General features: G+C 39.5%; 1 protein-coding gene across 1 annotated transcript; it reads left to right on the forward strand.

Annotated features, from left to right (window-relative positions):
• Positions 1 to 2,554: 2,554 nt before the first annotated feature.
• On the forward strand, positions 2,555 to 48,234 carry LOC149255773 (uncharacterized). The gene is made up of 2 exons (XM_089457305.1): positions 2,555 to 2,899; positions 47,941 to 48,234. The coding sequence occupies exons 1-2, from the start codon at positions 2,820 to 2,822 to the stop codon at positions 48,212 to 48,214; spliced, it is 354 nt and encodes a 117-aa protein (XP_089313431.1). The 5' UTR covers positions 2,555 to 2,819; the 3' UTR covers positions 48,215 to 48,234.
• Positions 48,235 to 72,089: the final 23,855 nt, after the last annotated feature.

The raw sequence follows: 72,089 nt of genomic DNA on the forward strand, positions 1-72,089 counted from the left end.
ATATTCTTTGAGGATTGGGAATCCAAGATAAGAATAGTCCTAAAAGGACATACCTAGTGAACATCTAGATGGGGTATGTGCCTTTAGAGGTAGTGTGGTATCTCATGTAAAGCCTCCTAGCATGATGCTCTCATAAAAGATGAGCTTGTCAAGTTAAGGCCTTGTTGACAATGTTGGTTGTAATATAGATGCTTAAAAGATGGCTTATCAATCTGACTCTTCTTATGAGAATACTTCAATTTGAGATTCCTTGTACCATATGATGGGATTATGAATACCTCCCTAGTTAAGAGGGAGTGTTGGAGAATGTAACTAGATTCAGTCTTCATAATGACCTTTGTAAACATGACACTGTATATTTTATATATATAAAAAGGGAGAAATAATTTTTATTTACCAAAGCATGGGTTTCATGCTATAATCTAGGTCAAAGCATGTTATTCATCCTTTTAGGAATTTCTAAGTCAATAAGGTTTTTTTGTCATGTATTATATTCCTATTTGGATTCATTGTAACAAAAGAAAATAATTGTTTTTGAGTCAAAAAAGTCAATTTCTCCTCCAAGACCAAGTCGACCTAGCTATGATGAAGTTGACATAAGAGGGCTATTCGACCCCTCAAGAAGGCTATAAATAAGAGAGACTTCAACTCACTTGAAGCACTCACTCACTCAATTTCTATCTACAATAGCGAAGAAGAGCAAGGAAGACAAGAAGAAGAGGAAGAAGTCGAAGGAAGGAAGATCTCTTGGTGAAACACTTATTTCTGTCCACACATGCAAAGTTGTCTAGGGTTTTTGTGTGAATTGCAGGGGCTGAAATTGTAGGCCAAAATTGCAGAATCAAGTTATAGGGTCGAGATTCTAAGTTGAAGTTGCTTGGACCAAGTTTGACTTTCACTGACCTTGGAAGAATTTGGATCGTTTGGAAGAGATCTTGCTGGTGGGATGACTTGGTGCTTGGAAGGAATTTTCGCTTTGGTCTTTGGGTCTTGGAAGTCTCATTTTGAACTGATTCTATAAGAAGATAAGTATTCTTTTTGGGTTTTTCCCCTTGGAGGGGTTTTTCCTTGGCTTGGAGCCTATATCTTGTGTACTTTGTCTCTTTGTGATCTTCATTGTTTTGGTAATTGCTTGATGAACAAGAAATAGTAAAAGGATAAAAAGGCCAACTAACATCACACATAACTATCAAGTAAGGAAAGTCAACTATAATCTACAAGAACCTTAATTTTCCAACAAGTTCTAGAGTTGGTGCTCAACTTTAAATCACCATCAGTAGAGGTCTTCGACTTCTGCTACCCATTTAGTTTGTGGTCTTCCTTAAACCATCAAATTCAAAGAGCACATCGAGTCATTGGCTACTATCCACTTTTGTGTTTCATCTCTCTTCTTTGACTCACATACAACCTTCAAATTAAGGGGGGAATGCTGGAAACATAATCCTCAGGGGATTATGTAAATTGTATCATTCACTTTAGAGGAAGGCATAAATTCTCAAGTAAACTTGAACAACCATCGAGAGTCTAAGAGACATGTTGGAATATGAAACCAAGGGTCATTAAAATTGTATTTGTATGTGTATCATTTAATAATATGAATTTCATGCCTTATCAAATATTGTTTTTCAATTTCATGAGTATAACATCTACCATTACATAAAATATAAAAAATTGAAGGTTTTTAGTTATAACAAACCCATAGGGCAATTAATCTAGTTGAATGTAGAGGAAATGTAGATCTAGTGCCAAAGCAAAGACACAGAAGTAGGACAATTGAAAATTGCTAGTGCATGGACCAAATGAGTTGCAAAGCATGTTTAAGTTGATATTGCAAAGCGATATACAATTTTGAAATGCTTCTCATGATGTTGAATGCATTGCAAAGTACATAAAGCTTGAAATCACAGAGCAAGCATTGATAAAGTTTACAAAACAGGAGGTTGATGGGACACTTGAGTAAAGGGGCAAGCTCAATGGATCACCAACTAGGGAGGATGCTTTGTGTTGGCATATGAGGAGGAGATATGTAATTTTGAACTACTGATTTTGAGATTGAATGAGTTACATATCACATTCAACTTGAAATATCATAATAGGCACTAAACAGGAGGGGCAGATGGAGCACTAAAACAAGAGGTCAAATACAATGAAATGTTATATAGAAAAAAAAGAGTTTCAAAATATTGCACAAATTGCATGTTACCATAATCAAACATCTACTATGATCATCACTAAAATTACAAATGTCCTCTCAAATAAGATATCATAACCTTGCTCCCTAACCACATACCATTACATCTATAACTTACACTTTGCAATGGTAACCATATAAAGTAGCAACACAATATTCAACACATGTACCTGTATATTACACTACCAACTATACAAATGAAAGTAGTACTCACACAAATGGCAACCATTAGGTACATTTATCTTCCCTAAGCTACGGCTTCCTGCATGATACCCACCTCATCATCGGACGCTACGAGCGTTTTGTTTTCAATTTCCTCGAGCGCTTCTTGAGGTAAAAAACACATTATACCTGTCAAAAGTTGATTGGCGGTGCCATCCGCCATGGGAAAATTAAGTTATAAACGAATGCAGACATTCGCTATTTTAAATGTAACAGACTTGGACTATTTAAACTGAGGAATATGGAGTGATGATCAACACAGGGCCAACAGCAGAAAAGGCAGCACGAATAAACAAAACCAGCTTGCCTTCCCACCTGTAAAATCTGAAGATTGAACTGGGACAGGATCGTAACATATAACTCTTGGGAATTCGGAGGGCAAGTATCAAAAATTGCAGCGGCAGAGATGACAGAAGACGCGGAGAAGCGCTTCGAGAAGGCCATGGGCAAACTCTTCCACTCTAAATTGCCCTCAACTCCCACCAGGTTCTCCATTCATTTGGTTAAATTAAACTGTAGTCTTGTCACATTTAAATTTAACTGTCTGTACAGATCTGCTTTAAGTTTGTTTCGTCGTCCTCTTTGCAAGACCCTGTAAACCAGGGTAGCTGTATGGACGGGAACGTGGATATTATTTCGACTATGAATCAATTTGTCAGGGTTTTTGGATTATCTGATCAATACCTCTTTTTATTTTTGTGGGTTTTTAAAAAGTGGGTTTCAATCAAAGTTCATTTGCTCACGATCGCTTTTGGAATTTAGTTCGGTGTGATTTATTTGATTGAGTGGATGATATGGTAGATTGTTTATGATTAAATGGCTTCGATCTATATTGGCTTTGAATTGTGCTGTAGGGTAAATTTTCATCCCGTTGTCACCGTTGCTGCTTGGTTCAACCATTGGCCTATTGCTTATGAAAATTAAAGACAGTTTAGGTTATTATCGGTGTGCTTCACTAATTGAATTGTGATACAATTCTCAAGAAGATGCACCAGTTTATGGATCCAGGAGCAAATTACTCATTTTGTGCCTTGTGCATATCGGAACTGTGGGTGTTTTCGTCTCACTCCGGTACTAACATCGCATCGCTTAGAGGTGCTTGCGTGGTCCTTATGTGATTCTTGGCTTTGTGATGCCTTCTTAATTGTAAGCTTACTAGAAATCAATGTTGTATATCCTTCGTTGAGGATTTCATTTCATGTTAACATGTCTGTCTCTAGCAAGCCGGGTATATTGCTCACCGTTTGATTATAAGCTGAACGCATTGTCATATTTTCTCAATGACAGTTCATCTGGGGCCTTGGTATTTCTTTTCAACTGCTAGCGCCATGTATGGAATTTGACAGTCATCTTTGCCTGCGGACATAAAATTTGGCTTAGTCTGAGTCTAACTGTCGCCTTTCAATTGTGATTTGAAGGACTGACGTTGCAGTGTACTTGATCACCCATATGTTAAATATGTGCAATTTATTATATAAAAAATATGGACCATTAAAACTACGGATTAAAAATGAAGTTCTTCATATTTCAACCTGTTACAAAGTAATTTATAAGTTTTTCTTAGAGTTAAACTTGTGCAATGGGTTGAATTTATCCGGCAAATTCCAGATCTGATGGACACTACTGTTTGGGCCGTTAATTTTTCTTAGGGATGTATTGTTCTTTGCAAGTGCGAGTGATTAGTCATAAGAACGAGAGAAAGATACACCTGATGCGAGAGACCTGTAGCTAATTGAGAGAAGTTTTGTAGCCAAAAGCGAGTAGTATATCTAGAACAGAGTGGCCAATGTGAAGTTACGGAGAGAGATCCAAGTCGTTGTGCCAAAGAGTTAGATCATATCCTATAGCCAATTGCAAGAGAGATCCTCATGCGATTGAAGCCCTCCGAGAGAGTAGACCAAAGAACCTCAGACCGAAATCTCAGAGCCATCGATTTTCCCCATTGGAGATCACTCCAATGGTTTTTTATACTTAATTGCCTACGCGAAAAGGTGCCCCTAGGAGGCAAGCCGACTTGTGCCACATTCAAATTTGAATTGTAGGCAACCCATAGAATTGGAGGGAAATTTGAAATTTTAAACTCAGATACTTGTTTGCCTTCATAATTATTTTTGCAAATAAACATTTGTGTCAAATAATAATAATTATTTTATCAGGTTTGACCCTTAGAGTTTAATGAATTTCTCAAGGGAAATTCTTCTTGACGCTGCCCCATATTTAACACTCCCTCTTAGCTAGGGAGGAATTTCCATCAACATCATAAGCCTCATTTAGAATATCTCGATATAGCTGCATCATGATGTATCTTGAGTGAACATATCTCAGTCATAAAGAAGGATAGACAACTGCATCATACATAAGACCTATCTCATATTGTCTCATGAAGGAAACACAATCCATAACCAATGGTAGGAGAGATCAATCCTCAAACCCTATCCCATAGCTATAACAATAATACATTCATCGCATCTCGTCCTTTGATCATCAACTGAACAATCTTGATCTAATAAAAGAAGAAGAAGAATCATCATAGGGGAGTCTATCTCAACGCACATCATCATCATATTGAAGCATCCAACTTTCATCCTACATCCAATAATCAGTATGGTCATCTGGGATAGAATCATCATCATCATCAAGTCAAATCTCATCTCGATCATCTCTGTCCGCCTTCATCTAATAAATAATCTTGAACCTGAAGAGCCCAACTCAACTTGGAACCACATTGGGGAGCCCAGCTCAACTTGAAATATCTGCCAATAGGGAGCCAATGCTACAACCTGGGAAACTCGTCATCGGGGAGCCAATGCTACCACCCGGAATCCAATGGAAATGAGGAAGGTCCTATGGGATACTCTCACCTCATGTCTGCGATAATGGGGAAGGTCCTATGGGACACTCTCACCCCAAGTCATCTCACATAGGGGAGCATCTAGCTACCACCCTATATCGAGCAATAGGCGAGATACCACTTACCAAGCAAGGATCACAACCATCCCATTGTGCAATCAATGGGCGAGATACCACTTGCTATATGAGGTAAGGATCACAACCATCCTATTTCCTGCTGATATTCCCAGCAATGACCCTTAAGAGTCATGTGGTAGAACACTTGCATCATAATCTGAGCTTGGGTGAGATACCCGACTTACTAAAGGTAAGGATCACACACCCCCAAGCCTCCTCAACCCGTTGGCCAGATAGGGAGGGACAATCCCAACAAGCCTGACTTGTGGGTATGATGGCAACTGGGGTATACTCTGCTAGATGAAGATGGGGGGGGTACCTGACTTGTCAAAACGGATAAGGATCACGCACACCTTATGGGTGACAATAGGGGAGATACCCGACCTACTGCATGAGTAGGGATCATGCACACCTATGGTCCAGAGTTCCCTCAACCCTAGGAGCTCTTCGGCTCAATTCCTCACCCTGGGAGCTCAAACATTTGGGAATAGCTAGGTCAATGACCTCGATCAGCCCGGACCCTTGCCGAGGAGGGTCACATGTTGATTTTTAATGTACCTTGGACAAGTGGTTTCCCATGGGTTAGTCTTTACCTAGGGAAAAATGTCCAAAATAATTCTTTTCCTAAGTGTGACTTTATAAGTGGTAAAGTCAATGTTAAATTATAAAGTGAAAAGTGACTTTAGACATAAAGTACAATGTGGGTATTTTATTTAATGGGTGAGTTAAAAAATAGAAAGTGAGAATTAAATGCACATTTATTCTCATCCCTTGATCTAAATGAATCTGAGCCATTAGATCTTAGGGTTGCCCAAAAGTCATTTAGGGAAACAAAAGGGGGAAAGAAAAGAGAGACTGCATTCATTCTTCATGAGCAGATTGGAGAAAGGAGACTGAGAGTTGGAGAAAAGTTCTGAAGGAGAAATTTGTTGCAGCAAGCTGAAGGAGTGATTTCTGGGCAAAGCTGGGCATGGAAATCAAGGCATAGAAGATAATAGAAGATACAATACAAATATCATTGAATGTTGTGAGATGCACGTCGTTTGAGAGAAGTTTTTGAATTTTTTTTTGAAAAAAATCCGTACAACGGTACGGAAATATGCACAGTCCGTACAATACATATTTTCAACTTCAAGTGGGCACGAAAATTGAGGCAAAGTGGGCATGGTTTTCAAGGAGTTTTGGGATAAAGAGATAAGTTGTATTTTGCTGTTTTGTTTTGTCTGCAACTGTATTTTTCTTGAACTTGAAAGATAAATAAATTTGAAGAGCTCTCTAATAGGTTTTCCCCGGAGAAGATTGAAGGGGTTTTGCTTGGGTCTAAGTTGACCAAAAATCTGTGTGTATTTTTATGTGTGTTGTTGGTTTGGTTATGTCCGTATTTATTTTCAGCATGTGTTGACAGTACCATGTGTTTTAATCTAAAAATTTCGTTTCCAAAATTCTATATGTTGAATGTATGTTTATGGGAAAGGGCATTTAACTAAATGGGAGTGATAAGGTGAAATTAAAACTGGGTTGGGATTGCAGGAATTTTTTTTTAGTCATCAAATTTCAACATGGTATCAGAGTTACAGGTTGAAAATTGTAATTTGAACAACAGACAGTAGTTTGGGACAACAAATAGTGGTTTGGACAACAAACTGAATTTTTGGACAACAAACTGATATTTTGGGACAACAAGGTGAAATTTCACACAGACTGAACTTTTGGGACAACAAGGTGTGCTGGAAAGTTCATTTCTCCATTTTCTTGGTTTTGTAAATTTTGGACAACAGTCATGGCCATGTTCTTAAGGATAGAGGACAAACTAGATGGGATATCCAACTATGCCGTTTGGAAGGACAAAATTCAGACAGTGTTTGAGGAGGCAACAGTTTGGGACATAGTGCAGCAAGTGGTTGTACCTCCTACTGTGTTGGGTCCCTATAATACTAGTGATTACCCCATTACTATTGTAGTTGTACCCCTTATTAATATTGTTGTGCCCCTATTATCCCCATATTGTTATTACTGTGCCCCATAGAATCCCTCTATTGTTATTTTTGTGGCTTTATATTATTATTGTTAGGTCGGCTGGGTTATATTGTGACTCCTTAGACTCCTATATATAGAAAGGAGGTTTTGTCATTTGAATCATCCAAGATTTGTTCATTTATGTAATGTAAAGGTGGTTGCCCCCTCGAAGAGGTTGAATTCTAAGGCGTTGATCTATCTTTTCTATCTTTTTCTTGAGCTGGTTTCATAACATTTGGTATCAGAACTTTGGATTCTAGGGTTTCGTTGCTCCAAACAGGTCATCGTGGCATTTTCGCTATAACTTTTTTTTTGCGACATTTCAGAAGTTGCAAAAAAACCCATTTGAGAAGAAATCGCGCTAAACCTCGGGTTCGAATTTCAGAGCTGTTCGCGCTATATTTGCGGAGATATGATCTGAGGAAGTTGGTCTTTTTGCAGACTCCTGAATTACATTCCAAACAGGTGACTTGGGGAAAAGCGTCATAACTTTCTCTCTGGGGATCGGATTGAAATTTCATAAGAAGGTACATAAAGAGGACGGACTGTAGTTTCTTGTATGCATTTTTCAGATCCAAAGGTCGAAACAGTGACTCGTGGCACGTCGTACAAGTTCGCTCTACTGAACTAGTCTATAATCAGGTCACTGTGGGAGATTTCGCATAACCCTTCCTTGGAGAATCCAATTTGGGTCAGACTTGTGGCATCAGAAAGAGGACACAGAGGGCTACTGCAGGTCACAAATTTAGATCTAGATGATTGAAAAGTACAGAGATACATCAGAGGCAATATCGAGCTCCTACAAAGAAAAAAAGGTGTGTAGATTTTCTTAAATTTTTGCTTAAGCTTGGTTTGAAAATTTATTTTGAAAGAATTCAAAGGGCATAGTAGAGCATTATTATCGGTAACTGATGCCCCGAGGAAAGAAAATGCAAACACCTAGTAAGGAACCAGAAAGCTCTAGCATGACTCATGAAGAAGAGGAAGAAATGCAACATGATATATACAAATTACAAGACCAAGTGCAACAACTGTCCCTTGCACAAAAAGGAACAGAATCTAAGATGGATGGTTTAAAGAAAGGCATAGAAGCTAAGATGGATTGTTTAAAGAAATGTGTAGAAGCTAAGATGAATGACGTGGAAGCTAAAATGGATGATTTGAAGATAGATTTGAAGATAGACATGGAAGAATTGAAGATAAATATGAATAAGTTGCTACAAGAAAGGGTCACTAATGGTGAAAGGGTAGTAAAGGAAACTCATGATGAGAACAAAAGAAATGTTAATCATGATTCCATAGACTCTAATGTTGGATCAAAGACCCACCATATTCCAAAAATCGATATGAGGAAGTTTGAGGCCAAGGATCCCGCAACATGGATATTACAGATGGAGCAATTTTTCGATCTCAATAATGTGCAAAACACACAAAAGGTACGTATTGCAACTTTATATTTGGAACCAAATCAGTTTATATGGTATCAATGGCTTTGCTCTCGTAAACAATTTATCACTTGGGCAATTTTTACGGAAGAATTGATAACACATTATGAGGATACAAAAAACAACACTTTTTTTAGCCAATTGATAAGTTTCAAACAAAAGGGTTCAATAATGGAGCACATTGAGGAGTTCCAAAAATCGAACATAAGGGTAAAAGATATTCTAGAGGAACATAGGATTGATGTGTTCATAGGGTCTTTAAAGGATAATATCCAACATGATGTTCGCCTTTGGGAACCTAATTCATTAGAAAAGACATTCAGGTTAGCAAGAAAAATGGAAAGCAAAATTATGGCAACCAGGAAGCATACCACTCACAACTATAAAGACGGAAGTGTTGTTGCCGCTAGTCTTCCACAACCTATAAGGTTGACACCACAACGATTGGAAAAAAAAAGAGCAAAAGGGCTTTGTTACAGTTGTGATAGCAAATACACTAAAGGTCATAAGTGTGCTGAGAAGAAATTATTCTACATAGATTGTGAAGAGGAAGAAGAAAAGGAGCAAGAAAGGTCAAAAGAAGAGGATATACTCCAGGAACAAAGCCTAGATAAAGAAGAAATGAATCCAACCATATCTTGTCATGCATTGGCGGGAATTACCACTCCTCAAACCATCAAGATAGAAGGACAAATCAAGAAGAAAAAGGTAATAGTGTTGATTGATTCAGGAAGTACCCACAATTTTATTCATTGTAAGGTAGCAAGAGAATTGAATTGCTTCTTATATCCAACACCAGAGTGTCAAGTGATGGTTGCAAATGGAGGAACAATAAATTGCTCGGGAAAGTGCCATAATATCAAGCTATCCATGGGAGAATATGTATTGACTAGCCCAATGCTTTCCATTCCAATGGGAGGTGCTGATGTTGTACTAGGAGTCCAATGGCTACAATCCTTGGGTACAATAGCTTTTAATTTTCAAGAACTTTTCATGAAATTTTCTGTGGAAGGAAAGAAAGTTGAATTAAGGGGTATTGCAGGGAAACCGGAAAGATAATCAGCTCTAATGGTATGACAAAGCTTCTAAAAAAGGAACAAAGAGGTGTAATTGCACAATTATGTTCGCTAGATGTGTCCACAGTGGAATCATCTATTTCTCCAGATCTCCAAAAAGTCTTGGACAATCATTCCAAGGTATTTGAGACTCCCAAAGGTCTCCCACCTATTCGTGATCATGATCATGCTATTCATCTGATTCCAGGAAGTGTTCCTCCAAACATCAGGCCGTATAGATATCCCTATGCCCAAAAGAGTGAAATTGAACGTATGGTTGCAGAAATGCTAGAGGCTGGTATAATTCAACCAAGTCAAAGTTATTTCTTTGCTCCAGTCGTATTGGTGCACAAGAAGGATGGATCATGGCACATGTGTCCGGATTATAGGGAGCTCAACAAGCTCATTATTAAAGATAAGTTTCCCATTCCTGTCATTGATGAATTACTGGATGAATTGCATGGATCAATTTACTTCACCAAGTTGGATCTTCGTTCAGGATATCATCAATTGAAGACATTCCGAAAACAACATTTAGAACTCATGAGGGTCATTATGAATTTTTGGTCATGCCTTTTGGCCTTACCAATGCACCTTCAACATTTCAAGGTTTGATGAATTCAATTTTCAAACCATTCCTTAGAAAATTTGTGTTAGTTTTTTGATGATATACTAATCTACAACAAGTCTTGGAAGGATCATGTTGAACATGTTGACAGGGTGCTACAACTATTGGAGGAGAAACAATTATATGCAAAAAGATCCAAATGTTTCTTTGGAGTACAAGAGGTGGAATATCTGGGTCATATTGTATCTCATGAAGGAGTTAAGGTAGACCCTAGCAAAATTAAAGCCATTAAGGAATGGAAAATTCTCACATCCATAAAGCATCTGCGAGGATTTCTTGGGTTGACAGGGTATTATCGCAAGTTTGTTAAGAATTATGGGAGAATAGCAGCACCTCTAACAACATTATTGAAGAAAGATGCATTTTCATGGCAACAAGCTCCCAGTTCAAACAATATTGCCAGAACTTGACGAGGAAGGAAAAATTATATTGGAACCGGAAGTAGTCATAGAAACAAGAACTCGACGAAATCGATCAATTTCGGAGTATCTTATCAAGTGGAAGAACTTATCCGCTGAAGATTCCACATGGGAGGATGAGAATTTTATACAAAAGCATCGAGAACTTCTCAAGCGTTGAGGATCAATTTCGGAGTATCTTATCAAGTGGAAGAACTTATCCGCTGAAGTTTCCACATGGGAGGATGAGAATTTTATACAAAAGCATCCAGAACTTCTCAAGCGTTGAGGACAACACTTTTTTGAAGGAGAGGGGTATGTTGGGTCCCTATAATACTAGTGATTACCCCATTACTATTGTAGTTGTACCCCTTATTAATATTGTTGTGCCCCTATTATCCCCATATTGTTATTACTGTGCCCCATAGAATCCCTCTATTGTTATTTTTGTGGCTTTATATTATTATTGTTAGGTCGGCTGGGTTATATTGTGACTCCTTAGACTCCTATATATAGAAATGAGGTTTTGTCATTTGAATCATCCAAGATTTGTTCATTTATGTAATGTAAAGGAGGTTGCCCCCTCGAAGAGGCTGAATTCTAAGGCGTTGATCTATCTTTTCTATCTTTTTTTTGAGCTGGTTTCATAACATACTGCTGCAGATGAACTTGTTGAATTCACAAAAAATAATGCAAAGGCAAAAATGATTTTGATGGACAGTCTGAAGGATCATGTGGTTCCTCAGGTGAGAGGAAACACATATGCATATCAGATGTGGACAACTCTAACCACTCTCTATTAGAGTACCAATGAGCAGGAAGATGTGTTGAAGAAAGTGTAACTAGGTTCAGTATTTATAATGACACATGATGTAAATTTGTATCTACCAAATTATTTTGTAAATTTGAGTCATGGGTTTCATGCTCAAAATTGTGTAGTAGCTCCCATTATGAGCTCTAGGCTAGATAATAGGTTTGTGTCATTGATCTAATATTACACTTGTAAAAGGTATGTCAAGTTATGAATGTGTGTCTCCAAGATCAAGTGCAAAGGACTAGTAGAAGTCTCCTCCAAGCAAAGACAAGAAGGCATTATGTTTTCGGCATAAAGGAAGACTAGAAGCATGTTATTCATGTCGGCTAAATCAAATGTATAGGTCGGCCTAAAGACAACTCATGTCGGCCTAATGGGCAACCTTGAGAAGACTATAAATAAGGCCACTCCTCCCTCATTCGACTACACAACACACTCTCGGATTGGGTCTAAAAGGGAGTGCGAAAAAATCAGAAGGAAGTTTGCCTACTAGCGAAGAGAAGGAGGTCGAGAAGAAGGAGAGTCTTGGGTCTGTTCTAAGAAGCTGCCTGCCACACGTGCGAAGGAGAAATAGGTCACCATTAGGGCTGCACTACAGTCCTATGTTCTCATCTTGAAAAGGTTTGATTTAAGGCCTAAAGGGTTTGGTTATTCACCTAGAAGAAAGCTCCAAGTACAACGAGGAAAGGAGGAGGCTAAAAGAACCTCTAGCTTACTCTCACGTGTGAGAACAATGACTTCTACAGGTCTGCAACTAGGGTAGAAATTACAGTCCTACACAAGTGGTTGTTTCACCTTCGTTTGGGCCAAGATTTGCAGTATAAACATCCTACACTTACCCTCAAGTGAAGTGAGGTTCTAAGGAAAGCTAGAAGGGACATTATCTTGTCCACACGTGCACAAGGAGATCTAATTACAGGTCTGCAATTAGGGTTGTTGGACAGTCCTATTCAAGGAAGCAGATCATCTTGTCTAAGGGCAAGTTTTGAGGTCAAAACTTGACAAGTGACCTATCTTGGATAAGTGAAGCTTGGAGGAAGGAAGAAGGAAGAGAGAAGCTGATCCTAGCACCTACAGTGACAGATCTGATCTATGGTACAACAAGTTAGAGGACAACAATAGCAAAAGGTACTTGCCTTGATCTTGGAGAGACAACAGTCAAAGGGTCTTTGTCTAGGTCTTGGAAATTTTGTCAAGAGAAGATTCTATAAGAAGAATTACCGTGGGTTTTTGTCTCAAGGTTGGAGAGGTTTTTCCCTGGCATGCTGCCTATATCTTGTGTTATTGTTCTCTTGTCAATTTTGTATGGTAGCTGGTTGATGAAGTAAATAAACACACACATAAGGAAGAATTTGTTTAAGTAATAAAAGTAAAAATCCTTCACAAGAAGTTACTTAGATCGAGAAATCATTAACATATCAAAGCCCTAGATTTCTCAACATGGTATCAGAGCGATGGTAGCACATCAAGGAAGGGCTGACAAAGAACATTGAAGAAGAAGCAGGGCAGTTGAAGTCAAAGGCAAAGCAAGATCTAGATCTACACTTCATAACCCTAGATCTATCAAGGAAAGGCAAGATCTACAACTCTTAAAGGCAGCACTACAAGAAGGAGACATCAAGGATTCTCATATTCAAATTGAAGGACAAATCTACAGGAGGAAGGCAACAAGCATCCTCACATTCTAGTTGAAGGGCAGATCTCTAAGTACAAGACATCAAGGCATCAAAAGTGCAAGCTTCAAGATCTTCATATCAAGTAAGTATCTTATTCATGAGCAAATCTAATTCTGAAAAGATGTCATCTTGCAAGGAATGTAATAAGTTAGTTGGAGTTGCCAACTTTCTTGCATGGAAGAAGAGAACAGTCATCAACCTAAGAGAACAAGAAGTTATGGAACATGTGCAAAAGAAAATTTTTGTTCCTACTGATAGTCAAGAATTGGCCAAGTACAACAAGAATGAAATAAGAGCTCAAAAGATTCTCATAGAATCTATCAAAGACTCTTTGATTACTTATGTGGCCAAACTTGAAACAACCAAGGAAATATATGACAAATTGATATAACTATTCTCTGTCAACACTGCAGGAGAAGGGATCTCTTTAAGAAATGAGTTGTACAAGATGAAAATCAATAAAGAAGAAGGTACAACTCCGTACTTTATTAGGGTTTCTAAAATCAGAGATCAGTTACAGGATCGTGGAGAAATCATGTCTGATCAAGAAATGACTACTATAGTGTTGAATGCATTGCCTGAGGATTGGGGAAACTCTACAGCCAACATATGGGCTAAAAAAAGGAGGCATCCTCATGCAATGATCTGTGGTCAATATGCAAAGTGGAAGAAGCTAAATTGAAGGCCAAGGAAGGCATTGCAGTGGGACCCAAGAAGCAAGCATTTGCTGCGAGGTTCAAGAGAAAAGGGAAGTTCGGAAAATTTGAAAGGTCTGGTCACCAGCAACATCCCAAGAAGGACATGTCAAAGATTCAATGCTTTGAATGTCATGAATATGGACACTACCAAAGAGACTGTCCCAAGCGAAAGAAGAATGGAAAGAGGAAGCATGAAGAAGCTCATGTCACTCAGGAAGTTCAAGACAATTAAAGGAAGCCGAAGAAGGAGGAGCCTCAAGATCTTTACTATGATTAAAAGATCACCTCCTATTTTCTTTCATAAGTCTTGGTTGCATGATAGGTAGCATAGCATCTTGTGATATGTTGTAATTCATGGACAATCTTATGTAGTATCAGATAGAAGTTTTTGAAGGATGTATTGTTTGACTTTGTACATTGTATTCTGTACCATCCATAGAAAAACACTTGATGTATGAGGATATGTTGAATCCTCTAAAAGAACTGTTAAAGTTATGATACAAGTGTGTTGTATAGGAATTTCTCTATGAAAGGATTCTAGAAGAGAATGAAGTGCAAGTTGTAGAGAACCTTAAGATGAGAACACTTTGGTTCTCCGAATCTTTGAAGGGTTTTACAGGCAAATATTCTCTGTAAAGAATCCAGGTTCATGAAATTCAGAATGATGGTACTAAGAGAAGCTGCAAGAGTCAAGTCAACTTTGTTGCAGGTCAAAGATGCTTCAAGAAGTCCGCTGCAAGAATCATGGTATGATTCACAATTGATGAGGTATGTATGTTATTATATTTTAAGATATCATGTCATTTGTTTTTGGTATAGAAGATCTCTTTCTCTAGTTTGTGTAGGTGAACATATGACCTCATTTGATACATGAGGCGAAGCTCTGCAGTAAAGAGGAAGAAAGAGATCCAAGAAGATACAACAATCTTAAGAATTCAATATCTAAGAAATATGACATCTCCCGATAGAAGGCATGAAGCACTGTAAAAGAAGAAGAAGACCCTTTGACACTTGAACAACCTTGGAGATAGGAGCATGTAGGATATTGGTACAAGATGTCTCTAGAAAAGGCTATCACCAAAAGGTAATATGTGATTTGTTTTGGTTTCTGACTTCTTGGAGAAGGTTTGGACATGTGTGCAGGGCCATGGCAAAAAGAGTTGTGAAGGATGTGATCTAAAGCAATCATCGTTGAAGGAAAAGTGAAGATAGTTGGTCCTATGAAGAAAGCTCCAGATATAAAGCCAAGAAGGATACTTTCTGGGAAAGAAGGAATGACATGATGAAGGAAAGTGATGGATGGCTGGACCCTACATATGAAGAAAGTGATGACATCAAGGTTATGGATCATCAAGCAACTAGAAGACCCTATAAAGTGCTGATGAAATTTGAGAGGGAGCTCTGGAAAGTTTCTATGAGGAAAGGAACTTGAAAAAGTTTCTGAGTAAGGTGAAACTTGGAACTTATCCCTGGTTAAGAGGGAGAGTTAGACACAACATTCTTGTCTTCAGTTTGGAAGAAAACATGCATATTTTTACATAAATCAAGATAGATATGGCATCAATTGTACATCAATGATTAAATATTCTAGCATCAACCATCTGCAATCTAGATTCCTCTTCTCTTCTCTAGCCTTTGCCTCTACTTCAATTCTATAGGGATTTTAGTCAACATTGCCCAATTTTGATCAAACAGCTTAATCGAAGCCTTATAATATGGTAGAGAAAGCTTAACATGCTTGATCAATGATTTTGACTTGAGTGAAGGGTACATAATTGCGAAGGCTATGACAAAGGAGTTCAACAATCAATAACACCAACACTGGGGTACATATAGGGCTTGGTGCTCTTGATTAAATGCCAATCACATGCCCTCATACATGATATAATCCAATGAAATGCCACAATCCCATTGATTCTGAAAACTATTAACATTTCCATCCTTTTACTTAAATTTTTAACATTACCATTAGGGAGCATCTAGGAAGCGTTTAGGGAGCATCAAGGGTCACCTTGGGAGTATTTAGAAAGTGTAGTTCCTCATATAACAGTTTGAAATTTCCAAAAAAAAAAGCCTTGTGGAACCGTCCACCTTCCCTAAGATTTGCTCGCGATCCGCGGTGGATACACTCCCAAACCTCCACAGATCCGCACCCTATCCTTTCCGGATCCGCAGATCGGGCAGTAGGAATCGCGGATCAGGCAGTAAGAACTGCGAATTGGGCCACCATGGATCCAATTTTCCAGGAATCGCCAAAAACAGGCGGAACCACGGATCTGATTTTCCGATCTGCAGTTCCACTGAAGGATTGGTGGTGGATCCGTACGGGATGCGGATCTGCCTCCGGATCCTTTGGGGGGGGGTTCTTGCAACACTGACACACATCTCCTTCCTAAACCACGAGCTGAAACACACTGAGAAATTGGCTTGAGAAACTTGCTTAAATACGCTCAAAACTAGCTCAAGAAACTTGCTGAACATGCTCAAGAAACTTGGAATTCGTGTGACTGTCTGAAAGAGAATTCTTAGCTACCTGAACTCTGGTTCTGACTCATTCTGACCTGGAGAACGTCGACCTATGTGTAGATGTTTACAATGATTGCTACCTTGAGATTTGAGCCCTCCTAATGACTTCAACTCGACCTCCAAGAAAGCTTGAACTGTTGGTGGTATTAGTTCTTCTTCTTTGTGGTAGAATGGTTTCACAAAGCTCTCTTCCTCCTTGCTCACCCTTGCTCTCTTGTCAATGCTCTCATGAGAATGAAAATGGGCCTCTTCTCTTCCTTTTTCCTCTCTTGTCTTCTTAAAGTGAGGAGAACCCTAACCCTTAGATCTAATGGTTGAGATTAAATCTCAACTCATTAGATCAAGGGTAGAGATCATTCCCTCTCTTGACCCTCTCCCTCATTTGGTCCCCCTCAATTAATGAGCGTCCTTGTACTTTTTAATGTTTTGTACCATGGTCACTTTTTCTCTCATAAAATCACCTTTAAGATACAAGTCACTTTAATAATATAAAGTGTACTTAGTACTTTTCTCATAAAGTGACTTTTAAAACCAATGTTGATAATATTGGTGATATTTTGCACGTGATATTCGTGATTTTTTAATTGAAACGAAATATCGCCGAGAAAATATCGTGACATTTTCAAAATATCGGCGAAATATCGCCTGACGCGCGGGGTCCGGCTACAAAAGTGATTTTGGTGGTTTTATTTGGTCATTTTGCTTTGTTGGTCTTGGAGAAGGAAGGGGAAGAGCTTTGTGGTGGTTTTCAAGGAGGGATTGAGGATCAAACAATCATTATCATCACCAACCAAAATGTTTTTGTGGATCAAAGATTCAAGAGTAGTGAGACAAACTTCATTTTCTCCATTAACATGTATGTTCCTAAAAACCCTTATATTAATGATCTTTTTCATAGATTTAGGCTTATGCTTGCTTGCCTCTTTGCCTACCAACATTTTTTTGTTTTTTGTTTTTTTGTCATTTGCTATTATTTTCATGCCCATGAACCAATGCAAGGGTTTTCTCCATGTTTGGACAACAAGCTTCATTTTTTTAAAACTTTCTTATGCACCCTCTTATTTCCATTTTTCATTGCAAATTATGTAGTAAAAATTCGATTTTTCAAAATGAGGTGGCAATTATTTTTTGTGTAGCGAGGGTTTAATGCCATTTTTTTGCTCTTTTTGGTGCCATAGGTTTGAATCGAGTCTTTATGCTTTCCTTTAATCCACTTGGATCCATTTTGGCAGTATGGGGAACCTGATGGTGGGACAAATCAAGCATATCTCAAACAAATTGTGTGGGGGCACAATGACAGGAGGGGTTACGCGATTGAAATACTATTTGGTTAGACTCCCTGGACATGATGTTGGTCTTTGTCAGGAGTCTAGTGTGGACCTTATAAGAGCTGCACTTGAAGCAATTGAGAAAAAAGACAGAAAGAAAGAAGGGGCAACTATGAACAAGGCTGAACGTGCAGAGAAATCTTTAGGGATCTGGATATCTACTTCCGATATTGAGCCTGAGGCTAGTGGGAGGGGCTCCACAATGTCACCTGCTGATGTCGCTGGGAGTGGGAGATCATCATTTTTTGTTCCACGAACTAGACGTGGAGCACAACCTTCCATAAAGTCAGTTGTTAAAAAGGAGAAGCAAGGAGCAGACAGAGTTATGGGGAGGTGTCTTTTCTGGAGTGGCTTACCTCTCAGCATCACTAAAAGAATCCATTTTGGCAGACAATGTGTGATGCTATTGTTATTGTGGGCCCAGGGTACAAAAGGGCTACATATGAGGAGTTGCTGGGGCCAATCCTTCTTGCAGAAAAGCAAGACATCAACTCTAGATTGGTGGAGTTGAAGCAGACATGGGAGGTGTCTGGATGCACTATGTTTGATGGCTGGACAGATAGGAGGGGCAGGACCCTTCTAAAGTTCTTGGTACATAGTCCTAAAGGTACCATGTTTATTAAATCAGCGGATGCATCAACACATAAAAGATGTAGCATTGATATGTGAGTTGTTAGATGGGTTCGTTCGAGAGATTGGTGTGCAAAATGTGGTGCAAGTCATAACATATAATGCAACTAATTATGTGGTTGTTGGCAAGATGCTTATGGAAAGGCACCACACATTGTTCTGGACTCCATGTGCAACACTTTTATCGATTTGTTGCTTGAGGATATGGGGAACTCTCCTTCATCAAGGAGGTGATTGATATGGCTAGGAGCACCCCCAAGTTTATATATAACCATGCTTTTGTTCTTAGCCTCATGAGCAGACACACTAGAAACAGGGAGTTGTGACGCCTTGCAATCACACGTTTTGCCACCAACTTTATTTCTATTCAGTGTTTGCTTTGATGTCAGTTTGAGTTGAAGCAAATGTTTGTTTTCGATGAGTGGCATGATTGTAGATACAATAGGAGATAGGATGCGAGAGCCATTGCAAAAATGGTGTACACTGACACTTTCTGGAAAGTAGTAGAAGAAGTGTACTCAGTTAGTGAACCTATAGTAAAGGTTATGAGATTAGTAGATGGGGATAAGCCAACAATGGCTTATTTGGATGAGGCCATGGATAGGGTCAAGGAGACCATTCATGCTTATTATGCAGACAAGGGTTCCGCTGGGTTTAATAGACAGATGATGTTATGGGATGCGATTGATAGTCGGTGGACAAGGATGCTTCACGAACCTATTCATGCAACAACACTTTTCCTTAACCTCACATGTTCATACAAATGCGGCTTTGATTTCGATGGCGAGGTGATGGAAGGGCTCCATACCTATATTCATAGGATGGTACCTGATCCCAAGCTTCACAACAAAATCAATCGCGAGATACAAATGTATCAGGATGGTGTTGGCCTATTTGGCTTTGATGATGCTATTCGTGAAAGGACCCTCTTCATGCCACGTAAGTGACAAGTCATGACTCATTAGAATTTTCAATTTACTAATTTATAATTCTAGATTTTTTAAATTCAATTATGTTTTATTTGAAAGTTTAATTATGTTTTAAATTTTTAACTCTTAAGTTTTCTTTATTTTGTTGTAGATGTTTGGTGGCAAAGCTATGGTGCAAGGGCACTAGCTTTGTTACCAAATTTGTAGAAATTGGCCATTAGAATCTTGAGTCAGACCTGTAGCTCTTTAGGGTGTGAGCGCAATTGGAGTGTATTTGAAAAAACACACTCGAAGAAGCACAATAGGTGATAACTTGGAGATTCAACTGAGTAATTACATTCATTGTAATTTATGACCCTCAAGTGTCAAGACTCATTAATTTTTATGACACTCTTACAGGTTGGAGTTCTCATGTTTCAATGACTTGGTGTATGTGGATTATAGTCTTCGACTATGAGTGAAGCAAATAGAGAAACCATTGGATGTGGATGCCATTTCCTTGGACAATATTGATATATTGTCTAAGTGGAGGGTGGAGTCTGAGGTTCCCATCACGGAGGAGTCACCTACATGGTTAGAGGAGGAACCATTAGTACAGGGGCAACAAGAGGAGGACTCGGGGAGGAGCAGGAGGAGGAGACTGTGGGAACATTAGTGACAAAATCATCTGCTACAGATATAGGAGAGGCTGAGAGTACAACTCCACACCCAACAATCATCATTTGCCATTAGGGGCAGGGCTAGGGCCTTCCATTGCTAGGGGTAGGCCAAGCAAACAACCCATCATCTTTTCTCTTAAAATGGGGAGACGGTACTGATCTTAGATAGCTAGTTGCAAGTTTTGTTTGTTTTGCTACATATAACTCATTATGATGAGATGCTTTTATATATATGATGTTATTTTGTATTGTTTCTCCACATTTGAGTCCTTGACTGGACAATTATTAGGGATCGACAGGATTTGGTATCGCCTTTGATGTATCATTTTTATTTGAAAACCACTACATCTTATATAAAAGTGCTTTCTACATATTTATGTGCCAATGTGTTTATTTCATGTTGTTGTTTTATATGTTTAAAAATCTGAAAAAATGAATATATTATGCATTTTTTAATGTTTGTTGATATTTTCGCCGATTTTGCCGAAAACATGTTTCATGACCCTCGTTGATATTTTGCCAATGCCGTTATTATCAACACTATTTAAAACACACGTGACTTTACTAATTTAAAGTACATAGTACAAGTCTCATAAAAAGTATTTTAGCTCCTTGACATTAATTAAACTCATAATGTTTCTAGACAAAATGGTCCTTAATGTGTCTCCCTAGGCCAAAAGGATAAATACCTAGGAAACACCTACTTGGTACCCTTATTTTCAACAGGAGATGCTTGGATACTTTCTTGTAATCAAAAGCCTAGATGCATTTGCAATGAAGTCAAGCTTGATAAAGGTTTCCATGCATAAAATACTATAATGGGAGAACTAAGTTTAAAGATCGATGACTTCTTGAATCGTTGGAATGAGTGTTATGCATCATCACTGCAATATTGTTTGAAGTATACTTAGATGATCTCTTATCATCATAAGAGAAGCTCAGTCAAAAGTCTGAAGACTTGCATCATAATATTTTGATATACCAAAGCTCTGTGTCAAAGACTTGTGTCTCAAGCCATCATTGCAATCTCGTTTGAAGTATACTTAGATGATCTCTTATCATCATAAGAGAAGCTCAGTCAAAAGTCTGAAGACTTGGATCATAATATTTTGATATACCAAAGCTCTGTGTCGAAGACTTGTGTCTCAAGCCATCACTGCAATCTTGTTTGAAGTATACTTAGATGATCTCTTATCATCATAAGTGAAGCTCAGTCAAAAGTCTGAAGACTTGCATCATAATATTTTGATATACCAAAGCTCTGTGTCAAAGACTTGTGTCTCAAATTTCCTAGGAGTTGACATTCTCCTCAAAAGATAATGAGGATTGTAGGTACATGGCTCTGATAACAGAGGGAGAAGAAGTGGAAGAACGAAGCAAAGCCTGTGACAAAAGGATCTGTTCCAGAATCAAGATTTGAAGATTTGAGCTTAAGAGGGAGCAAACAGATAAGCAAATTTGAAATATGCTTGTCTGTGACTAGAGATGAGAGAATAGAAGATTCTCTGAGTAAGAGGGAGATCATGTTTTGCTCCAGTTGCCAGGACTTTGAAGAAGTCTCATAATTTAAGAAGGCCATAAGGACTCATGTGAAGCATCTATGATATGCTGTACTAAAGAAGGGGCAGATAGAAAAAACATATTTTAGCTTCAAAGGGAGCTCAAAATGGTCACAGTAGAATATGTCTCAGATTAAGAGGGAGTTGGCCACTAAATGTGATCTTGAATTGATGAAGCCCGATGAAATCTTTTTTTACAAAAAGTTTGATGATGATATGCATTTGATTGGTTCTTTAATGAACTTGGCAATGAACTTAAGCTGCTGGAATACTTTGACTCTGATGAGGCTAAAGGTGCTGTCGATGGAAAGCTTACATTTGCCGGATGTTTTTGATTGGGCTCAACAATGGTTTCTTGGATGAGTAGGAAACAGTCTTCCATGGCACTTAATACTGCAGAAGCTGAATATATGGCAGCCTGTGCAGCTTGTTTGTCATGTTGTTAGACATTATGGCTTTGGAATCTATTCTCTGGATTGTTTGACCAGATGCTGGAACCGACTGTGCTGTTTTGTGATAATCAAAGCTGTGTGAAGCTAATAGACAATCCAGTGTTTCATGATAAGACAAAGCATATTGAGATCAAGTACCACTACATTTGTGATATGGTATAGAAGGGAGCAATGAGGCTCCAATATATCTCCACTGATGAGGTGACGACTAATATTCTCACAAAGATTTTGTCTCAGGCGAAGTTTGTATACTTCAGAGACAAGATTGGAATAGTGGAGAACTCCTCTATTAGTGAGAGGGAGCATTGATGTGACATCAACAGGGGCATGGTTCAGACTATAGTGACAACAGGAGCATGACTTGGACTGTTGATGGATGGGCAACAAGGGTATGGCTCATAGTGTTGTTGACAACATGAGCATGGCAGAAACTGTCGATGGATGGACAACAAGGGTATGGCTCAGACTGTTGGTGACAACAAGAGCATGAAACGAACTGTTGGTGACAACAGGAGCATGACCTAGACTGTTGATGGATAGACAACAGTGGTATGGCTCGAACTGTTAGTGACAACAGAAGCATGACCCAAACTGTTGTTGGATGGACAACAGGGGTATGGCTCGAATTGTTGGTGACAACAGGGGCATGAGTCAGACTATTGATGGATGGACAACAAGGGTATGGTTTGGACTGTTGGTGACAACAAGAGCATGACCCAGACTATTGATGGATGGACAACAAAGGTATGGCTCAGACTGTTAGTAAAAATAGGAGCATGACCCGAACTGTTGATGGATGGACAACAGAGTCATGGCTCGAATTGTTGGTGACAACAGGAGCATGACCCAAAATGTTGATGGATGGACAACAGGGGTATGGCTCAAAATGTTGGTGACAACAAGAGCATGGACCCGACTATTGGTGAGATAGCATCAGGGATGAACGTTCCTGAAAGGAATGGCCTCTGAGGCCTGGACACTCGTGGAGTGGGTGCCTGTTTAGCGTCATGGCCTAGAGAGAGGCCTTTGGATTTGGTACATGGGTTTCCCTAGGGTTTGACCATGGGGGATGGCAATCCTGAATTAGTCAAAGTTCCATGAGGTGAGGCGCCCATCGGATCATGGTGACTAGTTGAGTAGGTACCATCGATTAGGAGAGCTAACTTGGGTTGTATTACATATTGATGATGTTGCTGATGTAGGTCAAGGGTATTGACATCGACGAGATTTACCTTTCTTTTTAGAAAGATCATGTATACAAAAAACATCTAGATAATCATTATGAATAAACATTTTCCTATGTCATGTATTGTGACCATAATTAGGGATGTTGCCCCTGTGTCAAGTACATTGACCAGAATTAGGAAAATAGTTCTAGACGCTGAGTTGTAGCCTCCCAACATCTTGCTCGGATCTCTGAGAGAGCTCCTCGGATCTCTGTTTAGAGAGAGCACGTTTTGGCATCCGACCTGGGTTGAGGTCGTTTGTAGTTTCACCTGGACTATGTGCACTAGTCGTCTTTGTAAAAAAAATTGGATTGCATTGGTTGAAGATGAAAAATGATATTAAAAGATAGGTGTCAAGTGCGACTTTGGTGAACGAGGACTAGTCTGGATACCATGAGGTTGAGGCGCCAATTGGATCATGATATTGATGTTGTACGATAGGTACTGAGTTGATGCCATGATTGTTATAGCTGAAGAGCATTAATCTAGATGATTATGATGTTGGTAATTATGATATTGATGTTGATGCTAATCTAATCTTGATCCTTAGAGAACCCTTTCAACTTGTTGACATCTTGATAGACATTATGAATACATCCCTAGCTAAGAGGGAGTGTTGAAGAATGTACCTATGGTTGGTCTTCATAATCCTTGATGTATTTATAATACTATGTAAAAACACGAAAGAAAATTAAATTTTAAATTAGAAGAAAGAAAATTAAAAGAGAGGAAATCAACAAAAACACCTAAAATTAAGATCCTTGAAAATAGCTCATACTCATGTAAATAACATATTTACCATAAGTTACTACCCACCATAATTTAAGCAAGTATTTGTGTAAAAGATGGGATAAGGAACAAGATGTAAATAAATATACTTACCTAGAGTTATTGCCCATCATTATTTATGTGTTCTTCAACACTTAAACAAATATGAGTAAAAATGTAAATGTGCAAAATTACTAGAATCTAATTTATGAAGAGACCTGATCTAATTTAAATAGACATGTCTCTTGGGTATCTTGAGTATAAAATACACTTGAAAATTTTCATTTCACATATTCACTTATCACACAAATATATCTCTCACACACCTTGTGATCTCTACTTTCCTTTCGTGATTATTAGTTTAATTTTTGAAGTGTGATTGCCTGATAAAGATAACATAATTGTTATATATTCACAAGTAATTACCATAGTTTAGAAATATAGTACTTGCATCAATTGTAAGAAAAATCAACGAAGTTGAAAATCACATCTAAAGCTATGCAAGGAAATGACTTGATCTCTATTTGCAAGCAAATCTAAAGATCGAGGGCACAAGTTCACAAGAAAGCTATTACAAGTAGTCATGCTAGGCTTAGTTGATCTCATGCGACTTGTCTTTGACGAAAGATGAAGCACTTGTGTCAGAGGGAGCAGTTGTGGCATAAATAATTGCCTTTGGGAGAAGTCAAAGAGCCTTGTATTAGCTTCAGAGAGATTTGATATCTGAGTTTGAAATTATGGGTTGTCATTGACATTGTCAGGCTAGATCGCTGATATGCTGAAAGGCTACAGTGGTGGAGAGAGCAACCAAAATTACCACAACAGGATATGTCTTAGTGTGAGACGGAGCCCCTAGTCAGGATGACAGGGAAGTAGTTGTGGTGATAGACCCATTAAAAGCGTGATAAAAATATGCAACTGCAGTCAAATTCCACTTTGGACTGCTCACTTAATGGAGATAATAATTGCATTGAATTCCTCTTTTCGGGAAGACCAAAATTGACCTAAAGATCACTCAAATCAGATAAGGGAAAGTGTACTTATGAAGAAAATCCCACATGTGCATATTTGATAAGGTCAACCCTAAAGCAAAGTGGACCACCTTGGAAGGCTATAAATACAAGTGACCTCTACCTCAATTAGACACCATGATGAGACACTCTTTTATCTTGGTTTTTGGCTCGCACAGGTCTGAGGCTCGTTCGTGGAGGATCAAGTTCGCTTTGAGGTGAAATTGTAGGGTCTGAAGCTCGCATCTCTGATTGTTAATTTTAGATAACAATGGTATGTTCTATGCTTTAGCACAATTTACTTCAATGTTTCTTATCAACCCAATGACAATTTCCAATTATCTTCAATAGCAATCACATTAACTTATACACATTGACAGTAAATGTAGATAAAACATAAAAACATATGCAAAAGACAAGCCAAGACAAGAGGACAAAGGATGTGGCAAATGCCAGGGACAAACCCCAATGTGGGGAAACCCTTTGATCAAATCTTCTTATTATTCTTCAATAGTTCAACAGAGGGAGAGTACAAATATCAGAAATACATGCCTAAAACAAATCTGCCAAATTAGCAGTCAATGCAACCCTAACCAGAAAGTCAACGGTGGTAAAAGCTTCCCCAAAATGTCCTCCAATTAGCTCGGTCAACGGTAGAATAATGTGACCTCCAAAGAGGGTCAAAGTCAACCCAAAACAAGCTCGATCAACCCTGTCAAAGTCTGCTATAATTCGTGATCAAACCAGAAAATCAATGTAGCAGTCAACTCGATCAAATAGTCCCAATCACCTCGAAATCTGTGCCAAAGAATGCGGCCTGCAGAAATGGAAATTCTGCCCCTAAAATAGAAGTCAACACTAGTAAAAAATTGTTGGTAATTGCATGCCCTAGTCTTGAAATTTTCGGCCTTAAAAACTAGTCCAAAAATCTGCCTTCCTTCCACATGTGCGAAGAAGAGAGCGTCCAAGTTGTACGAACCAATCAAGAGAGGAGAGAGAAGATGATGTGATGAGATGAGTATGTACAAATGAGAGAAGGGTCGCTCCTATTTATACAATTCGTTGAGGGTGAGGAGACACATCCATTGGGCTTCATTAGCCGACATTTGACTGAGGCCGACCTTGACAATTTGTCCATGAGAAAGAATAAAGTCAAAATTCCATTTCTGCTTGTCAGAATGAGATGATCTTTATATCAAAATTGTACCTCTCGAAAAGAGTAATCCAATGCAATAGTCATTTCCATCATATGAGCTATCCTAAGGTGGAATTTGGCCCTAGTTGCGAATTTTAACACTGATTTAGGTTTTTGGGCCTCAGTCGCAGGCACAAAACTGGAAGAAGTCGACCATAGTCACTTGCACAGAAGCTCATCTACATGACTGGAGCCTTCCAGTGCCACAGACAACTCTCCATCCATGCGAATGGGAGTTAGGGTTTCCGCAGCCCTGATCTGACCCTAGTGCAACCAATTTCTGCTTCCTGCTCATCCAAGATATATAAGCAGACCCCAAAGAGAAGCAACACCCAGACATGCTCTTACGATCCACAACACTGCCAACCCAGTCAGCATCTGTATATCCATGTAGCCCCAAATTCTTGACAATGTATCTCAGTCCATAGTGGATTGTGCCCCAGAGATATCTCAAGAGATTCTTGGCAGCAATCCAATGAATGTGATGAGGCTCGACCATATATTGACTCAATGTGTTCACAATAAAGCATATGTCAGGATGGGAGTTGACCAAAAACATCAAGGCCCCCACAAGTTGACGATACTCGGTAGGGTTCGCCAATCCGGGCCTAACAACACTTCCACATAGCTTCTTAAAGTTGAGTTCCATCGGAGTAGTCACGGACTTGCAGTCCACCATCCCACATCTCTCAAGTAGCTTCACAATATATTTTCCTTGAGAAAGGAAAATCTCACTTGGCTTTTGCTAGACCTCCAACCCTAGGAAATAATGCATCAGTCCTAGGTCCTTCATCTCAAACTCAAAACCCAACTCCCTCTTGCATTGATGAATGAGAGGGTCATCACCTGTAAGAAAGAGATCATCCACATAAAGGACCAGAATGAGAGGCCTGTCGTTTTCAACCTTGAAGTATAGGTTAGGGTCAACATTGCTTCTTGTAAATCCCAACTTCATAAGATAGCTATCGATCCTCTCATACCAAGCTCTAGGAGCTTGCTTCAACCCATAGAGGGCTTTATTCAACCTGCATACATGTGTCTCATGATCTTGAACCTCGAACTCCTCTGGTTCTTCCACATATACTTCCTCCTTAAGTGAACCATGCAAGAAGGCAGTTTTGACATCCATATGATGTAGGTTCCATCCTTTCCAGGCAGCGAGGGCTATGATCGAACGAGTGGTGGTATATCGGGCAACAGGTGCAAATATCTCGTCATAGTCTACTCCTTCCTTTTGAGAGAAGCCTTGAGCTACAAATCAGGCCTTGAATTTCTCAGCACTCCCATAAGCTCCATGTTTGATCTTGTAGAGCCATTTTGAAGTGACCACTGACTTGTCCTTGGGTCTAGGAACCACATCCCACACATCATCTTTCATGATCGACTCATATTCCTCATTCATTGCATCCTTCCAAACTTGTTGCTTCACAACTTCTTTGAATGTACAAGGCGTTAATTGTACAATGGTATTCATGGCAGCTAAGTACCCTTGGTACCTATTCAGCTTCTTGCTTTCACGAAATGTCCCCCTCGGTGCAATATGTTTCTTAACATCTTCAAGAGTATCTTTGAGCCACAAAGGTCTTTTTCTTGAAGTAGAGGGCTCACTAGGAGGTGGATCAATGGGATCCATCGGACCTTCAACATTGGGCATCGTTTCATCGGACAAAGGTTCATCCTACTTTTCTGCGTCAGCATCATCATTGTTCTTCCTAGGAATAGGAAGATCTCAGATCTTTCTAAGAGCAAAATCTTCATCGAAAGTGACATCATGACTTAATTCCACTTCCCTTTGACCAGACACATAGATTCTATATGTCTTTGAAGTTTCACTGTAGCATACAATGCTCCTTTCTTCCCAGAGGCATCTAGTTTGTTTCTTTTCTCTTTCGGCACATGAAAATATACGGGACGACCAAAAATTCTAAAATGAGAAACATTCGGTCTCTTACCGGTGAAAACTTCTTCGGGTGTCTTGAAGTCCAAAGCTTGACATGAGCATCGGTTTTGGACATACACAGTGGTGTTGGCAACTTCTCCCCATAAGAACTTCGGAAGACTTTGATCATGTAGCATGGCACGAGTGGCTTCTATGATAGTACGATTCTTCCTTTCGACAACACAATTTTGTTCAGGAGTATGTGCAGTAGTGGTCTCCCTCTTAATTCCAACTCCTCTACAATAGTCTTTGAATTCATATGACTTATACTCATTACCATTATCGGTCCTCAATATTTTGATATTCTTCCCTGTTTGATTCTCGACCAAGGCTTTGAAAGAGCGGAACCACTTGAATACTTCATCCTTCTTCTTTAAGAAATAGATCCATGTCTGCGAGAGAAGTCATCCACAAAAATAGCATAATACAAATATCCACCCAAAGATGTCACAGGCAACATACCTGATAGATCAGAATGGACCAATTAAAGAATATTAGTGGTTTGAGTCTCACTTGAGGGGAAGGTCCCCTTGTATGTTTTCCAGCTTCACATCCTTGATAAACACCTTCGTGATTTAAGTTGAATTTGGGCATCCTTGTGACCGTCTTCCTTACATTGGGTAAGGCTTTGAAATGAAGGTGAGCAAATTTCCGGTGCCATAATTCGGATTGAAGAGAAGTATCACAAGTCATTGCTCCCAACGAACTTCCTCCAACCTGATAGAGACCTTCAACCCTAAATCCAAGAGTGAATGCATCTCTTGGGTTCCTTTGCCAAACACTAACCTTCCCATCAATGAATGTCACCTTAAAACCTTTGTCTTCCATCGCAGAAATAGAAACTAAGTTATTTTTCAGATCAGTTACATATAGTACTTCTTGTAAGTGGAGGGTTTGACCTTGATTTAAGTGAAGAGTAACAATCCCAATTCCTTTCACGGGATAAGTGGCATTATCGCCAAGTATAATATCCATATTTGTCTTCTTTTCAACCAAGTTTGAGAGAGCTTCTTTGTACCTAGTGAAGTGCCTTGAGGAACCACTATCAATCAACCAATGGTCCAATGTATCTGGAAGAGAGGCTGTGGAGAGGGCAAAAATAAGATAAATTCTTTTGCTTTACAACAATAACTTCTTCATACCTGGAGTTTCTCGACTTCTTGGGAGGACGACTATTTCCATTTCAAACAGCAGGAGCATTCCTCCTTCCTTTGTTGTTGAACCTGTTGTTCCTTTGATTGCCGTTGCCCTTGAAGTTGTTGTTATTGTTGTCATCATCTCTTGGAGTATCCTTCTTATGAGGACACTCTCTAGCGAAGTGGCCAAACTTGTTATAATTGAAGCACCTTCCTTTCCTTCTTTGAATCCCGACTTGAACCCTTGTCCTTGATTCCTTGGACCAACATTGTTCCTTCTCTTAGAATGAGCGGAGAAGGCGGTAGGATTGTTTCCATTTGAGGGCTTGTCTCTTTCCATCATCCTTATTTCTTCTTGAGTGCATTTGGCCAATAGTTCATCAAATCCCAGAATCCTGTCATTGTTGAGGATGGTAGTGTTGAACACATCCCAATCTCTTGTAAGGCCCCCAAGTGCAATAAGAGAGAGCTCTCTGTCACCAGTGACTTCACCAATAGATAGGAGATCATTCTTGATCTCGGTAATCCTCATGAAGTAGGATTGGATGGATTCTCCTCTATCCATCTTGATATCTTTCAGCTTGTTCTTGAGAAAGAGAATTTGATTTGCATTGTTTACTTTGAACTTGCCAACCAACTTTTCATACATCTCCTTAGATGTTTCCAAATCATAAATATATGCAACCAAAGGCTTATGAATGGAATTAACAATAATCTTCTTTGCTTTAATTTCACCTTTCTTGTACTTGGTTTGTGCAGCAGTGGATGCATTTGAAGGAGGCTCTGCTATTCTTCCTTTGACATAGTCCATGGCATCATTTTATTCTAATGTCCATTCCAAAGTCATATTCCATGCATGATAGTTGGATTTGTCCTTATGCTTGTCCTTAGATTTGAAGAAAGATGTAGTCGTCATTGGGACTAGTTCCAAGTCCTTGTCCAACAACTTCCCGTGATTGCTTTGCTTCACTCTTGTTTGGGCTTTGTCTTCCCCTGAGCTCTGATACCATGTTAATTTTAGATAACAATGGTATGTTCTATGCTTTAGCATAATTTACTTCAACGTTTCTTATCAGCCCAATGACAATTTTCAGTTATCTTTAGTAGCAATCACATTAACTTATACACATTGATAGTAAATGCAGATAGAACATAAAAACATATGCAGAAGACAAGACAAGACAAGAGGACACAAGATGTGGCGGATACCAGGGACAAACCTCAATGTGGGGAAACCCTTTGATCAAATCTTCTTATTATTCTTCAATAGTTCAGCAGAGAGAGAGAGAGAGAGTACAAATATCAGAAATACATGCCCAAAACAAATTTGCCAAATTAGCAGTCAATGCAACCCTAACCAGAAATTCAATGGTGGTCAAAGCTTCCCCAAAATGTCCTCCAATAAGCTCGGTCAACAACAGAAGAATGCCGCCTCCAAAGAGGGTCAAAGTGAACCCAAAACAAGCTCAGTCAACCCAGTCAAAGTCTGTTGTAATTTTGCGATCAAACCAAAAAGTCAATGCAACAATCAATTTGGTCAAACAGTCCCAATCACCACGAAATCCGTGCCAAAGAATGTGGCTTGCAGAAATCGAAATTCTGCCCCCAAAACAAAAGTCAATGCTTGTCAAATACCGCTGGTCAACGCATGCCCTAGTCCTGAAATTTTAGGCCTTCAACACTGGTCCAGAAATCTGCCTTCCTTCCACATGTGTGAAGAAGAGAGCTTCCAAGCTGTAGGAACCAATCAAGGAAGGAGAGAGAAGATGATGTGATGAGATGAGTGATGTCCAAATGAGAGAAGGGTCACTCCTATTTATACAATTCGTTGAGGGTGAGGAGAGACATCCATTGGGCTTCATGAGCCTACGTTTGACTGAGGCTGACCTTGACAATTTGTCCATGAGAAAGATTAAATTCAAAATTCCATTTCCGCTTTTCAAAATGAGGTGATCTTTATATCAAAATTGTACCTCTCGAAAAGAGGAATCCAATGCAATAATCATCTCTATCATATGAGCTGTCCTAAGGTGGAATTTGGCGCTAGTTGCCAAATTTAACACTGATTTAAGGTTTTGGGCCTCAGTCGCAGGCACAAAACTAGAAGAAGTCGACCACAGTCGCTTGTACATAAGCTCATCAGCGCAACTGGAGCCTTCCATTCGCACGGACAACTCTTCATCCATGCGACTGGGATTTAGGGTTTCTGCAGTCTTGATCTGACCCCAAGTCGCTCACATGACAGGCTTAAGGGAGCAACTGGGGTAGCCATAGTCGCTCGCATAACTCCTCCGTGCGACCGAGACCTCAAAGATGAAATCTCAATGTTCCGAAGTTTTCGCTTGTTGACCACAGAGTTTGACAGTTGACTGCAGAAATTGACAGTTCATTATAGTCTTCAGAATCATGGTTTTAAGTATAAGCATTGTTGGGTTCAATTCATTGATGTAGTAGTTGTTTTGTTGGATAATTGCATAGATGAAGATATGATCGTTGTACTCCCTTTTGCTGAATCATTTGATGACAATCTAATAAGAAGAATTTGAAAGGGTTTTCCCCATAGTCGGTTTTGCCATAGTCTCCAACCAATTATGGTGTCTCTGTGTGAATGTTTTTTTTCTATTGTTCCTTTATGTTCCAGTGCATTGATGATGATGATATTGTTCTTTCTACATAGTTGCATATGTTGCTGAATAATGATGCAAATCTGAATAATGTTATGATGTTATTGGGTGAATGTACCGTGTTAATGAAGAAAGACAATTATCAAAGCAAAGAACAATATAGCCTTAAGAAAAATTAACATGGTATCAGAGCTGAGTTGGAGAAAAGTCATGGAGATCACCCCTATGATGACACCATTGATGGAAGCAAGAAAAAAAGGAGAAGACCTAAAAGAATTCTAGGGTTTGAAGGAAACCTTAGGCAATTTGGTTATTAGGGTTTGATGGATATTATGAGGTTAGGGTTTGAGAGAAACCCTGGCTTATGGCAAAGACTTAAATGAAATCTAGAAACCCTAGCAAGGTCAATATTAAGATGCTCAAGCACTTGTGTCAGATTTGATGAAGCCCTATATGGGATAGTCTCTATTAGCCCTGGTTGCTGACAGAATGGGTTGAAATATTGAAGGCAATATTGTCATCTAAACAATAGACAGTGATGGCTCTTGAAGGTTGGTTCAAGAGGGAGATGATCACCTCCCATTGAAGATAAGTACTTTCTGATTTATGATGCTCCTTTATGTCTTTACTTATGGATCTATTATTGCTTTAATTATTACGTAAGCTTCTTGCGTGTATATTTGAATATTTGGAGCTTCTAACTTCTTGATGAGATATGATAAGTGGATTCTCTTGAGGATGATGGCTAGTGCAGGAAGAGAAGATCTAGCATCGGAAAAGAGGCTCTTGATGAAAAGGTGATAAAGCGCTACAATCTGCATATGTAAAATAAGAAGGTGCACAGGCATTTAAACACCACAAGATGGTATGTTTCAACTACAAAATTGGATGGCAAGGTAAGTCCTAAGGTATGATGAGAAAGTCTCTTTCACAAATGGCTTATTCGTATGAAAGTGATTTGGATTCATGGTTCTTATGATAAAATGGTGCACTTGGTATTGACCAAGTATCTTACTTCTTGATTAACTTCTTGATTCTATGAAGCTACCTAGTATTGACCTTTGATATAGTGGTATACTTGATGTTTGGCTAACATCTATTGTTTTGGATATCTTGATCCCATAAAGAAGGTTAGCACCTTGATTCTAGTAGATGGTAACTTGACACTATTTGTTTGTGAAAAGCATGGTAGCCATGATGATAGAAGTATAACTATGAGATTGATACTCAAGATCTTTTGTTGACCATGATTATGTTTTGATATGTTTAGTGATTGTGGCATATGGTAAAATTGAATGCCGTAACTTAATGGATTGAGTTATGTGACAAAGAAGTAATGCTTGTGATCATGATTCTTGAAGTCTACTCCTATTAGCTCTTTGACACTAACCCTTGATGACAGATTGATGTCATGATGAAGTAGATGATGATAACATAATATAACCATGATGAATATGTGTTATGGTCTAACTTTCCGATCTAACAAATCTGTTGATACATGATAACATTATAGACGTGTTGATAGCATAAATGAAGATGACTTAAGTGGATTCCCATTCAGATGGAGAATCTCTCCATAAGATCCCTTATCCTATTGTCAATTGCATTATATACTCTTTACTGTTGAAGTATGATTTATGGGCATGAATTGACAAATATCTGACATTGTTGATTTGCATCAAAGGTCTGATATGATGAGAGAGTGTCTTCTCTTACTCTAAGCCTCAATTGCACGGAGGCAAGGCTACAGGAGCAACTGTATCCTCCCAGCCGCACGGAAGCAACCTCAGGGGTGCAACTGAGGCACTGAGATAGTTCTGGGGCAGATCCGACCATAGTGCTTCAAAGAGCAACCAGAAAGCCACAGTCGTTCACATACCATCTTGAAGGGTGCGATTGTAGTCTCCCAAGTGCATAGAGAAAGGCCTATGCGTGCGACTATGCTTGCAGGACACAAAAATGAAGTTTTATTCATGCAATCAGACGTTCACTTGAAGGATGTCAGTCCTACAGACATGAAGCAGACAAAAAAAAGTTTTGTGAGCAGGGAAGTTTGAATGATTACTATACTTGTGTTTGCACGTGACCGAGATATGCATATTTATAGATATGTCATTATGATTTAAACACTGAAGTTTGTGCTGCAAGAGTTTGACTAGATTTGGCTGAGTGATATAGATGAGCAGTGTTTGGAGTTCTAACATAATGCTTGATAATGATTTAGAACTTTGACTCGATGATTGAGATATGTTTTGTACAATCAATCTCACTATGATAGCAAAATTGGGATTTGACCTAATGACTAATGATTTGACTTGACGACTGATGATTTGCCTTGATAGCAATGCTATATGGACATAATGACCTTCAGTAACATATATTGGTATTCGATAATGGTTTTCTTTCGGCCTCCTTGTCCTTAGCACATTGGTTGAAGTATTGACAGATGTGATTCAATATGAAGTAATCTCACGATAAATGGATGGAACCTACATGACTTATTCTTGGTGTATGCATTTGCATCTAGTGATTTATATTATGATCATGAGGATGGCTTGATGAAGCTTGGTTTGATAATTAAAAGACAACTTGTTGGCATGACAATAGATGAAGTCATGACATGATGAGAGCTCTATCTATATCCTGGTCTAAAGAATTGATACTGTGATATTGATGACTTTGATATTAGTTTTGATTTGGCTTCTAAACTTTGATGAGCTGACTTAGTTGATTTGATTGTACAATATTGATTTATGTGAGACTGAGCATATTGGTTTGGAAAAGTATTATGTTTGTAGAGAGCATTGTATGAAGCAAGCTCCTCGATCTTGATATATCTGCATTGACAGTTATTTGGTGAAGTCAGGATGATGTGTTGATCCAAACCTCTACTTCAGAAGTGTTCCAAGGTATGACTTTGATTTTGGTTTTGGTTTTATATACTGATGGTCTACTCTTGACAGGTAATGAGCCTCTGATAATCTAAGTAAGAGGGAGATGACTTCTGAAGCTTGAAATAATGAATCATGGCATGATGAATCGATTTCTGAAGTTGGGAAAAGAAAATCTATATTGCGAAGCTATTGAAGAAGTATTAGAAAGTGGAAATGCAAATCCTTGGATACTCTGATTGAATTTCAAGATGTTGTTAAACTCAACTATGCAACCGAACACTTGATTGAAGCATTGATGTTCTGTTTTGAACACCCGTTCGTATATATATATATATATACACTACATTACCGGATCCGCTGAGGGCAAGAGGTGGAACCGCGGATCCCCGAATCCGAAACTGGTACGGATACGGATACGCTAGGATCCGCGTACAGTCAGTTAGTGACTTAGTTAGTGACCATCTGCCAGCGTATATATATATATATATATATATATATATAAAGATTTAAATAAAATTACGCGTAGTTTTTTAATACCATCTGCTGGCTTATATATATATATATATATATATATATATATATATATATATCTATCTATCTATAAAGATTTAAATAAAATTAAGCGTTATGTTTTTTAATACCATCTGGCATATATATATATATATAAAGATTTTATTAAGATTAAGCGTGAAGTTTTTTAATACCATCTTCCCGCATATATATGTAGATAAAGTTTTCAATAAAATTATGCGTCAAGTTTTTTTAATAACCTTTCAATATAAAGATTTCTGATTTAATTAAAAAGTTTATTTTGAGGTTAATATATATGTATAATAAAGTTATTTTAAATCAATTTGTTAATAAGCTTTCAATATAAAGATTTCCAATTTAATTAAAAAGTTTATTTTGATGTTAATATATATATATATATAATAATAAAGTTATTTTAATTTATTTACGCGTCATATTTTTTAATACCATCTGGCATATATATATAAAGATTTTATTAAGATTACGCGTGAAGTTTTTTAATACCATCTTCCCGCATATATATAGATATATAGATAAAGATTTCAATAAAATTATGCGTCAAGTTTTTTTAATAACCTTTCAATATAAAGATTTCTGATTTAATTAAAAAGTTTATTTTGAGGTTAATATATATGTATAATAAAGTTATTTTAATTTATTTATTTTAAATCAATATGTTTTTTAAATAAGCTTTCAGTATAAAGATTTCTGATTTAGTTAAAAAGGTTATTTTGATTTTAATATATATAATAAAGTTATTTTAATTTATTTATTTTAAATCAATATATTTATGTTAAATAAACCGTATGTTTTGTATTTCATTTTAAATTTTTTATTTTTATAAGTCATAACTTATATAACTTTATGTTTGGTTGTTAAAAATTAAAATATTTTTTAATTTTTATAAAAAAAAATATAAATTTTATGTTGTAACTTTATTTTAACAATTATATCAATATGTTGGTATTAATATTTATATGTTTATTTGTTTGTTAGTTTTTAAATTTCATCATTTCAGTGTTCAGATTCGTAAATTATCTAATAATTTTAGTTCTAATGTTGTGATTCATGAATGGTTTTGATTTTAAACATCTAATGTATTTTCTAAAATTTTAAAAAATATTATTATATATTTTTGTATTTGTCGTATCCTCACCATATCTAGATCCTGGCTTTTCAAAAATCCAATGGATCCATATCCGGATCCGGATCCGAATCCTGGTAACTTAGTATATATATATATATATATATGATGTGCATAGAACCTGAATGAGTTTATGATTGAGCCGCTTCACTCACATAGAGTTACCACCAAGCACCCCTTCAAAATATTTGCATGGGATGATCAATTTTTGATCTGAGATATTCTTCTGTGATATGTGACTGCATGGATGTATTGATGGTGTTTGGGATTATTATTGATGAGCGCCATCTGGGTGCTGTCTTAGTATAAGATCTGCCACGATATTTTGGATGAGAGGTCCATAGCTTTACGCACAATTGAGGTTGAGCATGATGTTGCTAGCATGGCTAGCTATTAGTCAAGATGAAGAAGCTTTTTGAAGAGATGTTTGAGAATGTTCAAATATGACATGGATACATTACGATGACAAAAAGAGGGATCCGATTGGCAGAGAATCCCATATATAGTTGGGACTGAGATACCTTCATATATTGAGGCATTGCTGTTGTATGAGACAAGCTTAGGCTTGTGATTGATACCTCCTTGAGAGGAAGGATGAATATGGTACCATTTTGTGATTTATATGATTATTTATGTTCTAGTATGATATTTGATTTGATGACCTGCATGAACATGTGACAATTGTTATTGCTACATGATGATCAAGTTGATACCAGATACAAGTATGATGAGAGCATCGCTGATCGAGGACATTGAGCCAACCCTTCCTCCCTGTCTGAGTTCCCAAGGTGAGGAATTGAGATAGAGGGATCTTGGGGTTGAGGGAACTCTGAACAAGAATCACCCCTACCCTATCTTCATAGGGTTGTAGATGCTGCTACCCTATCTTCATAGGGTTGTAGATGCTACTCTCCTATTTGGTCTATGCAAAGTATACTCCAGTTGGCATCATACCCACAAGTAGGGATTGCTGGGAATACTGATCCCCGTTTGGCCAATGGGTTGAGAGTGTACTTGGTGTGTACAACCCAAGTCAATTATGATGCAGGTGATCTACCACATGAATGCTTAGAGTCATCGATGGGAAGATCTGTAGGCAAAAGGATTGGGTTGAGATAACCCTATGTGGTTCCGAGTTGAGAATGAGCTCTACGATGTGATTCTAGGGTTGAGATGTGCTCCCCTGTGTTTGGATATCCTATTGCTCGATATGGGGTTGTAGATGTGCTCCTCGATGCAGTACCAGGTTGAGACGTGCTCCCTGATGATATGCTTTTCGAAGAAGATGTGGGTCATAGATCTGACTCCCCGCCTATGTTTCCAGGTAGTAGCCCGCTAGCAGAGATTTTGGGTAGTAGACCGATGAATAAAGGGTGGTAGCTTATGCTCACCTCTGATAACAAATTCTTCTTCTTTTAGATTCCAGGATGTTCAGCATATGAGCAGGGACAATCAAGAGATAAACAGGAATAAGCAAGAGATGAATCGAGATGAACATTGATGATTTGAGATGATGAGATAATTGAGATGGGATCATGGGACATATGATGACAGGATGAGATATTGATCGATGGACATATATTGATAGGTGGAATTCTCCCTAGTTGAGAGGGAGTGTTAAAAATATGCAACTGCGGTCAAATTCCACTTTGGACAACTCACTTGATGGAGATAATAATTGCATTGAATTCCTCTTTTCAAGAGGACCAAAATCGACCTAAAGATCACTCAAATCGGATAAGGGAAAGTGTACTTATGAAGAAAAAGCCCACATGTGCATATTTGATAAGGTCGACCCTAAAGCAAAGTGGACCACCTTGGAAGGCTATAAATACAAGTGACCTCTACCTCATTTAGACACTATGATGAGACACTCTTCTATCTTGGTTTTTGGCTCGCACAAGTTTGAGGCTCGTCTGCGGAGGATCAGGTTCGCTCTGAGGTGAAATTGCAGGGTCCAAAGCTCGCATCTCTGATTTAGGGTTTTGGGCCTCAGTTGCAGGCACAACACAGGAAGAAGTTGATCGCAGTCGCTCGCACAGAAGCTCATTCGTGCGACTAGAGCCTTCAAGTTGCACAAACAACTCTCCATCCATGGGAATGGGAGTTAGGGTTTTTGCAATCTTGATCTGGCTCCAGTTGCTCACATGACAGGGTTAAGGGAACTATTGGGGTAGGCATAGTCGCTCGCATTACTCCTTCGTGCGATCGAGACCTAAAAGATGAAATCTCAGCGTTTTGAAGATTTCACTCTGTAACTGACAATTGACTATAGAGACTGTAGACAATGAGAGTTCATTATAGACTTCAGAATCAGGGTTTTGGTATATGCATTGTTGGGTTCATTTCATGGATGTTGTAGTTGTTTCGCTGATTAGTTGCATAGATGAAGATATGGATCATTGAATACTCTTTTGTTGAATCATTTGATGACGATCTAATTAGAAGAAGAATTTGAAGGGGTTTTCCCCATAGTGGGTATTGCCCTGGTCTTTGACCAATCCTGGTGTCTCTATGTGTGAATGCTTTTATTTTGTTGTTTCTTTTTGGTCATTGATGATGATGATATTGTTCTTTCTACATAGTTGCATATGCTGCTGAATAATGATGTAAATCTGAATAATGTTATGATGTTATGGGGTGAATGTAATGTGTTAATGAAGAAATGCAATTATCAAAGCAAAGAACAATATAGCCCTAAGAAAAATTAACATGGTATCAGAGCTGGGCTGAAGAAAAGTCATGGAGATCACCCCTATGATGACACTGTTGATGGATGCATGAAGAAGATGGTGGAGACCTAAAAGAAATATAGGGTTTCAAGGAAACCCTAGGCAATTTGTGTATTAGGGTTTGATGGATATTATGAGGTTAGGGTTTGAGAGAAACCCTGGTTTGTGGCAAAGATTTGAGATTTTCAATCTAGAAACCATAGCATGGTCAATATGAAGATGCTCAAGCACTTGTATCAAATTCGATGAAGCCCTAGATGGGATAGTCTCTATTAGGCCTGGTTGTTGATAGAATTGGTTGAAATATTGAAGACAACATTGTTATATGGACAATGGACAATGATGGCTCTTGAAGGCTAGTTCAAGAGGGAGATGATCACCTCTCATTGAAGGCAAGGACTCTCTGACTTATGACTTTCATTTATATCTTTACTTTTGACATATAGATCTAATTATGGTGTTACTTATGCATCCTGCATGTATATGTGAGTATTTGGATGCTTCTAACTTCTTAATGAGTTGTGATAAGTAGATCCTTCTTGAGGATCATGGCTAGTGCAGAAAGAGGCACATGATGAAAAGGTGACAAAGTACTACAATCTGCCTTTGTAAAATAAGAAGGTGCACAGGTATTTGAACAATACAAGGTATGTGGTTTCAATGCTATGTTGGATGGCAAGGTAAGGTCTAAGGTATGATAAGAATGTCTCTGTCACAAATGTCTCATGCATGCATATGAAAGTGATTTGGATTCATGGTTCCTATGATGAAATGGTGCACTTGGTATTGAATAAGTATCTTACTTCTTGATTCTATGAGGCTACTTAATATTGATCTTTGATGTATTGTTATACTTAATATTTGGCTAACAACTATCCTTTGGATATCTTGATCCCATAAAGGAGGTTAGCACCTTGATTCTAGCAATGGTAACTTGACACTATTTGTTTGTGAAAATCATGGCAGCCATGATGATAGAAGTATATTAATGAGATTGATACTCAGGATTTTTTGTTGACCATGGTTATGTTTTGATGTGTTTAGTAATTATGGCATATGGTAAAATTGAATGCCCTGACTTAATGGATTGAGTTATGTGACAAAGAAGTAATGCATGTGATCATGATTCTTGAAGTCTACTCCTATTAGCTCTTTGACACTAACCCTTGATGACAAATTGATGTCATGATGAAGTAGCTGATGATAACATAATATAACCATGATGAATATGTGATATGGTCTAACTTTATGATCTAACAGATCTGCTGATGCATGATAGCATTATAGACAGGTTGATGGCATGAATGAAGATGACTGAAGTGGATTCCCATTCAGAGGGAGAATCTCTCCATAAGATCCCTTCTCCTATTATCATTTGCATTATATGTATATTCTTTACTGTTGAAGTATTATTTATGGACATGAATAAACAAATATCTGATATTGTTAGTATGCAACAAAGTTTTGATCTGAGGAGAGAGAGTTTTCTCTTACTCTAAGCCTCAGTTGCACAGAAGAAAGCCTATAGGTGTGACTGTAGCCTCCCAGTCACACGGAAGAAAGCCTATAGGTGAGATTGTAGCCTCCCAGTCGCACGGAAGCAAGCTCAAGGGTGCAACCGAGGCACTGAGAAAGTTCTGAGCAGATTCGACCATGGTCGCTCATTTACAGTGCTTTAGAGAGCGACTGGGAAGCCTCATTCGCTTTCATAACATCTTGAAGGGTGTGAATGTAGTTTCCCAATCGCACAAAGAAAGGCCCATGGATGCGACTATGCCTGCAAGACACAAAAATGAAGTTTCTTGCATGAAATCAGATGTTCCCTTGAAGGATGTCAGTCCTACAGACATGAAGCAGATCACAGAAAGCTCTATGAGCAAGGAAGTTTGAATGTTTACTATAATTGAATATGTAGATTGAACTTGTGTTTGCAGGGGACCGGGATATGCATATAGATATGACATAATGATTTAACCACTGAAGTTTGTGCTACAAGAGTTTGACTAGATTTGGCTGATTGATATAGATGAGTAGTGTTTGGAGATTTGACATGATGCTTGACAATGATTTAGAGCTTTGACTTAATGATTGAGACTATAGATCTTACTATGATAACAAAATTGGGATTTGACCAGATGACTAATGATTTTGACTTGACGACTAATGATTTGCCTTGATAGCAATGCTATATGGACATAATGACCTTTAGTTACTTATAGTGGTATTCGATAATTGTTTTGTATTGGCCTCCTTGTCCTTAGCACATTAGTTGAAGGATTGATAGATGTGGTCTGTATGAAGTAATCTCACGATAAATGGATGGGACTTGCATGACTTATTCTTGGTGTATGCATTTGCATCTAGTGACTTGTAGTATGATCATGAGCATGACTTGATGAAGTTGGTTTGATAATTAAATGACAACTTGTTGGCATGACAATAGATGAAGTGATGACTTGATGAGAGCTCTACTTGTCACCTGGTCTAAAGAATTGATACGGTGATATTGATGACTTTGATATTATTTTTAATCTGGCATCTAAACTTTGATTTCACTGTACAATATTGATTTATGTAAGGCTAAGCATATTGGTTTGGAAAAGTGTTATGTTTGCAGAGAGCATTGTTTGAAGCAAGCTCTTCGATCTTGATGTGTCCGCATTGACAATTATTTGGTGAAGTCAGGATGATGTGTTGATCCAAAACTCTACTTGCGAAGTGTTCCAAGGTATGACTTTGATTTTGGTTTTGATTTGATATGCTAACAGTCTACTATTGACAGGTGTTGAGTCTATGATGATCTAAGTAAGAGGGAGATGGCTTTTGAAGCTCAAAATAATGAATCATGGCATATGATGAATCAATTTCTGAAGTTGAGAAAATATAATCTATATTGCGAAGCTATTGAAGAAGTATTGGAAAGTGGAAATGCAAATCCTTGGACACTCCAATGGAAATTCAAGATGTTGTGAAGAGATATTGTTGAATTCAACTTGGCAATTGATAGTTAATTGAAGCATTGATGTTCCGTTTGAACACCCGTTTGTATGCATATATGTTGTACATAGAACTTGAGTCACCCGTTTGTATGCAGATATGTTGTACATAGAACTTGAGTCAATTCATGATTGAGCCTCTTCATTCACATAGAGTTGCCATCGAGCACCTTGCAAAATATTTGCATGGGATGATCAATTTTTGATCCGAGATATTCTTCCTATTATATGTGACTGCATGGATGTATTGATGATGTTTGGGATTATTATTGATGAGCGCATCTGGGTGCTTCCTTAGTATGAGATTTTTCATGATATTTTTAGATGAGAAATGCATAGCTTTACACACGATTGAGGTTGAGCATGATGTTGCTAGCATAACTAGCTATGAGGCACGATGAAGAAGCTTTTTGAAGAGATGTTTGAGAAAGTTATGAATATGACATGGACACTTTGCGATGTCTAAGAGTGGGATCCGATTGGTAGTGAATCCCATATATAGCTGGGACTGAGATACCTTCATATATTGAGACAGTGTTGCTGTATGAGACAAGCATAGACTTGTGATTGACACCTCCTTGAGACGAAGGATGAATATGGTATCCTTTTGTGATTTATATGATTATTTATGTTCTAAATATGATATTTGATTTGATGACCTGCATGAACAGGAGACAACTGCTATTGTGACATGATGATGAAGCTGATACCAGATGTGAGTATGAAGAGAGTAGCGCTAATCGAGGACATTGAGCCAGCTCTTCCTCCTTGTTTGAGCTCCCAGGGTGAGGAATTGAGATATAGGGCTCCTGGGGTTGAGGGAACTCTGGACAATAGGGTATCACCCCTATCTATTACCCATAGGGTTGGAAATGCTGCTCCCCTATCTTTATAGGATCGGAGATGCTGCTCCCCTGTTTTTATAGGGTCGGAGATGTTGCTCCCCTATTTGGTCTATGTAGAGTATACCCCAGTTGGCATCATACCCACAAGCAGGGTTTGTTGGGAATATCACTCTCCGTTCAGCGAACGGGTTGAGAGTGTACTTGGGTTGTACAACCCAAGTCGATTATGCATCATCAATGGAAAGATTAGTAGGCAATAGGATTGAGTTGATATTTGCTCCCTTATGCAGTTTTGGGTTGAGAAGGAGCTCCCTGATGTAATTCTAGGGTTGAGATGTGCTCCCTTGTGTGTTTGGATATCCTATTGCTCAATATGGGGTTGTAGATGTATAGCTCCCCCATGAGATTCCGAGTCGAGATGTGCTCCCCGATGTGGTTCGAGGTTGAGATATGCTTCCTGATGATATGCTCTTTGATTACGATGCAGGTCGTAGATCTGACTTCTCGCCGATGTTTCCGGGTAGTAGCCCACTGGTAGAGATTCTGGTAGTAGCCTGATGAATAAAGGGTGGTAGCTTATGCTTCCCTCTGATAACAAATTCTTCTTCTTCTAGATTCGAGAATATTCAACATATAAGTAGGGATAATCAAGAGATAAGAAGGAATAAGCAAGAGATGAATCTAGGTGAACTTTGATGATTCGAGATGTTGAGATACTTGAGATGGGACATATGATGACAAGATGAGATATTGATCGATGGACAGATATTGACAGGTGGAATTCTCCCTAGTTGATAGGGAGTGTTAAAAATATGCAACTGCAGCCAAATTCCACTTTGGACAACTCACTTGATGGAGATAATAATTGCATTGAATTCCTCTTTTTGAGAGGACCAAAATCGACCTAAAGATCACTCAAATCGGATAAGGGAAAGTGTACTTATGAAGAAAAGCCCACATGTACATATTTGATAAGGTCAGCCCTAAAGCAAAGTGGACCACCTTGGAAGACTATAAATACAAGTGACCTCTACCTCATTTAGACACTATGATGAGACACTCTTCTATCTTGGTTTTTGGCTCGCACAGGTCTGAGGCTTGTTCGCGGAGGAATAGGTTTGCTTTGAGGTGAAATTTGCAGGGTCCGAAGTTCGCATCTTTTATTTAGGGTTTTGGGCCTCAGTCGCAGGCACAACACAAGAAGAAGTCGACCACAGTCGCTCACACAAAAGCTCATCCGTGCGCCTTCCAGTCGCACAGACAACTCTCTATCCATGCGATTGGGAGTTAGGGTTTCCACAGTCTAGATTTGACCCTAGTCGCTCGCATCCCAGGCTTAAGGGAGCAACTGGGCAGCCATAGTTGCTCGCATAACTCCTCCTCCATGCGACCGAGACCTAGATGAAATCTCAGTCTTTCGAAGATTTCGCTTTGTGACCGCAGTGTTCGACAGTTGACCGCAGAGACCGCATACAGTGACAATTCATTAAAGACTTCAGAATCAAGGTTTGAGTATATGCATTGTAGGGTTCATTTCATGGATGATGTAGTTGTTTTTTGGTTAGTTGCATAGATGAAAATATGGATCGCTGTACTCTCTTTTGTTGAATCATTTGATGAGATCTATTAAGAAGAAGAATTTGAAAGGGTTTTCCCCATAGTGGGTTTTGCCCTGGTCTCCGACCAATCCTGGTGTCTCTATGTGTGAATGCTTTTCTTCTGTTGTTCCTTTATGTTCCGCTGCATTGATGATGATGATATTGTTCTTTCTACATAGTTGCATATGTTGCTGAATAATGATATAAATATGAATAATGTTATGATGTTATGGGGTGAATGTAACGTGTTAATGAAGAAATGCAATTATCAAAGCAAAGAACAATATAGCCCTAAGAAAAATTAACAAACAGGGGCATGACCTAGAATTTTAATGGATGGACAATAGGGGTATGGCTCGGACTGTTGGTGACAATAGGAGCATGACTCAGACTGTTGATGGATGGACAACAAGGGTATGGTTTGGACTATTGTTGGCAACATGAGCATGAACTGAATTGTTGATGGATGGACATCAAAGGTATGGCTCAGACTGTTGGTGACAATAGGTGCATGACCCAAATTGTTGGTGACAATAGGTGCATGACCCAAATTGTTGGTGACGACAGGAGCTTGACCCGCACTGTTGATGGATGGACAACAGGGGCATGGCTTAGACTGTTGGTGACAACAGGAGCATGACCCTGACTGTTGGTGAGATAGCATGAGGGACCTTTACCTAGGAATGGTCTTTGAGGCCTGAACACTCGTGGAGTGGGTGCCTCTTCAGCATCACACCCAGAGTGAGGCCTTCGGATTTGGGACATGGCTTTCCCTAGGGTTTGACCATTGGGGATGGCAACTTTGAACTCACGCACTTGATCATGGTGACTAGAAGTACCATCGATTAGGAGAGCTAAGTTGGGTTGTGTTAAATATTGATGATGATGCTGATGTAGGTCAAGGGTATTGGCCTAGATAAAGATGCTATCGATGAGATTCACCTTTCTTCTAGAAAGATATTGTATACATAAAACATCTGTATAGTCATTACGAATAAACATTTTCCTGTGTCATGTACTGAGACCAGAATTAGGGATGTTGTTCCTGTGTCAAGTACATTGGCCAGAATTAGGAGAATAGTTCTAAAGGTTGAGTTGTAGCCTTCTGACATCCTGCTTGTATCTCTGAGAGAGCTGATCGGATCTCTGTTTAGAGAGAGTTGCTCAGATTTTTGATTAGAAAGCTGCTCGGATCTTTGTTTAGAGAGAGCATGTTTTGGCATCCAGCCTCGGTTGAGGTCGTTTGGAGTTTCACCTAGGCTATGTGCTCTAGTCGTGTAATGGTGAACGAGGACTAGTTTGGATACATGAGGTTGAGGCATCGACCGGATCATGGTGACTAGTTGATATTGATGTTGTACCATAAGTACTAAGTGGATGCCATTATTGTTATTGGTCAAGCGAGTTGACTTGGATGATTGTGATGCTGGTAATTATGATATTGATGCTGATGCTGATTTAATCTTGATCCTTAAAACCCTTTCAACTTGTTGACATCTTGATAGGCATTATGAATATTTCCCTAGCTAAGAGAGAGTGTTGAAGAATGTAGCTATGGCCGGTCTTCATAGTCCTTGATCTATTTATAATACTATGTAAAAACACAAAAGAAAATAAAATTTTAAATTAGAAGAAAGGAAATCAACAAAAACACCTAAAATTAAGATCCTTGAAAATAGTTCATACTCACGTAAATAACATATTTACCATAAGTTACTACCCACCATAATTTAAGCAAGTATTTGCATAAAAGATGGGATAAGGAACAAGATGTAAATAAATATACTTACCAAGAGTTACTGCCCACCATTATTTACGTGTTCTTCAACACTTTAACAAATATGAGTAAAAATGTAAATGTGCAGACTTACTAGAATTTAATTTACAAAGAGACGTGATCTAATTTACAAAGAGACATGTCTCTTGGATATCTTTAGTATAAAATACACTTGAAACTTTTCATTTCACATATCCACTTATCACACACACATCTCTCTCTCTCACACACTGTGATCTCTACTTTCCTTTCATGATTATTAGTTGAATTTCTGAAGTGTGATTGCTTGATCAAGATAAAAGAACTATAATATATATTCACAAGTAATTACCATAGTTCAGAAATAAAGTACTTACATCATTTGTACTGAAGACATGGGAGCCCCATGATTCTTTTATTGATGGATTAATAAAATAATCGAGCTTTCGGCTCAACTCTGTGTACTTGATTGATTTCACTGCTGAAGAATTCCGCTATGGAAAGTGCTTGTAAGTTGAGGGTTTCTAGTGTGTCTATGTGCCTGGTTAGCCATAGACCAGATCTAGGGCCTCAGGAAAATTTCAATGTGTATATCATTGTAGCCATTCTTTTAGAATACCATAGATAGATAGTCTGTTTCTTTGCACTTCGGCATAATTGTTAACCACCAATACATGAAATTGGGCTACTTGTTGTCAGCACTTTGCTTCTGCTGATGAGCCTGATTTGGACACTCAAAATGTTGAGAACAATAATACTTGAACACAGAGTTCTTTGTTCCTATGATTGAACTCTAGTCAAAGTTCATTGAGCAACTAGATTCAAGAACAGAAAGCAGCTGAATCATTCAGAACTGAGCAAAGGATCAGGGATTATTTTTTGGCCATATAATGAAATCAAGCTTCCCTTAAATTTTAAGTAACCAGTGGGTTTTGCTGCTCAAGGGGACATAATTTTCATCTATGAACTTTCTTATTTTATTGAAAATACGTGTGCATTGTTTGTCATTTACTGTAAATTTGGACATTGAAGTGAAGCTTTATTTTCCCCGGTTACAGGATATATGTCATTTAATGAAGTTTTATTTTCCATGGTTACAGGATTTATGCCATTTAACGAAGCTTTATTTTCCCTGGTTACAGGACTTATGTCATTTTAAGAATCAAATCACGTTACTTTCTCTTTTAATATCTTTCAGATTTTGGCTTTTGAAAAAGTTATTTGATTTTAATTATATATCAGATCGTCACATTTTAGTTCCAAAGTAAATTCCTGCAAATAACAATTTTGATGATTCATATTGCAAAGGACAATTAGTCAGATTGAGATTTAACTAAAAATGCATGTTGGCAGTTCTACTGGAACCCCTTCTCCCAAAGAACCTGCATGCAGTCAAAAGACAGCCCAGCTGGGACAAATGTCAAAAGGGCCATCATCATCATCCAGAGTCAGTGGGTTGTCCCCTACATTAACAGCGAAGAATCCAAAATCTATTTCAACATCAATAAATTCACCATCACCTGTATGTAGACCCTGGGATCGAGGAGACCTTATGAGGCGTCTGGCAACTTTCAAGTCCATGACATGGTTTGGAAAGCCGAAGGTCAGTTTCAGTTATTTTCATTAAATATGGAGCAGCCTTTTGTTATCAATTTGTGTGAGATGTACCTTAGTTGGACTGTAGGTGGTTCTGATATATTACCCTTTTTAATGTACTGAGTGGCTAGGCATTTGAAGAATGTTTTCTATATATTTTTTTGAATATAAAATTGCGATTTTTCCCTTCGAAAAAAATCAATTTATTTGAGGGAGTTTATCTGAAAGTTTTCAAAACTAGTTGTGTTTCATTTGCATGCAGGACATACCTTGGCAATTTTTTGGTAGCTTCACATTCTTCTTCTTCTTTTATTCTTGTAATAAATGGGTTCTTTGACTAATATATGTCAAATATGTAGAACTAGGACACTTTTTACAAAATAAAGTGGGATGACCTGCACTGAGAATGAAAGAACACACAACATTGTAGAGAGAACACAATATACTGAATCAAAAGCAGCATATTATAATGAAAACTAAATTATTTTAATGAATCGAATGGTGAAAACACTGCAACACACACAGCAATACATAATGGCTAGTATTATTGCTTGAAAATGCACAACTTATTTTGCATTTTCACGGGTTTTCTTCTTTCACCAAGAGGGCAAAAAATTCTTGGACTTTGGTGACAGTTATAGGTTGTGAGGTCATGCATCTTGTTCTTTCTTGCTTGAGCATCTTTATATCATCATCTGGGGTAAGACTGAAGATGTAAAGGGGGTTGTATTGGCTTGATGGAGGAGCTTCTATGTATTTGGAGGTGTATTTCACCTTTGAAGAGGTCTTTTGGGATAAAGACACATTGTTGGAAGTGCGTTTCACATATTTGGAGGCATATTTCACTTTTTAGGTCCTGTCAAATGCACATTACTTGATGCATTTTTACATATTTGGAGCCATTTTTCACCTTTGAGGAGGACTTTGGGGTAAGAACACTTTCTTTGAGGCATTTTCTACATATTTGGAGGAGAGCTCTTTACATGAGAAGATCCCCATGGTTAAATATTTAAATGAAGAATAAATGCATGTTTTAAGAGGATCTCATAGAATAGAAAGATGAAAAGTGGCAATATGGAGGATTCTTTTTTTTTTTTTCACCAAAACGGGTATGTTTTATTAGTATGAGAAATAGATTGGGCTCACGCCAGCGCAGCCATTTTTACATTGCATCCATTTTTGTTTCTTATGCTGATTCTACAATCAGGACCTCATGGGTTACAGGGATGATAAGAGCTTTCGCCATTTATGAGGAGTTGTCCTTTCCCCAGCTTGCAGCCTTTGTTTGCCATCAAGTCTGCTTCACTGTTCAGGCTTCTGAGAATGTGAAAGAATTTGTAAGAGGCAAAGTCGAGCAGGACGCTCTTTAGTCTGTTTAGAGATTTATTGAGGCCAGCGTTGTTGAACAGGTTGCCTGTATTTAAATTCTTTATTAAGATCTCTGAGTCTCCAAATGCTTGGATTTCTTTGTCGCCTCTGTCTCTAGCTATTTGACAAGCTGTCAGGAGGGCTTGGATCTCTGCCTGATTGTTGGTTTTCTGCCCGATACCCCAGCTAAAGCTGTCCCTTTTAGTGCCATCCGGGGCATAGATGACCCCTCCGGCTCCTTCTGTCCCGGGGTTGCCTTTGGAGGCTCCGTAAAAAAAAATCGTGGTTATTTTTTGTTGCCGCCACCATTCATGAAAGTTAGATTCAGAGTCCCTTCTGCGCCAATCCGGATTCACTGAATGTCGAGCTGCTATCTGTTTCCAAGGTTGAGGGGATAGGGGGCCCAGCCACCTCTCTTCTTCAGGGAGGAGCAAGGAGTCTTCTGGAAAGTGTTGCTGTTGGACTGCTTCAAGTAGGAGGGATTTGGCCTTTGTCGCTGCCTTGAGAGGAGTTTGCTGCTTGCCATTGAATGTCAAGTCGTTTCGGGTCAGCCAGATCTGCCAGCAAACAAACTTGGGGATAGCATTCCAGACTTTTCTCCAGATGGACTTGCTTGGAATTTTGCTGGGGTAGCTTTGCTCCCATGAGTCGAAAAGGTCAGCAGCAGAGTTATAAGAGGGGGTTGGGGTATGCATCTCTTGAAGAATGAGACCCCAAACTTCTTTGGCAAATTGGCATTCCATAAAGAGATGTTGGGCTGTTTCTGAGCTCCTTCTGCACAACTCGCATCTATGCGGCCCTGCTATGCTTTTCTTCATCAAATTGTCTCCAGTTAGCAACTTGTTATGGACCAGCGTCCAGAAGAAAAAGTTAACTTTGGGGAGAGCTAATGGTTCCCATACTTTCTTCCAAAATTCTGGTGGTTTACTGCTGTTTCTATTGGTTTGAAGGGAACTGTAGGCTGCGGCTGTTGTGTAATTACCTGAGCGCCCCCATCCCCAGCTATCTTTTAGCTTTCTGTTCACTGGGGCTGCGTCTTCTAACAGGTCTTCTAAGACACTTTTCTGCTGATTTAAGCGCTCAGGAATCCCAAAGAAGTCCCAACTTTTCCAATTATCATGACAGTCCCAATTTGACAATTCGTAGAGACTTTTTACACCTGTGCGTTCTAGCCAGTTTTTTAACTCTGAGATTTCGGCACTGTACACACTGCGCATGAAGAAAGTCATAGTTTTGCTGCAGAGTTTCCATACCTGGGAGCATTGATTTGGATGCGCTGTCTGAATGTTTCTGAGATGGATGTTGTGCGCGTATTTAGTTTTCGGAGTGTTGCTGACGGGATGATTGGGCTCTTTGAAGAGTTTCCAAATTATCTTGCCTCCCAATGCCAAGTTCGCTGAAGCTGGGTCGCGAATTTGGAGGCCTCCTTCAGAGAATGGCCGCTTGACCACGTCCCATTTCACTAAATGGAGCTTGTTTTGATTTCCTTTCCCACCCTTCCAGAGGAATTCCCTGATGATTTTGGAGATTTGATCTGTTACGCTTTTGGGAGCGAGGAGGAAGGTTGCTTGATAGATAGGGAGTGCCGATAGGACGGTCTTAATCAGGATGAGTTTGCCTGCTTTTGTGAGCCAGTGTCCTCCCCATCCTGTGATTTTAGTTTTTATTTTGCTGATGATTCCAGTCCACAACGACCTCTTGTTGACACCATTTGTAATGGGGAGGCCAAGGTAATTGAACTTTTCCCATTGAGCGTGGCCTTTGAAGCCTAACATGTTGGAGATGCTTGAGAGTTCCTGCTGCCCAATGTTCCATCCGTAGACCTCACTTTTATTCCTGTTGATAGAAGCACCCGAGACCCTGCAATAGCAATTGAGAACAGAATCAAAGGATTTGGCTATTCTGACTGTGGCTCCTCCCAAGAGGAGGGAGTCATCCGCGAAAAGAGCATGGTTAAGGGCAGGGGAGGATAGAGAGGGTTTGAGGCCAGGGAGGGAGCCTGAGGCCTTTTCTGCAGCAAGCTTTCTACTGAGGGAGTCTGCCAGCAGGATGTAAAGAAAGGGAGAGAGCGGGCATCCTTGCCTGAGGCCTCTCTGGGCTTGAAAAAAGGAGGAGGGACGGCCATTAACTAGAGGGGCTATCCAGGGGTTGTGGGTGCAGGCAGAGATAAGATTGACAAAGTGCGGGGAGAAGCCGAAGGAGAGGAGGACTTTATAGAGGAAGGGACGGTTGACACGGTCAAAGGCATTGGCCATGTCCAGTTTTATCAGCATGCCTTTTTCTTTGCGCTGGTTGCTTGAGTGGATAATCTCCTGCACCTGGATGACATTGTCTAAAATGTGCCTGCCTTCTACAAAGCCACCTTGATTGTTAGATATCAGCTTGTTAAGCAGTGGCTTGATCCTGTTGGCTAGCAGCTTCGCCAGAATTTTGTATGAGACATTACAAAGCGAAATTGGCCTGAATCTGGAGAAAGTTTCTGGGTTGGTTTCTTTAGGGATGAGGGCGAGGTAAGTGGAGTTGGTTCCTCCCCCTACCTTGGCTTTTCCCATGAAACCTTTCACCATTTTTAGCAGATCGATTTTAATAATGTCCCAGCAGCACTTGTAAAAGTGGGTGGTGAATCCGTCTGGCCCCGGGGCCTTGTCCGGATCCATAGACCAGATGACATTGCTGACTTCTTCTTCGGTGATGGGGCTGATAAGGGCGAAGTTGTCTTCAGGGCTGACCAGGTGAGGGATGTTGGAAAGGAGGTCAGCTGTTTCCTCCTCATTTGTGTGATTGTCTGCAGCGTAGAGCTGTCTGAAATGGTCAACGACTGCTTCTTTTATCTGACTGAACCCTTTGCAGATCTGCCCCTCAGTAGTTGTTATTTCAGAGATATGGTTTCTGGAGAGTCTTGCTCGATATTGGCGGTGAAAGAACGTGGTGTTCCGGTCGCCTGCTTTCAGCCACAAACTTCGGGACTTAGTTCGCCAGTATTCTTCCTCCCTCCGGAAAGATCGATATGTTGAGCATTGATTTTTGACTTCTTTGTCAAGGAGCATTGGGGTTATTTCTCCTTCTTCCATTTCTGCTTGCAGGGCCTCCAAGAGCTGTACATTTTCTTTTCTCTCATTGGTTGGATTTGGGACAGGTTTTTTAATCCAATCCTTCAAGGCTTGCTTTGTGGCTTTGAGCTTTTGTTCCCATACATAGCTGGAGGATCCTGTGACAGGTTTTGCCCATGCGGTTTTCACTGTTTCTATAAAGCCTTCCCTTTCTATCCAAAGAGAGCTGAATCGAAAGGGGATTGGGCCGAGGTTTTCTTCTTCTTCCAGGATTAGCTGGATGGGCTTATGATCTGAAGTCAGCTTGGGCAATATTTTGGTGGTGATTATCTTCTTATGCATCATCAGAGTGCCTTGGACTAGAAAACGATCCAGTCGAGCAGCGATATGATCCTCACCAACTCTGTTGTTGGACCAAGTGAAGGACCCTTTGACCGGAGCGAAATCAAGGAGATCCCACTGCTGGGTGAGGTCTTCCACTATGGGGAGCATGGGGTCTCTGTTGTTAGTGCCTCCCTTTTTTTCTTTTGCTGTTAAAACTATATTTAGATCCCCAGCAAGAATAATGTTATTGGGAGAGTGCTGCTCAAGGAATTCGGTGAGAGATTTCCAGCAGTCCCTTTTTTCTGAGTACAAAACAGGTACATAGAGGTTGAAAAGAGAGAAGGTTAACTTACTTGTGCAGTGCGTAAGTTCCGTGTAGATCCAATGCTGGGTCTCATGGTATTTGTTCAGCTGGAAGAGGTCTTCTGTCCAGAGAGTTGCCAACCCTCCAGATGATCCTCTTGCGCTTACTGCTATTCCTGTGCTTTTCTTCCATTTCTTCTTGTTGATGTCTAGCAGGGCTTTCCCCTCTATTTTGGTCTCTTGGAGCATTAGAATGTCTGAGGGTTCTATTTTAAGTAGATCCTTGACCGCTTCTGCTTTCGAGGGGTTTCCCAGACCTCTACAGTTCCAAGAGATGAGGCGCATTATTTACCAGGGGTGGGGTGGGATCCCCCCTTTGGGGGCCTGTTCCTGTGGTTTCTCCCGATTGACATTTCTATTGTAGGCTGGCTCCCTTGAGTTTTGAGCCTTTCCGCCTCCTCTTCCCTTGCTTCTCAGCGAGATTTCCTTCCGACTTTTCTTGTAGGTTGCTCGAAGGTTTCCTCATCCGAGGAATCAGAGCTTTCGACTGGTTTTTTCCTTGCTACTTCTGTGTATGAAGGGTTGGAGGGGCTTCTTTGGGGGGCTTCCATGTGTTCCGTTTCTGCATCTTCTGTGTTGTTGCTGGGAGGGTCGATCTGGTCCACATTTTCTGGGGTTGCTGTGACTGTCGTGTTCTGGATCTTTCCTTTGTCATTTAAGTTCTTTTCTTGAGTGGGGTTGGAGCTGCTTGGAGTCTCTTTCTGGGTGCCTTTCCCGTTTCCTTTCTTCTGATTAGTGGGTTTTTGTACTTGGATCCATTGCTCGCCATTCTGTTTGTCTTATTGCTCTTCAGACTTCTTCTTACAATATTTGGCGAAATGCCCGTATTCATGGCAGTGTCTGCATTTAAATGGCAGTTGTTCATAGTCTAGCTCTTGGATGTGCGTCCAGCCTGCGACTGTGAGTTTTATGGCTTCCGGCAAGCCCTCTTCCAGATCGACTTCGACACAGATACGTGCACATGAGTATTGGTCTTTCCTTGCCGCCTGGTCTATGTATTTCCCTAGTCCATTGCCGATGATCTGGAGTGACTTCTGGTTCCAACAGTGTAAGGGAAGGTGAGGTAGCCGCACCCACACCGGTACAGCTGAAGGGACATCCTGGGTTGGATCAAAGTCTAGTGACCATTTATTTAAGTATAGACCTTGGGGGCCCATAAAATAAGGTCCGTTTCTGAAGATTAGGCTTCTGTCCTCTGCACTTTCAAAAACAAAGATGAAAAAACCTTTGCCTACGAAGTAGCTTTTTATGCCTTCTTTGATTAACGGCTTCCAGTTCCTTTGTGTCCAGTCCTCCACTGACTTGGGCGATGGCCAGAGGCCCGTGAACTGTCCTATGAGTCCTCTCTCAGCAAGGTTCAAGGCTGCTTTGCAGGTTTCTTCTTCAGGGAGTGCTACCGAGGGGATGGAGTCCAGCTTCTTGACGAACTTCTGCTGGTTGACAGAGGGCGCTCTCTTGCCGCTCGAAGCAATCATTGCTTTGAATGCTGTTACTTCCGGGGGAGGGGCCAGAGGAGGTTCCAGAGGACCAGGGCCCCCAGGGGGAGCCATGCCCAGTCGCTACTACACAGAACGCACAGCAAGGAGGTCAGGCTGGTGCGAGGAGGGATCTCAGGGGGGGGGCAGGGCCAGACGAGCCCAGCAGCAGGGGGCTGCAAGGCTGGGCGGTCGCAGGAGGCAGCTCGGGGAGGAGGGCGTGCGGCTAGGTCAAGTAGAGCAGCGCACAGTATGTGAAAAAAATAAATAAAAAAAAATGCAATATGGAGGATTCTAGGGCCTTTTAAAGAAATAATATGTTGTTGAAGTGGTTGAAAGGAAAGCTACAAAAGGAGATCTAGTCTCATTTGCTAAAGGTATGGTTGGAAGATAAGGCATTCCCCTTTAAGCATTTAGTTGAATATAATTGAGAGGATTGGAAGGAGGACACATTTAATGATCTATAAATGTACTATCCATTTCCCCTGCATTGATTCATGAGAAAGTTATAATCACCTCCGATTTTGCCAAATGCTTTCAGTCAAATGCATACTATATTGTAAATTTTACTAGTAGCATGTACTTGGATTTTTCTTTTATGTAATGTTCGGATACAAACTCAATGCAATGAAACTTTTCTTACTCTTTACCATTGGATGTACTTAGTCTTCAACTGAGACTATCCATACGAGCAATGCTCAATTATATGTTTATATTCAATTTGTTGATTTTTGTGTAGCATCGGGAGGTATACCTGCATGCCATGGGGTCACCTAAGTTGGCCTAAAAAAAATTGTGAAAATTAGAATAATTTTATTTTTATTTTTTGGGCATCATGTAGGCTCAAAAAGTACAAGTCGACCCTACCATGACAGGGTGTGTCCATTGTTGAAAATTGCAGCATGGAAGGTCTTCTTTGGCTTGTGCCTTAGCCAAAAGGTCCATGAGTTGTCTTTCTCTTAGCATGATGCGAATCATGAGTTAGACTTCACTTCATGCGTAGTGTTGGAGGGTCAATTATGTGGACCCTTCTTTAGTTTGACTACAGGGTCGAGTGGCAGTTACGAGTTCAATTTAGGACGAGTTGGGACTTCAGTTATTGATTGAAGAAAGGATAATTTATGACTCTAGTGATGATTGGAGTGAGAACCAATGCGACTCAGTTAACTTGTCAATCACAACTCAAGTTCTAAATTTGTACTTGCCTATTTTAGCATGGATAAAATCTATAAAAGAAGGACAAAGGAACATGTATTATTCATTGTTGAGTGCACAAGTTTGTGTGAGATCATCTTTGCTTGTGGGTGCATATCTTGGAGGAGCTAGTGCGCAGTATTGAGGAGGCTTTCTTGTGCTAAAGAATAGGGCAGATTTGCGCTAAGAAATAGGAGGAAAATTTGCACTAGGAAATAGGGCCACTATTGTGCTAGGAAATAGGAGGCCTAGTGCACTAGGAAATAGGGCTAGGATCTGCACAAGGAAGTAGGAGCAGGGGATCAGGTGTTTGCAGGGTGAGTCCAAGCTAGTTCAACAAGAGAACAAGTGTGTTCTCAGTGTGATATATTGCCTTGTAAGAGATTCAATTGCTCAAGCTCTATCAATAAAATACTACAACAAAGAAGCAGGTTTTCCGTTTCCTGAGAAATCAAGTGTGTCAATTTGTGTGATTGTGTTTTTATCTCTGTGTTTATATTCTGCTGCTTATCAGTTAAGAAACTCTGTATCTTGGTGAAAGTAAATTTGGTTTCAATATTGGTTGCCTTGTTTTCAGTTATTCACTAAGTAGTTGCAGAGTTTTATGGAAATTTAACATCCCCTGGTCAAAATTCAACCCATTCGACTTGTATATATACATGATGTGACACTTCATTTTGATCATTCATCATCACGTCATCTCTCTTCTAGAGCAACAACACATGTGACAAAAGGAGGCTGAATTGACTTGAATTTGACTGAGTTAAAGGAGGGTAGGTTGACCACATTTGACCAAATCATAAGAGCTGAGTTTGATCGCAGTTGACTAAGCTACAGAAGCCACAGAGCTAAATTTGACCATAGAGCTGACTGTAGGTTTGAGTTTGACTAGGCTTGTTTGACTGTAGATTTTGGGTAGTTTGACCAACTTTGACTTGCTAGAGTTTCAACCAGATTTATCTGGTATTTTGACTTGGGTATTGGCACAAATTTCTAAACAAATTATTGATTTGTAAACCTTGCTGAAGAATAATTTCTTAGAAGTTAAGTTGTCGGGTTTTCTCCCAAGGTTAGGTTTCCCAGGGTAAATTTGTTGTCTCTTTTGTGCATGGTTGTCTTTCTCTTCTCTTTAATGTTTCCACTGCAATTATTGTTGAAATTTTCTAAGTGTAATTGCTCAGTGACATCATTGAGAACACTATGTGTGGAAATTATTAGGAAGTAATTATCGGGTAGAAAATTGTATTCTACTATGCATCTTGTAGAAAATTCAACATGGTATCAGAGCTTTATTGAAATAGCAGCCATTGAAGTCAGCCTAAGAGACAAGTGTTCAACAACTTGACTAGATTTTGATTTCTTGTCAATTGGTGCCAAGTCTCAGAATGGAAGACAATGTTACAAATCTTCAGAAGGAAGTTACTCTAGAGCCAGAGGGAGCTGAGGAGAAAGCCTCCCTCACCTACTTTTATATAAAGTGAGAAGAGAGCCTATCATAACACCTGTATTAAAGTATGTGCTTTTAATATTGATGTATTCGTCTTGGAGTCTTTATGCTTGTGTGCTACAAGAGTTGGAAGACTTAGGGTTTGTAAACCCTAGAGAAGACTTGGAGGTTATGACTTGTATTGAAGTCTTGGATGAGAAAGTCCTAGGGTTTGTGGGATGAAACCCTAGAGCAAGACTTGGAGTGCTAGATGCAAGTGGAGTTTGTGTGATGCATACTTGGTTTATCTCCTTGATAGCATGTGGAATGACTTGGTGTTGATGCTAGCTTGTTGTTGAGCCTTTGGTATGGCTAGATAGCTTGATGAATCCACATAATGAAGAAATCTTAGCCTTACAGTTCATACAAGAAAAGAGAAAGGAAAGCAACATGCATCAACAACTGATGTTGAGGATGAGGATGAGCATCCACCTCAGAAGAAGTCAAAAGAATTCTTCCTTTAGGATCTACTACCAGTAATGTTTGTGGGTAGTTGTGCCTCTAGGCACATGACAGGTTTCCAAGTTTCTCTTACAGATTTGTCAGAGAGGGAGTTGACAATCCTTAGTAGTTTCTTCCTTAATCAAGAGATAAGTACTTCATATTTTTCTCTCCCTTAATTATTATTAATTATATATTTTTTTGGTCAGCCTCTTGTCCTTGTATTTTGCTTGGTTATGATTTTTCTTCTATGGCCTCTTGAATGGAGTTTGCAGAAAGGAAGAATAGGTACATTATTCATGCAACAAATGGCAACATCGAGAAGTACAAAGCAAAGTCGTGGCAAGAGAGTTCTCCTAGGAAGAGGGAGTGGACTATGGATATTTTTTTTGCTCTAGTTGCCAGATGGTCAGGTTCTTGTATGACCTAAAGACTTGCGCATGGACTCAACAGGTGATTGATGTTCGATAGGGAGGATTGTATAGATTGTTACGATATCTAAGATTGTGCAAGATGACCAAAAGAGATTACAGTTTCGAGGGAGGTGATAGTCAGGCAGAGTGGAGTGGGAAACCTTCCATGAGGATGTCATGGGTTGAGATTGTCAAGATGCTCAAAGACAGAAGGTCTCTTGGAGCAATATGCCTTTTTTGAAATGACCATGTCAGACAATAGAAAGACTTGCTTATGTGGCAGAAAGAGCAATAGTGGCAGGAGGATTTGCTTCCATGATAGAGGGAGCAACCATGATTACCACACGAAGACCTACTTCAGTGTCAGGGGGAGTTGACCTTAAAGTTCGAGATGAAGGATCTTGGCCTGATGCACTATTTTTTCTTAGGGTTGGAGGTGTGGCATAGGCGTGATGAGATCTTCCTCGGACAAGGGAAGTATATTGTTTAGATTTTGAGGAGATTCAGTATGATGGACTGCAAGTCCATGGCTACACCTATGATGACCAATATGAAGAAGTTGAATGATTTCGCTTTAGATTTTGATTTGGTGGATACCACGATGTACAAACAATTGATTGGATCCTTGACGTATTCAGTTAACACCAGGCTTGATATTTGCTTTGCTGCAAACACCCTGAGCCAATGTATGGTTGAGTCGAGGTAGATACATTGGGTTGTAGTGAAGCATGTGTTGAGGTACCTGTGTGGTACAATTGGATATGGTTTGAGATATGTCTCACATGGTGAAGTGAGGTTGTAGTGATATACTGCTTTAGATTGGGTCGGGAGTGTAGAGGACAAAAAGAGCACCTCGGGATTTGCTTTAGCTTGGGGTGCTATGATATCCTAGTTTAGTAGGAAGCAAACTCTTGTTAGTATAGCAGAGGAAAAGTATATCAAAGCTAGTGTCGCAAGTCATGAAATAGTGTGGCTTTGAAAGCTTCTTGCAGGACTATTTGATCAAGTCACTTCATCTGAAATATGGTGCAGAAAGGAGCAATAAAGCTCCAATACATATCCACAGACGAGCAAATTATGGATATTCTCACCAATCCTTTGTCTAGAGCGAAGTTTGTATACTTTAGAGATAAGCTTGGCGTGATGCAAAATGTCTCCCTCGTTGAGAGGGAGTGTTGATGTCATTGTAGGCTGGGGTAGACCATCTCTTGAGAAGCTAGATGGGCTTGGCTGGGTCATGTTGATTTGACCAGGTGAGATGGATACATTCACCCGAGTAGCCATGAAGGACTTTTGCTAGGTCATGTTGATTTGACCATGGGTGAATGGCCTTGGGCAATTGCAGGATTGGACAATTTTTCTCTTGAGAAGCCAAAAGGACTTGGCTAGGTCATGTTGATTTGACCAGAGGAGATAAATGTAATTCACCTAAGAAGCCATAAAGGACTTTGGCTGGGCCAATTGGCCAGAGGTGATTAGTCCAGGGGCAAAACTATTGGAAAATCAAGAGTCTTGTATATTAGGTTTGACTTTCGTTTCTTGATAATTACTTGTGATATTAGTTGGCCTTTTGTTACTTCTTTTAGTTCTTGTTCCTCAAGCAATTACCAAAACAATGAAGATCACAAAGAGACAAAGTACACAAGATATAGGCTCATAGTCAGGGCAAAACCCCTCCAAGGGGAAAACCCAGAAAAAATATTTGTCTTCTTATAAAATTTGTTCAAAATGAGACTTCTAAGACCCAAAGGCCAAAGCCCAAAATCCTCCCAAGCACCAAGTCAACCCACCAACAAGATCTTCTTCAAAGCAACTTCAAAACTTCGATCTAGCGGCTCCACTCTAGAATTTCGGCCCTGCAGCTACACTTTTGAAGCTCGGCCCTGCAATTTTTCCCCCTGCAACTTCGCAACTTCACTGAAACCCTAACAACTTCACAAGTGAGGACAAAAGGAGATGTTTCTCCAAGAGACTTCGACTTTTTCTTCTTTTCCTCCTTCCTACTCTTCTTCCTTCTTTGCTATTGCATATCGAACTTGCGATGAGATGGTGCTCCAAATGAGTCGAACTCTTATTTATAGCCTACTTGAGGGGTCAAAAAACCCTCCTTAGGACGACTTCATCTTGACTGGGCCAACTTGGTCTTGGAGGATAAAATGGCTTTCCTTGACTCAAAATAAATATTTTCTTTTGTTAAAATGAGTCCAAATGGGACTATAATACATGACAAAAATTCTTCTTTGACCAAGAAAGACCTAGAATGACCTAGAAGCACAAAGAACATGCTTTTGACCTAAAGTAAAGCATGAAACCCACGCTTTAATAAAGTAAAATTTCTTTTTCTTTCTCTTTCTTTCTTTATATACAAAATATACAATGTCATCATTACAAGGGTCGTTATGAAGACTGAACCTAGTTACAATTTCCAACAAGATCTTCTCTTGAGAAGCCATAAAGGACCTTGGCTGGGTCATGTGATTTGACTAGTGGAGATTGATACATTTACCTGAGGGGCCATCAATGACTTTGGTCGGGCCATGCTGATTTGGCTAGGGGTAAATGGCCTAGGATAACTCATATTGCCTACAACAGGATGGAATCATCTACAAATGTGCATGTGAGGAGTCACATTGCCTACTCCATGATGGAGTGATCTATAGACGTGCATGTGAGGAGTCATATTGCCTACTCTAGGATGAAGTGATTTATGGACATGCATCAACATAGCAAGCTCATGAACTTTTCTTATGAAGGATAAATTTTAGCTAAGGGGAAATCTATTGTGGCCAAGGAGAATACTTCCATCGCTAAGAGGGAGTGTTTATTTTTGTGTAGCATCGAGAGGCATTCTCGCATGCCAAGAGGTCACCTACGTCGGCCTATAAGAATTGTGAAAATTAAAATTAAAATTGTTAATTTTCCTTGAAAATCCTGAAATTGCTATGATGAACAATTTGAAGCTAAACGTTCTTTCACCAAGACACAAAATTTTCTTAACAATAGATAAGCAGTAGAATAATCACAGAGATAAAGACAAAGTCACACAAATACACAATTATTTTTCTAGGGAAACCCAATAGGGAAAACCCTCTCCTTTGCTATAGAATTTATTGATAGAATATGAACAATTAGATCTCTTACAGGGCAATTTATCACACTGATAACTAACTCGTTCTCACTGCTACACTAGCTAGAAACACCCTACTACAACTTTGACCCAACTCCTCCTTGCTTGCGACTTGCCTGGCTCTCTTTCCTTGCGTAGGAGATCTCCTATTTCCTAGCGCAAATATGGCTGCAAGAAGGTCTCTCTATCACTACGTATTGGACCCTCCAAAATATGCTCTACCAGCAAGGCTCTCACACACAAACTGGTGCAAACTCTCATAATCTAGTGAGTTGTGTCTTGTCACAGTCCTTTGTGAGAAAAACAATTGATTACAATTGTGCCTTTCGATCTCCTTATAAGCAATTCACATAGGCCAAATCTAGCAAGTTGTATCTTAGGAAGTCGACCTGGTGATTGATTGAGTTAACTGAGTCTAATTGACTCATGTAACTCGTCCTTCCCAAATTTAGAACTTGAGACTCACTCGCTTGTCTTTCTCCAAAGATAGCTTGCACTAGGAGACAACAACTGAGCCTCCCACTCCAACACATTAGTCGAATTGCTTCATGAACCATCCTAAATTATAGAAATTCATCCTAAAATTTAGGAATTTGTCGTAAACCTTAGGAACTCGTCCTAACTTTTAAGAACTCATGCATGCTAAGGAAAATGTTGGAAAATGTAACTAGGTTCGGTCTTCATTTAATGTATTTGAGTCATCATGTAATGTACTTGTCAAAAGAATAAAGAAAAAAAGAATTTTTATTATTACTATTGTGACGTATTAAAGCCTGGGTTTTATGCTTGGGTCACCTTGTTCTTGTTTTAGGTCAAAGTCCCCATTGAGGACTTCTAGGATTTATTATGAGTCAATAGAGTCATTATACTTTTAATGAGACCCTTCTTGGGCTTTTGAATCATGTAAAAATGTTAAGTATTGAGTCAAATATGATTTATGTATCCTCCACACCATGTCGGCCTAGAAGAAGATCAAGTCGGCCTAAGGACCTTATTTGACCTCACATGGAGCCTATAAATACAAGCTCATCGAATTCATTTGGAGCATCATTCTCACACACAAGTTCGATATCTCTTATAGCTGGGAAAAAGTGCGAAGTTCTCTTGTAGCTGGGAAAAGGTGCGAAGTCTGTTGCTGGGAAGCCGAAGTGAATGCGAGTTTGGGGAAGTCTAAGGAGAAAGGAAAAATCGAAATTTTGGTGCCTCTCTCTCTGTTTCGTGCTCTGGATTGGGAGATTGAAGTCTTCCAAGTTTCTTTGTTGTCGGAAGCTACTGCCTAGTTGAAGGTGCTGGAAAGGGGTCGAAATTCTAGGAGGCTGACTTGGTGTAGAGGAAAGGTCTTGTCTTGGTCTTGGGTGAAGAGTCTCAAAGAATATTATTGCAACGAAGAATTTCTTGACTGGGTTTTCCCCTCTAGAGGGGTTTTGCCCTAGCATAGTGCCTACATCTAGTGTCTATTGTTTTATGTGCTGCTGCTTTGGTAATTGCTTAATGAACAAAAAGAAAGAAGATATACAAAATTGTAAAATAAAAAACATCACAAGTAATTATCAAGAATAAGAAAATCTTTCTGCCTTTTTGATTTTATAACAGAAAATTGCTTCTTGGTCTCTTTGACTAAAAGGCACAAGTAAAATAAGGACCTTTCTCGCTACTATTTTCAACACTCCCTCTTAGCAAGGAAGGTGCTTTTGGAAGAACCTCGTCCACCTAGATCTGTCTCCAACACTACCACATTCTCTGCTGCTTCAACTGCTCCCTCTGAACTAGAAGACTTTATTGCTTTCCTCTGCGGAACCTGATTTGAAAACCTGTTCTTTCCCACCATGTTCTGCGATTCCATCACTTCAGTCATAAGTGCCATGTACCCTGTGTACCTCTGTGGTTGCTTCCTCTGGCTAGAAGTGATACTGGAAGATTCAACTCTCTTATGATCTCCCTTAACCAAATCCTCTGCCCACTTGGCTCGAACTCTCCCTATACTGGGAGTTTCTGATCGAGTCACTACCTCCACTTGCCCTGGGCTATGCTCCTCATCATCCTGCTGGTTAGCCCAACTGTCAAATAGCTTAGACTAAAATTGAGATATTGGCTGAGGCTCCATCTTGAGAGCTCTATTCTTCTCTCGCTCAACCATCACTTCTCTACTCTGAGAACTCCCTGCCTTGTTGCTCAAGGCTGCACTTGTCTCTACTTGCAACTTGTAGAGATTCTTCACCCTCACACCTATTTGCTTCTTACATCCAGAAGCTAAGTGCTGGAGGTACGCCTTATCTCTGTTGAAGATGATATCATGTCCCTTGTCCTCAAAGGTAGCTACTTAAACAAGATTCTGCCTCAATCCTGGAACATAGAGAACATCTTTGCGTTGAAGAGGATTACTTGACTCCCTCTGAAAACTGACAGTACCAACTCCCCTAGCTGCATATTGACCATCATCTCCTAACTGCATGTCCTTCTCCTTTAGGTGGCTGAAACTCTTTTTGTTCCCGGTCATGTGGAAGGATGTTCCTTAAACACATTTGGCAGGTACTTTGCCTCTTCTGCTGATCACTACAACTTCTGCTCCCTTAGAAAGCGTGCATCTCTAGCTCAACAATTTGCCACTATCAATGATCACAACTCCTTTTGTGTCACTGAACTGTGGCTCATTGATATGCCCCACTAGCAGGCCTCTGGCTCCGGGACCTTAGAGCACCGTTCTCTCTACAAACTCTTCCCAATGAGAATTATGTCGTTGAACATCAGAGGGCTGGGATCTGCCCAAATAATAAGATCCCTAAAACACAACATCAAATCAAAAAATCCATCTATTGTTCTTCTTCAAGAAACAATGATATTGAAAGAGAAAGCTTTAGATATTCTCCTCAGAATTTTCCCTTCATGGTGTGCATGTGCTATAAGTGCGAATGGAAACTCAGGGGGGCTGGCATCATTATGGGATCCCTCTGTAGTTTTTTCAGGCCTATTAGTCATGTGCTGGGATTTTATTGTCAGGATATGGTTTGGGTATCACCCATAGATTCCGTATTTTGAATATATATGCACCATACAATAATCAGAAGGCCTTTTGGGAGCAGGTAGATTCAACTGGCATACTGGATATTCGCCCAATTATTATTGTCGGGGATTTAAATTTTACTACTGGTGAGAAGGAAGTCTGGGGTCAGAAAGCAATCCTGGATCCCTTGGCGAACTATTTCAAGGAGCTCTTTGACCACAAAGCTCTTATAGACATTGTCCCCTTTCCTCTTTGCCCGACTTGGCGTAATGGGCGCATTGGAGAGGAGGGCATAGCAAAAAGAATTGATAGATTTTTTGTGGATTCGTTATGGTGCCAGAGGATGAAGAACTTACAGTCCTGGAACTTCTTCTCAGAGGTATCGGACCATGAAGCAATAATACTAGAATGGCAAGCCGATCAAGAACCAACCAAGTTTCCATTTAAATTTAACCCTGTTTGGTTAAATGAACCTGATTTCCAAGAATTGGTCAACATGAACTGGTCCCAACCAATGCCATTACATATTTCTGATCCTATACAGCAGATTCATTTCAAGCTTAAGAGAATGAAAACAAAGGTAAGGGAATGGTTGAGGAAACACAAAAAGCAGTATAATCAGGAACTGTTGGATATTGAAAGTGAAATTGCTAGCCTAATGGACCCAATAGCTCCTGGCTATTTCTCTGACCATCAACAAAAATCTATATTAAACCTGGTAATGAGAAAAGAGAAAATTCTCAAACTACAAGAGGAGGAATGGTGTCAAAGAAGCAGGTTGGTATGGATAAAAAGTGGAGACAGGAATACCAAATTTTTCCATCGGGTGGCATCTAAAAAGAAACAAAAGAATACTATATGGACAATAAAAAATGGCGAAGGGATCATTCTCTCCACAGTTGAAGGAATAAAAAAAGAAGCTTTTAAACATTTCAACAATCATTTCAAGGAAGCAGAAGGCGATCACATGGAAGAAAAAATGGAGCTGGTCAATTTATTCCCACAGATGGTAAGTGAGGAGAATGCAACTATGATGGATGATCCAATCTTGAGTGAGGAGAATGCAACTATGATGGATGATCCAATCTCGAGTGAGGAGCTGCATCAAACTCTCAAGGAAATGGCCAAGGACAAGAGTCCAGGGCCTGATGGATGGCCTGTTGACATATTCCTGCACTTTTTCGAGCTGATGGGTCCTGAGCTGGTCAGAATGGCGGAAGCTGTTAGAATTTCTGGGCAAATTCCAGGGGCATTCAATTCTACTTTTTTAACATTAATCCCCAAAAAATCTAAATCAGACCCATTTCATTATGTAACTCTGTATATAAGATGATATCCAAATTGCTAGCCAATAGAATAAAAAAAATCTTGTCCCCTCATATCTCGTTGGAGCAATTTGGCTTTTTGTCTAACAAAAGAATCCAGGATGTTGTCGCTATTGCTCAGGAGTGCATGCACTCGATAAAATCCAGAAAATTAAAAGCATGTCTGCTGAAAATTGATCTCATTCGGGCATATGATTGTGTGGATTGGGAATTTCTGATCATGATCTTATATAAAATTGGCTTTGCACATAGGCATGTTCAATGGATTAAGGCATGCTTCTCCACTGCTTCAATGGCTGTCCTTATCAACGGTGAACCCACTTCATTCTTCAAGATACATAGGGGGCTTCGTCAAGGCTGTGCGTTGTCTCCCTTACTCTTCATACTTGTAATGGATGCATTCAGTAGAGATATAAAAGCCAAGATGGAGTCTGGTCTTATTGTGGGCTGTAAGGTTGCCAACAATTGCACAATGTCCCATATATTATTTGTGGATGACGTCCTCTGTGCGGGGATGGCAAACATAGAGGAATGAACATCTTTCCACAAAGTTTTTGATCATTTTGGAAAAGCCTCTGGTCTTCACATCAACAACAGCAAATCAGAGATTATCACAGATGAGGTTGACTCAGAACAGATCCAAAATATTGCAGCGTTATTTGGAGTGAGAATTCGCCCCCTACACATTGGCTTTAAGTATTTGGGATGCTTTTTAAAAGCAGATAAGCACAAAAATCAGGATTGGGATTGGTTGCTTTCAAAATTTGAAAAGAAACTTCACTGCTGGGAACATAAGTGGCTTTCCCTTGGAGGTCGGGTCATAATGATTAAGGTTTTTTTACAAGGTATTCCTGTATATTGGATGCACCTCTTTCACATTACACAAGATCAACGCCCTCATCTCAAAATTTCTTTGGTCTGGTTCTGGTAACTCTAGCAAGATACATCTTATGAGGCTATCTGAGATCTCTAAGCCGACACATTTGGGTGGATGGGGCATTTTGGATACCAGAAGGTTCAATCTGGCTCTTTTGGCAACAAACTTATGGAGGGTATTCAATGAAGATGGCCTATGGCAGAGAATTTGTTTTGGTAAATACATCTTTCAGCATAGCATGGAGGAATGGGTTAGAGCAGGGGCACCCTCGAACCTCTATCATATGGCGAAGCCTCAAGAAGGCGATCCCATGGTTATGCAGTAACCTTCGCTGGCTAGTGGGGAATGGACAAAATATTTTAATTGGAAGGGATGCCATTAAGGGTGTATCTGGATGCCATATTCTCTCAGCTCCATTGATTCATTTCCTAAATCACCAGGGGATTGATACTTTGGCCAGCATGTGGATGGGGGACTATACCCCACTGTCCGCCCCGGTATGGTCCCATGCATGGCATCTTGGTATTCCTCATCTCTTTGAAGAGGAGTGGGAAAGCTACCGAAACCTACTCTGCCAAGCGGGCATCACCTCTGTCACAACGTAGGGATCAACTTGTATGGAATGGTCACATAGTGAATGGGAGGATTTGTGCCAAGGAAGTATATACACTCATCTCTTCATTCATCACGCCCCTTCCTTATGCTCACTGGACTGAACATATGTGGTGTTGGCATGTCCCTTTGAAATTAAAATGCTTTGTCTGGTTAACCATCCACAATCGCATTTTGACTTGGGATAGGCTGATCAAATTGGGATTTATCGGTCCTGGAAGATGCATTCTTTGCAAATCGGATGGGGAAGACTGCTATCACCTTTTTGTGAAATGTCCTTTTGCCGGTGTTGTTTGGGAGGAGGTTTCCCATCTCCTGGGAGTAAATGTTGCTTGTGAAGTATTTTCTATTACAGATTGTCTCATATCATGGGCCCAACATGCCAGGCCTTACAGGGCTGTCCCATTTTATACATTTTGGGGGATTTGGCGAGCTAGGAACAACCTCATTTTCGAGGGTAAAGTCCCAGATATCAAGATGGTGGCCCTCAAGATTGTTGCATACTTCAATGAAATTGGTCCATGGCATCCCAAGGCTCCTTCTCGATCAGTCACATTGGTTGATTTGGATGGTATATTCCCCATATGTTTCTTTGACGGTGCATCTGCAGGGGGAAGATGTGGCTGTGGTGTATATCTTCATATTGATCCCTCTTCTCTATATCATTTTTTCTGGTCTGGTGGGTTTGGAGACAATTGCAGGGCAGAGATGATTGCTTTATGGGGTGCTCTTCAATGTGTCTCTTGGATAGGCATTGAGAAGGTTGTGATCATTGGCGACTCCCTCTCTATAATTCAGTGGATACAGGGTAGGTGTGATATGGATGTCCCTCCTCTATGCAACTGGATGCAACGAATCCAAGACCTGAAGTCTACCATACCTGATGTGTCATTTCAGCATGTATACCGGGAACAAAACCTGGAGGTGGACGCTCTTTCCAAGCACGGTGTGGCTCTCTCCAATGGTCATATGGTTTATGAATACGTAGTCGATGGTATCATTTGTGGCCAAGGCTATTTTGAGATCTGAAGGAGAGACGTTCTGATCTCTTACTGCCTTTTTCAGACCTTGTGCTTTTTTCAGAAATTTATTACTCTGTCTGTCTATCCCTGTTTTGTTATGTTTTTGCTTTCAGTATGAGTATTTTTTTGACTGTCTTATTGTGATGTTCTGATGGCATATCAGTGGTCTGTTTTTTTGGTTATATTCTAGAGTTTACAATCCAGCGTGGGCAAGGCCTGCATTAAACGTATGCTAATGTAAAACAATCTTCACTGCTAATGAAGACATGTTTTTGTTTTTTTCTTCTAAAAAAAAGTTTGCTCATTGGGTCTTCTGGATCTGCCCTCTTATCGGTTGTTTGAATATCTGCGACCCTCTGAACTAGGGCTCCACAACTCTGCCTCCTAACAACTCATTAGTCTTTCAATGATCACTGTACATGAGGACTTCAAGGATTGCCCACTTTTCAAGATTCTGTTTGCTCCAGAATGCTGCTCCTAGGGCACACAAATCTGCCATGTCATTGTCACTCTCCTCAGGGCCTGCAAAACTACCTGTTGTCGCGCAGATTGGCACGACAACGCTCGGACTGGGGGCTGTCACTCTGATCCCCGATCCCTCCGTTTAAGCCTGTCTCCCGCGGCTAAGGGGGGTAGACCCTGCGAGATAATGAATACCAACTGCCAAACAGTTGGGTGGGAGACACGATACACGATATGATAAGCACTAGATGGATTTAGAGATTTAATAGACCAGTGCCTTGTGGAGTTAATGTTTAAATGATTACTTTTTAAATGATATAGAAACATGGACCATGAACAACAACCATCTATCATCAGCTAAATCACATGACCAAAACGATATCCAGCAATTGAAAACTTCGAAAAGATAAATGCTTAAAACCACCACGAGAATTGTAAACTATTAACCAGATATCATATTTCGTGTTCAGATCTCAGCGTGGAAGATGTTGCAGTGATAAGCGACTGAAGGTGGTAAAAGTAACTCTCCACAAACAGGTATTTATTTTATTTTATTTTTTTTTAGTTTTTCGTGTTTTTTTTTTTTTTTTTTTGTATATTATATTTAAAAAAAAAAAAATCTAAGATCTAAAACTTAAAAAAAAATCTAAAGCATTAACTAAATAAAAATAATAAAAAAACTACAACAATATATAAACTATGAAGATTTTAAAACAAATATGAGAATTTTAAATAAAACAAACCCTAACAAATCTAAACTAAAACTAAGGAAATAATTAAAGTCTATATGGCAATGATACACGTTACTTTTAAAACTAAAATCTAAAAGAAACAAACAAAACTATGCTAACCCTACGACTACGCTAATGGAAGCAGATCGCACGCATTCAAAACCACAACCAAGACTTGGAACCGGAAGTCAAGACGCTAAACACTAAGCCTGACGGAGAAAACGCAGACGGGCTTGAACGAAACCGAGATCAAGGGGTAACCACGTGAGGAAAAATCGAAAGGCGGAATGGTTTGCATGACAAGGGCATTTTCAAATGGGCGTGAACACAGCTATCACTGCCGTCTGAGATAAATCAGCCTTCAGGAAGACTGCGCCCAGAAAAACTCTACGACTGAAAGCGTAAAGGAGCTCCTTGCGATTGAAGAAATGACAGCGATGCAAAAACAAATGCGAATCAGCTTGAAGCTTAATCGTGATGGATGCACAGGTGAAGGGCAGGCGTGGCTATGGTTTGACACCAAACAGCACGCAGAGAAAGAAAAAGGAAATACGCTTGCAGGAGCAGAACAGCGATGCATACGACTCAGAAAAAGGATACCTCCAGCAAATTTACAATGAAATCAACAGTGCAAAGAGACCTACGCGATTTTTTTTTTAGCAAAAAAAGGAATACGATTTACGTTGTTACCTGGTTTGATGGTTGCTAAATGCAGAGGACGCGTGGGTGAATGATCTTCCGTTGCAGGAGCCTTTGAAACTTGCGATACCACTGTATGCTTTGATTGATGAACGCAGCTTGACACTTTCAAAGCCCCCACGCAGGAAATGCTGCCTCGTTATCTGGCCTGCGTCTTCTGACTTTGAATGAAATCACAGTAAATGTAACCCTATATATATATTTATCAAACAAAGCCAGAATTCTAAATGAAAACTGCGAATACGTTATAGCAGGATTGGAATGCCACGATTACTGTTCACGTGAAACCCTTCAAAATTAACCTAAAATCAAAATTTTAAAGCTCTAGAACAGCCAGATTCAACCATGATTGCAGTAACATTTTCAATTTATCAGAAATTTGAACTTTACTGTGAAAATAAAGAAAATCTCTCAATGTAAAACACGAAATAAAATTTAAAAGATTAACCCAGGGCACAAACAGCTGGGCTCTGCACAGAAAAGCCTGTGGGAGTCGGCTGGTTCAGCCCAGAACTTCCCCAAACGCCCACAAATACCCTTCACCTAAGGATTTCCTGCACACCTTCAGCAAACATCAGTAAAGAGGGCAAGAAATGCTGCTAGATTTCAAGAAATAATGGAGATACCTGCCATTATTCCAGAAAACCTACAACATTCAAACCCTAGCACGTGAGCAAGCTACCTGTACTCACAATACTCTGAAAACCAGCGATTTTTAACTGCTGAAAACTGAAATATGCAAAAAAAAACGAAAATCTCACAGCGATTCCAGAGAGTAACACCAGCCAGTTTTGAACCCCAAAGTCTTTTTATTAACCAGAAAATCAGATTACAAGAGAGCTTTTTCAGTACAGACTCACAGATCAGATCCTTTGAAATGACCCCCTAAGACCCTATATAAAGGAAATGATCCTAACGGCTAGTTCGAGTGATCCATGTAGAAATGATCTCGACCGTTGATGAGGATCAAGACATCTCTTGATCTCATCCGTTGAGTTATTAACTTAAAATATTATTATTTTATTAGTTAGGGTTTTTTGCTTCATTTTTTAATTTTTATTATTCTTTATTATTTTATTATTTTTATCCATTTTTTAATTTTTTTAATTCATTTTAAAATGGATCACTGAACTAAGCCTTCGGAAACATTACCTAGGACCTAGGACTTAGGACTCATGAGGGGATTTTAAAACATTTCTCGACCCTCAGGACACACTACATCATGACTTTTACAAAATTACATCTTAAGGGACAAACCCATTTAATACAGACCCTCACAAAACACCCAGTTCTGCGACACAACTATAATCTAGCAGATTTGACACACTAGGATTTTCCTAAAGTTCTAATGACAAAATCCATCCCGGCTTTGGGGTCAGGTTTGAAGGAAAACTCTGCCGATCCATGGATCGGTGAGACGAAAAACCTTCCGGGACATAGATTATCATAGAAAGTTAGGTCCACCTAGGCAGCTTTACAGACTCTGATCTGCTTAGATTATTTACAATTCATATATGCAGACTGGGTTTACAACTGAAATGATCAAGCTGCTGATGATGGCAGGATGGCACGGACATGCTGATCAGGTGCTGCTTCTTTCTGTCAAGAAAAACGGGGTGCACTGCATGGGTAGTTGACCAGTAGAGGTCAACACTACCCACACACAATCAACTCTTTGGCTGATCTAGGTTTTGCAAAGTAACAGTCCATACACTTACTGTTCTTAGGCTGCTTCAAATCTCTATCCAAATGCCACTACAACAGTCTTCCACCTAGCAATTTCTCTCCATAATGTTTGCTGCCCTTGCATATCTTGGTCTCCTTGTCAAATACTTGACAAAACTCAGACCTCGTGCATAGCCACTCCTTGAGAGATATTTGCACTCATGGATCCATGAACTGCTGCCTTAAAAACTTTCAAGATAGACCTACAATA

This window comes from Pinus tabuliformis, chromosome 7 (assembly GCF_031772625.1).
Source record: "Pinus tabuliformis cultivar Carrire ecotype Pingquan chromosome 7, CPIR1, whole genome shotgun sequence".
Lineage (NCBI taxonomy): Eukaryota > Viridiplantae > Streptophyta > Pinopsida > Pinales > Pinaceae > Pinus > Pinus tabuliformis.

Coding starts and splice junctions, on each gene's coding strand:
- LOC149255773 (XM_089457305.1), top strand. CDS start 2,820: ATGACAGAAGACGCGGAGAAGCGCTTCGAGAAGGCCATGGGCAAACTC. Junction 2,900..47,940: donor TTGCCCTCAACTCCCACCAG/GTTCTCCATTCA, acceptor GCATGTTGGCAG/TTCTACTGGAACCCCTTCTC.